Source organism: Leuciscus leuciscus (genome assembly GCF_965113295.1).
Source record: "Leuciscus leuciscus genome assembly, chromosome: 19".
Taxonomy (NCBI): Eukaryota; Metazoa; Chordata; class Actinopteri; order Cypriniformes; family Leuciscidae; genus Leuciscus; species Leuciscus leuciscus.
The window spans coordinates 38,811,202-38,865,046 of NC_138743.1; the positions used below are offsets into that span (position 1 = coordinate 38,811,202).

The window sequence follows — 53,845 nt, forward strand, 5'->3', positions numbered from 1 at the left end:
GGAGAGAGGATGATGAGGAGGAGAGAGGATGATGAGGAGAGAGGATGATGATGAGGAGGAGAGAGGATGATGAGGAGAGAGGATGATGAGGAGAGAGGATGATGAGGAGGAGAGAGGATGATGAGGAGGAGAGAGGATGATGAGGAGAGAGGATGATGATGAGGAGGAGAGAGGATGATGAGGAGAGAGGATGATGAGGAGAGAGGATGATGATGAGGAGGAGAGAGGATGATGAGGAGGAGAGAGGATGATGAGGAGAGAGGATGATGATGAGGAGGAGAGAGGATGATGAGGAGAGAGGATGATGAGGAGAGAGGATGATGAGGAGGAGAGAGGATGATGAGGAGGAGAGAGGATGATGAGGAGAGAGGATGATGATGAGGAGGAGAGAGGATGATGAGGAGAGAGGATGATGAGGAGAGAGGATGATGAGCCGTCTTACAGAATATAAGGAGAAACTGAAACACCTTTCCTTTGTGTTACGTATCAAAATGATCAGGCTACAAACAGAGAGGAGAACACACACTTAAATAAGAGATTAACAGAGTAATACACATACACAGACAGTGTTATTTTTATACTTCTAAGCTCTTAAGAGTCGTGGTGTTGATGTTTATCAGGAAAAGTTTCCTGAAATGTCCCAGATCTGCATAGAGAGAACAGGCCTAGTCCAGCTGGTGTGTGACGTCCGCCCGGCCGTGTGTGTTCAGATCCGCTCTCAGCGTGCTGGAGAAGACACACACACACAAACAGATATAGGAAAACTCCAGAACACAAGCACACTTTCCAGAATGCTCACACAATGGGAAGTTATTCAAATAGAAATCCTAGGATTGAGAGCGGCTTGCACTGGGCAGAAGCCTGAGGACGACTGTGGCCAGTGTACCCCTGAATGGTGCTTTAGGGTTAATAATACGTAGCCTCGCCTACACTGTAAAACAAACAAACAAACCATTAAATTCAGGGTAAACCCTGGTAGCGGTGGTTGCCAGAAGTTTACCGTAACACATACAGTAGCAACATTTCAGGTTTTACAGACTCAGCTTAGGGCTGCTCGATTATGGAAAAAATCATAATCACAATTATTTTGGTCAGTATTGAAATCACGATTATGTAACACAATTATTTCACATGACTTTGGGAACGTGTTGCATTTATTAAAAAAGACACTTTTCAACAATTCTTAAAAAAATCTAAATTTTAACATTTATTGTACTTTTTGAACTATTAAAATAATATAACAGATAATACTTCAATGAGTATTTTAATAATTCCCGCAGGTCTACCACTTATAATGCGGGAAATTCCCCCGCAAACATTGATTCACTTTAGCAAGTAGATTGTATGAGTCGCCTAAACTAATCCACACAGATTATAAAATCAAATCAATCATTTTAAAACTTTCTCCAAGATGCAGTTTCACAAACGGCGAGAGTGTTCAGCGGCGGCGCGTCTTCTCTCTCTCGTCTCTCTGAATGTGTTGGATGTCGAAACTACAGTCTCGCGTTCAGGAGTCGGACATGCCGGAGCATTCACAGCACAGTCGGGCCAGCACTGCATCGCAACTAAAGCTGATCATTTTCATTTCTTTAAGTTTTATCAGTTTAAACATTCAAGCTGAGAGAGTTCTCGGCTTCGGGAGGGGCGTGTGTGTGTGTGTGTGTGTGTGTGTGTGCGCGCGTGTCATTCAGAACACAAGACAAAATAAGAGTGTTCTTGCAAAACAGAACATGGCAAAATAATCGTTTTTACTCGATTGAACTATTTTGGTGATCGTTGGGAGCCGAAATCGAAATCGAAATTCAATTAATTGCACAGCCCTAACTCAACTTACACTGAAAACCTCCAATCACAGTGGAGATGAGAGTCACATGATCAGTCAAAGCTCATCACAAGCAGCTTTTCCACTCGCTGAGGAAGTTCATATTAAAGTCCCCGTGAACCGGAAGTTGCAAACGACTTTTCTCCAGTGTTGTGACGTATTTCCCAGTGAAACGGAATATTGAACAGAGGGCAGGGTTTTACTCTAGCGCTCCTCCTCTCCATCTCTGCTCATAGCAGACTAACGGTTTGAGGGGAGTGGTTAAGCGTTTTTCAACCCAAGCCATCAAGCCTATGTCATCAGAGAGGGACCGCCATTCCAGACCGGAAGTAACTTTTCAGACTTTGATTAAAGATTACCACGGCAAACAATTTTTTTCTGTGTATTAACTCGCACGGATTAATTGTTCACCACAAGACTAGTAATATGCGCTAACAAAGTAAATAGGGTCAATTTGGATTTCATGTCGACTTTAATATATAGTGTCATTCACACAAACACTGAACAACCATCATGCAACACACATGATCGAAATGAACACATGAAATTTAAAAATGCAATAAACATTAATTTAACAACACTGAATGTAATATAAAACTCTAATGTACATAACCGATTAGAAAAAAATCTGAAAAACTATGAAGAAACAGTTATTTCAACGAAAATACAGCAAAGGTGAAGTGTCACGCAGGGAATTGTGGGAATGTCAATTTACGTTTTTTTTTTTTTATTGTAAATTATACAATGACGTTCTTTTTCACTTACAAAAACTGTAAATTTAACGGTATTTTACAGTACAATTAAATGAAATGTACGGTTAGATCTATCACAGTCATTCAGCGTATAGTACAGAAACTTTCTGTTCACCAATTAACAGTTTTTCACTGTAGCCTTTTTACCGTAGTCTTTTACCATTACATCAGGCTGATTTACAGTGTGCTGACTGTGTTCAGCAAGTGTGTGTGTGTAGGAGTGTGTATGGACACACAGATGGTGAATGTAGGACAGGTGAGTCAGTAGATCCACACAGATGCTCTTCTACAGGGATTATGCTGAGCTCAGATTAACACTGATCAGATTAGCAGCTCTCCAACCCTCGGTAAGACTCAGAGAAACATGTGAGAAGAGCTCTCCACTATCTTCATGAACTTCCCCAGCGACTGCCTTTATCTTGTCATCTCAGTGAGCCTGTGTGTGTATGTTCGTAGCCAGAAGAATGTGCAATCATAACAGAGTTTCCCAGTTCTTCTGGCTTTCTACAGGGATTTCCCCTTGATTGACAAGTTGAAATATTAAAGTTAAAAAGGTTGCGTGATGAAGATCATTTCTTTTTCATGGCTCAGAGACCTTTAAAATATTGAGGGCGTCAGACAGAAAAGCCTCTGGTGCTGTAAAATGATAAAAGACACCAATGTTCAATAATTAAATGCATTTGCAAACATGATTAGTTGGAGAATCTGCCATGAAGTGCAGGTTACGGTTACCAGGAAACATGGAAAATTGTCATATTTAAATAGCGTGAGCTTGTCAGCACAAACACAACTCATCCAGTCAGAACTTAGATTCAGAATGACTATTTTATGTTCATAGAAAACCAGAGATCACTGTGAATCACTCTGTTGATAAAGAGTTGAGTTTTTGTTGTTGATTTCTAGTTGTTTCTGCAGCGCTTCAGGTACAGTAATGTGGTAAACACAGCTGCTGCATGCCAAACACATTCATGTCTTATAAACGTAAGATTTGATTACATATCAGATGGTTACAGTAAATTCTTGACAGTGCAGGCAGGACTGGGGTGATGAAATCAGTTGTAATGGCAAGACAGTGGGAATCTGTACAATTACAAATATGTTCTTTCGTTCTCGGTCAAACTAGTTCAACGAGAAACCCTGAAGATGAGGAAGGGAGATGAGAGTTTGTTTACCGAGATACTGGCTATAAGCAAATAGCTGATACAGTAACTATAGCTAAACTAAACAGATCCACAGTTATGTTAATGAGGGCGGTGTTCCGGTTCTAACTGGTTAGATTTTTTTTAAGGAAATTAAAAGGATTTCTATATTTTATTCACTTAATAGCCTATGAAAGTGATAAGAATTCAGCACAAAAACATAGCGAAGTAAAAAATATATAATAAATGCAGTGGTCGATGTATTATTCATTTGGTTGCGCAATCAGCTTTTGTGATTGGCCATAATATCTGCAGGCTGCAGCCGATGGACATGAATCAAAGCAAATCACTTCAGGTAAATTAAGAGGGCTGAACTGAGATTTTAGCCGAAATCGTTACTTTAATAGACTTTAAATTTGATATGGAAATTTGATAACAGACTGCAGCAATTAACATTTTGTCAGAACCTCTAGTAAATGATATGCTATTTTGTTTAGTTGTCTAATCAGAATCGTGATCTCAGTTTTAAAATAAAAAAGTTAATTTCCAGGATTGTGCAGTTCATTGAGTAAAAGCAGCATCATAACCTCATGTGAGGAAGCAGGTTGTGAGAAGGAGGGGGAGATCAACTTATTAATACTGTTTACATTTTTCTTCAAAAATGTTTTAGTAAGTATTATTAAACTGTTGAAATACAGTCGAAATTATTTCTGAGAATTCTTATATTAGAATACATACATGTTTAAACACCAATGTCTATGATAACATCCTCAAACAAATATTATTCAATAATATTATTATGTATTCTAGAAGCATTATCCAAATTATTTTAATTGTATAATGCACATTAACTCCCCTTTCCCTTAAAACTGGATTCATCTTTAAATGTGTTTAATAATTGTTTATATTCAAAGCACTAAACTGAGAATTCGCCATTCAAAACATTCTACACCTTTTCTACTTTATACGTTTGTGTCACCTGATAAATTCTGCATGTACATATGCAGATTCTTACACAATGTTTTGGTTTCACAGATTAGGCCTTAGTTCAGTTAGGGCATTTAAGTGGCTTTTATAAACATGCCTTAGAAAAAAACATTCCTGATGTGCATCTTGAGACAAAACATTGGCACTGATATATTTTAAGATTTGTCAGTGCAAGTTGCTTTCAGTTCAGACAGCTCAAACTTGCATTTTAGTCTTGGACTACTTCAAGCCATGTCTGTGAAACTGAAGAAATGTATCTTTAATTTGGCCAGATTTAAACGGGTAATTATCTCCAAGCAGAGATACTCTTGAATGAAGAAGAGTTTGTGGCACACACAATTCATAAATGTTGTTTATTGACCTTTCATATGCCTGTCTTGATGCACAATAAATAAATAAAAATGTTGCTACATATTGCATCACAAGGAATGACGCTGGAAGGTACTCACCCCTCACTGGTTGAAGGTGTGTCGTCACTGAGAGGACCCTGTTGCTGTTTGGGATCAGGCAATGACTGGGGCGGCTCACTGTGGGATGACCTATGACCCGACGGACGGCGTCCCATGAGAGAGGTTTGAAGGCGAGGTCTGGCAGGTTCTCCCCAAGGCCGAGGCAATGTAGACGTACATGAAGGTGTCCATGTGTAAGGGAGTGGCGGGTTCTCCTGACAGAACACAGCCCGGGCTTCAAAATAAGCTTGAGAGCCAGAAACACTGGAGGTGTTTGATGGAGTCCACTTCCCAGTCAGGGGGCAGGTCGTGGATGGAGGGCTTGGCACTGGGTGGTGCAGGGTGGGACAGGAGGGTGGAAGCCGTGTCCTTGAGACAGGGGGGGTTGTTGGGGGGAAACCTTTCGAGTGCATAGTTGCGGTCTCGCCCTCATTGTGGGTCTTGCATCCTTGATGAGGCGCAGAACCTCGCAAACCTGCATTGTATTCTTGTTCAATGCAGGATCCCTGCAAAGCATCCGGCCTCAGTGGCTGAGTAGTTGCTCTCTGCATGTGTGCCCTGATGGGGGGAGCAGTCTCTCTTTGTGTTAAAGTGCGGAGTCGCTGCCCTCTGCACTGTGAATCACGAGCCCGGTCCTCATCGGGAAACCCTACGCTGCTTTCAAATGTGTTGTCCATGAGCATTTCTGGGGGTGGAGGCGGGAGGCTGTCTATATCCAGATGCTCAGGTTTGTCAGCCGGTCTGGGCTCAAGCGAACGGATGCTACTCTTGATGGTCCTACTGGTGGTAAGTGCTTCTCTGCTGGTCTGCAGCAGTGGGAGAGAGCATTTCTTGTTGCCCCTAACTCTCACCGGTCTTCGGTCTACAGGACTTTGTCTTGAATTATCCTCCACCCCTTGGCTAAACGTATTAATGAGCCTCTTGACAGCATGTCGCCCCGGTGGTTCTGGAGTAAACTTTGGAGGAGAGCTAGATCGCACTGCCCTGAAAGGCCCTTTGCTGCCGTACTGGAGGCCGTAGTACCTTGCTGAGCACTGTCCTACAGATGAACCTCTTCCCATCTTTGTCCGTACACGGCCTCCATGATCTTCTGGGAGATTATTTTTTCTCCTCCAGTGCATGTTCCTCGGGTTTCCTTGTTCCTCATTAGGATCTGATTCTTCCGCTTTGCTACACAAGCACTCGGCGGATTGCGAGCGCTTTGGTCGTCTTAAATGGCGGTGTTTTAGTTTCATCTGAAAGGTATTGTCTGCGGTTTTTGGCCGTCTGATTTTCCTTTTCAAGTAACTGGTCTTGACTTGATCTTGGTTTTGAAGGCCACCCTGATCTGGGGGAAATCTGGAGTTTGCTTCAGAAGAACCACACATTGTTCCCCTTGTCTTGTCAGTCAACCTCCCCACCTCATCTTTTCCACTGACGTCATCCTCAAGTTCTGCATCCTCATCATCCTCATCTTCATCATCATCATCATCATCATTATCTGTGCCTTCCTCATTGGCGTTCAGGAGCTGCTGATCTGGAGAGCAGCCGGTGGTAAAGACAGATGTTATTCCAGCGTTTGCTCCTGATCCAGAGCTCCTTCTATTCCGACGGAAGCCATTCTGGCACTCGTTGTCCGCACCTATGCCACTGTCCTCACTGTGCAGCGCAGAGTCCTCTGGGCTGGGCTTCCTGAGAGCAGCAGCTTCCACACGGGACAGAACCTGCTTCAGGCGCTCCTCGGCCGCATGCTTAGCCAGCAGCTTCTCTCCTAAGACCTCAGACAGGGACCCAACATAGTCAGCTAGCTCCTGTAAGGCTGCGTCACCCAGGCACTTCACGGAGTCTCCCACTGAGATCATCTGAACTGTGGAGTGGAGAAGCATGTGCTGCAGCAGTTCGGAGGGAAGCTGGTTCAGGTCGTTGCTTGGTTTGGTCGTAGGTGGATAGTCTTTAAGTAAAGCGGGCCACTTCATGTTGTGTCCATGTTCCCTCAGCAGCTGCTCACCTTCAGCGGCCATTTCCTCCAAAGCCTGGTTGATCTCTTCGTAGTGCAAGACTGCTGCCGCTACTGCGGTCTGTATGGAGAGATGGGTCTTAGCAGCCTGGCTCACGAGCCCTAAAAGAGACTCGTATTTGGAAATGCTGGGGTTCAGGTACGCATAGGCTGCCTGGTGGGCTTTCAGTATGAACTCTGCCTTTGACTGCGCATAGGAATTTTTTCTCAGTCTTTGTTTCCTCTGCCTCCTCCGCTTTCCTTGCTTATCTTTTGTCCGTACCTCCTCTATTCCTTCTTTCTGGTTTTCTAAGAGGCCCTCTTGTGCACTCTGTTCATCCTGAGAGCGGACCACATCTAGCATCTTCTCAGAAGCATCTTCTTCGACTGTCACAGCGGCGTCACAAACTACATCATCGACTGAGGATCTCTTACCTTGAATGTGTTTAGCATTTTCTTGTATCTCTAGTCCTTCTGAAGCAGTGTTTATCTCTGCTTTGATTTGCAGTTGTGCCCCATCAGAGGGCAGGTCAGCATTTTTCTGGCTTTCCGGTGATCCAGACAGCAAAGCTTTTTTGCTGAAGAGTTGACCTTTAGAAGGAGAGCACCCCATGTTGATGGGAGAATCCTGTTCCTTTTCTTTTGATTGACTGCAGATTTGAGAGTGGTGTGTCAGAAAACCTCAACTTGGTTCTTGTTTACGTACCATACCAATTGTGTCCCGTTGTCCTTTACTGTCCCTGTCCACAATCCCTGTCTTTCTCTACTTATTACCGCTGGCCAGTTGGTTTTGTATGCCATAGAGAGCCCAGGATTGAAGAACAGGATTGAAGCTTCCAGTCTTTCCCACACACACACACACACACACACACACACACACACACACACACACACACACACACACACACACACACACACACACACAATCACGCTACAGGAATAAAGCGCATGCTTAAGACCATAAGCTCATCTCACTAATCAGATACCCTGCTGGTTACCTTGTCTTCTTTTCTTTTTACCACTGCTTAATTCTTATTGAATTAACATTATATATGCGTTAGAATCAAAATACATAGTAAAAATCTTCAGTGACTTCAGTTTTTTTCTACAGTGGAAACAGTTTTCATAAAAAAATAACTGTTTAAGTGACTCTATCAATTTCGTTTCTGTGAAATTGAACAACAACAGCAGATGATGAATTAAGTTCAGTGTGGCTTGAGGTTACAGTATTTATAGATGTTTACTTCTGACTGAAATCCTCCCTGGATTTATGCCAGTGATGTCTTCAAGCTGGCAAAGGCAAGGATTTAAACAGGGCAAAATGATCCACAAGAATCACAAGCAGTGGCAGATGCTGATAATGGCATTAAAGTTCAAAGCTCAAATCAGTTTTTATAGTTTATTAAATGTACAGCTTTACATATACAATATGCAAAAAGAAACAGTACAGAAAGAGGAGTGTAATTTCAACGGTTTGGTTCGTTATTTTTAGGATTACACACTTCACCATTACATTCAGTACATTAATACGTAAATGCAGACTCCCTGTTAAGTTAAATATATAAAAAAACATACAGCAAAATTCATCAAATCACTGTTTTAGCAACTTTCATAGGTTACTTGCAGTATTGATATATGTACAATGTATATCACTGCAAAAAATGCTTTTCTTACTTCGTATTTTGTCTGGTTTCCAGTCCAAATATCTAAAGATTCTTAAAATCAAGATGTCTTTACTAAAGTAGTAAAATTCTATAAGATATTATGTCTTGTTTTCCGGGAATATAAATCAAAAGTAAGATTATTTTTCTTACCCCATTGGCAGATCATTTTGCTTTTTTAAGCAACAAATCACTTAATTTTGAAAAATCACTTAAATTTGTTTCCCCAGAAAACAAGACATAATATCTTATGTCATTTTAATCATCTAGTAGATGCATCTTGATTTAAGAATTTTTAGATATTTGGACTGGAAACAAGACAAAAATATTAAGTAAGAAAATCATTTTTACAAAAGATGAAAAATCCAGATTATTTAAGTCTGAAAGATTCACTGTTCTGGCCAAGGAAGCGTTTGTTTGTTGCTGGAATTGCTAGAAGAATACAAGACAACACTTTTATTTTTATCTCGTAGTGTGTCTTTGCGTCACCGGTAAATGGCGGGACACTGAGGGATCTGTACCGCCTCTATCCATATTTTTAAAATCCTCAGTATTGTTATTAATGAAAACATCTTTAGAAATGACACTGATCTCATTCACTGATGGTGCTACACCAGGGCTGGTGACGCCTGGAGTGGTCCGGCCCGCTTCATGTAGTACGGTAATGTTTGCGGTGGCTGTGTCCTCTCTAATGCGTCTAGCCAACCGCCCCATGATCGATGCCCTCGAGTTCTCTGACAGCTCCCACAGGACTATGTAACACTTTGGGATAAAATGACAAAAGATTATGCCATAGTTGGATGCCAGGATGGCCGAGGCCTGAACAATGTGCCGCTGTTCGGTCTTGTTTCTTTCAATATAAATGGGAATAAAGCAAAGCCAGACAAACAGATGAATCAATATGCTGAAGATAATGACGCCAGTCTCGTTGAAATCATGTGGCACTTTTCTACCCTTGAATGCAAGAAAGAAACAAATGAAGGCCAATAGAGCTATGTAACCATGCATCACCACAAAACCTATGATGGAGCCCTCGTCGCAGACAACATATTTTTTTAGGCCAGTCTCAGGCCACTTTATATCTGGTCCAGGAGACTTTCCCAGAGTCATCCAGAACAACAGGATGATTCCTTGAGCACCGGTAAGCAGGACTAAATTGATAACAGGCTTGTAGAGCTTTTTAAGCTGGTGCTGCTTGTCCGGATCAAAGGCCAGGAAAGCCAGGAAAGTGCGGTAGGCTTTGACCAGGATGCAGGAAACGCAGAGGGTGAACCCGAGACCGTACAAGGCTTGCTGAGCCCTGCACTGGTGCTCGTTCGGCCGGCCGATGAACATGATCACGCTGGCGAAGCTGACCGTCAGCCCCAGGAACATGAAACAAGACATTGTGTTGTCAGCCTTTCTGATGACTGTGGTGTTTCTGTGCACATTGAAAATGATGAAAGAGATGAACACTAGAATCAAGCCTATCACTGTGGCCACTAACAGAGCTATGGGATAACTGCCATTCCAAACCAGATAAATCTCCTGGAAATACTCGCATTCACTTGCTCCCGGAGTAGACCATTTTCCATCGGGACATTTCAGGCATTCGGGGAAATCTGAAAAGGAAAATGCACTTGTTTTGTCATCAAATTTGAACTAGGAAAGCACAAGTCAAACCAAAAATTATTCAGACACCAGACATAATTTTAATTTAAGATTAAGATATACTTTATTGTCCCCGAAGGGAAATTTGTTTTGGACTCTGTCCATTCCGTAGCTTTACAGAGACAACACAAAAGACAATTCACAAAAAGAATAAACATTTCCTTAGCACATCCTCTCCCGAACATTCTCTCATATACATTTAAATAGGTACATATGTATAGTAGTAGACACATTAACGGCTTCCATTGGCACTTATAAAACTTTAAAACTGTTACTTAATTAAAAACTGGCATATTGCACACAAAAAACACACAACTGATATATTGCACACTCTCCATATGGCCTACAAAAATACACAACTGACATATTGCATACTCCATAGCACCCATTAAAATACACAACTGACATATTGCACTCTCCATAAGGCCCATAAGATACACAATTGGCATACTGCACACTCCATAATACCCATAAAATACACAACTGATATATTCCACAAGGCCTATATAATACACAATTGGCATACTGCACACTAATAGCACCCCTAAGATACACAACTTATGTATTGCACACTCTATCTGGCCTACAAAAATACACAATTGACATATTGCACATTCTCTATGGCCTACAAATCGTACAAATGACATATCACAGACCTCAACAACCAACATATTGCACACCCCAAAAGCCTACAGATTGCAAAAAGAACATATTACACACACCTACATATTAGAGTTAATGAGCTTAATAGACATAGGTAAAAATAATTTTTATAACCGTTTAGCCTACATTTAGGAACTCTAAATCTTCTGCCAGAGCGTAAAAGCTGAAATTCTGGATGAAGGATGTGGGTCGGGTCAGAAACTATTTTTTGTGCCTGTCTGATAACCGACTGCTCATAGATTTTCTGGGGGGGCAGATCGTTTTTAACCCCCATAATCTTCATAGCTGTCTTTACTTGACGAGCGATCTGTGATTTTGATTGTACTGTCAGGTTACCGTACCAACTTGTAATACCGTACTTTAAAATACTCTCTAATATTGCATGATAGAACAACAGCATATATTTTTTGTTCTACTCCATACAATCTAAGTCTCCGTAAAAAATGCATCCTCTGCTGGAGTCTGGAGCAGACAGTATTTACATGATCCTTCCAGGTCAGTGCATTATCAATATGTACACCAAGGTACTTGTAAGAGCTAACCTGAGTAATGGGTACATTGTTAATTACTACAGGCCTGGTGTCGCCTATGGCTTTTGGGTCAAACACCATCTCCTCAGTCTTAGTTACGTTTAGCACAAGATAATTATCATCGCACCACTGAACAAATTCCTCAATTTCTGTATAATACGCGGCTGGACTTTTATCTTTATGCATGAGGCCAAGGATTGCTGTATCATCAGAGAATTTAATAATGTAATTATCAGTATGGTGTCTAGGGCAATCTTTAGTATATAATGTAAAAAGGGCTGGCGAGCTGACACAGCCCTGCGGGACACCAGTGCTGATTGGCCTGGGCTCCGTAAGAGCATTATTCACTTTAACCTGTTGAGTACGGTTTGTTAAAAATGAAAAATACCAGTTAAGAATAAAATAATTAACATTCATGTGTTTCAGTTTCTGAATGAGCATATAAGGCTGTATAGTGTTAAAAGCCGAACTAAAATCAACAAATAAAATACGTGTGTAGGCTTTGGGGTCTTCAAGGTGTTTACTGACAAGATGTGAAATGCTACTGATAGCATTGTCTGTGCCGCGCCCCTGCCTGTAAGCAAACTGAAACGGATCTAAAAACGCACCAACATCTTGTTTAAGAAATGACACCATTATCCTCTCAAAACATTTCATAACAATAGAAGTTAGCGCCACAGGCCTAAAATCATTATTCACCTTTGGGCATGGTTTTTTAGGTACCGGTGTAATTACTGATTTCTTCCACAGAGTGGGTATGACGTGCGAGTCTACTGATTTTTGAAAGATTGGAAACCATGCAGGTGTCAGCTCATCTGCACATGTCTTTAACAAAAATGCGGATATTCCATCCGGTCCCGTTGCCTTCTTAGTACATACATTTTTTAAATGCAATCTTACCGCCTTGGGTTCTATCACCAACCTTACATCCTGCTCTGTGACAGAAATTGTCTCTAAAATATTCTTCCCTTCAAAAGAGAAGTCCCAAGTTTCAAATCTCAGATAAAAGTCATTCAGTTCATTAGCTCTTTGCAGGTCATCTGAAGTGCTGATACGTTTTTGAGCCGGTGTCATATTCGTGATTGCCTTCATCGTGTCCCATAGTGTTATGAAGCATCAGAATCTGGGGGATCCATTCGCAGCGTGATTTAATAATAAGAGTAGTCAAACAGGCAAAGGTCAGAACCAGCAGATACAGCAGTGAAGACAAGGCTTAATCGTAGTACAAAACCAGGCAGAAGATCAGGGCAGGTAGCAAACAATCAAAGTCAGAGATCCAAGCAGAGGTAACGTAGGCAGGCAGCAGACAGGGAGAAATCCAGAAACGGGCAAGGTCAAAAATACAAACAGGCAGTCACAGGAATAAACGCTCAGTAGAGTTCACAACAGTAAAACAAGACTTCGCAGTGAGGGTGAGAATGTGTGAGACATAAATAGTCCATAGAATGAGGATCAGGTGTGACTGTAATCAGGAACAGTGCAGGTGAATAATGCAATGCAGGTGTATGAAGTAATCAGTCCAGGTAGATGCAGGATGGGAAATGTAGTCTGTGAGTGAATATGATAGTCTTATGTGGAGTGCCCTCTGGTGGCTCTCAAGGGCACTCCAGCTGGTGACCGTTACATAGCCCCCCCTTTAAGGAGCGGATTCCAGACGCTCCTAAAACTGTCCAGGAGGGAGGTGGAGTGGAGGCGGACCCGGGGGCGGGATGGAGGGCCAGGCCCGTGCAGCGGAAGAGGAACTGAAGACTCCGGCAGGGCGGAAGGCCAGGGCGGATCAGACTGTGCAGACGACCAGGGCGGATCAGGCTGTGCAGGCGACCAGGGCGGAGCAGGCTGTGCAGGCGACCAGGGCGGAGCAGGCTGTGCAGGCGACCAGGGCGGAGACGACCCTTCAGGCGGCCGGGGAGGAGACGACCCTTCAGGCGGCCGGGGAGGAGACGACCCTTCAGGCGGCCGGGGCGGAGACGACCCTTCAGGCGGCCGGGGCGGAGACGACCCTTCAGGCGGCCGGGGCGGAGACGACCCTTCAGGCGGCCGGGGCGGAGACGACCCTTCAGGCGGCCGGGGCGGAGACGACCCTTCAGGCGGCCGGGGCGGAGACGACCCTTCAGGCGGCCATGGCACAGGAACAGGACTCGGCTCAGGAACAGACACCGGCTCAGGAACAGGAACAGACACCGTGTCGGCGACCATCTCTGCTGAGGACTCAGGCGACGTGGTGGCGGTCAATTCGTCTGGAGACACTGGCTCTGTGGCGGCCATCTTGTACGGAGACACTGGCTCGGCGGTGGCCATCTTGTACGGAGACACTGGCGTGGAGTCGGTCATCTTGTCCGAAGACACAGGCGTGGAGTCGGCCATCTTGTCCGAAGACACAGGCGTGGAGTCGGCCATCTTGTCCGAAGACACAGGCGCAGAAAGAGGAAGAGGAACAGATTCAATCTCGGCGGGACGAGACTCTTGACGGGCGGACGTGACGTGAGGCTCAGTCTCTGGATCGGCAGACGTGACGTGAGGCTCAGTCTCTGGATCGGCAGAAGTGACGTGAAGCTCAGTCTCTGGATCGGCAGAAGTGACGTGAAGCGCAGTCTCTGGATCGGCAGAAGTGACGTGAAGCTCAGTCTCTGGATCGGCAGAAGTGACGTGAAGCTCAGTCTCTGGATCGGCAGAAGTGACGTGAAGCTCAGTCTCTGGATCGGCAGAAGTGACGTGAAGCTCAGTCTCTGGATCAGGATCAGCGCGTTCTGAGCTTGACGGGACCAGCGGCGGCAAGGGCTTTGAGCTGGGCAGGACCAGCGGCGAAGAAGGCTGAGCGCTGGGCAGGACCAGCAGCGAAGAAGGCTGAGCGCTGGGCAGGACCAGCGGTGAAGAGGACTCTGAGCTGGCTAGGACCAGCGGCGAAGACGACTCTGAACTGGACGGAACCATCGGTGAAGGCTCGGTGCTGGACGGAACCAGCGGCGAAGAGGACTCAGTGCTGGACGGGACCAGCGGTGAAGAGGGCTCTGAGCTGGACAGGACCAGCAGTGAAGGCTCTAGCTTGGCGGGCATGTCGCTTGCTGTCTCAGGCGCGGCGGGCATGATGCTCTCAGTCTCAGGGGCAGCGGGCATGACGCATACTGCCTTGGCTTCGGCAGATCTGGCGTGAAGTGCGGGCTCGGCTGGACTGGCGTGAAGTGCATGCTCGGCTGGACTGGCGTGAAGTGCATGCTCGGCTGGACTGGCGTGGAGAAGCTCAGCCTCGGAGGACGTGACAGGACGAGGCTGAGGAATGAGGGCTAATGTGGGCGTACCATGCTTCTCCTCCGTGATCCCCACAGCATAGGCAGAACCACTCAGTTGCAGGGCCAAATAAATATAAAATCCTAAAGTCCATTGGGGATTGTGCAGTGGCATAGCGGAGCTGAGCGGCTCGGATAGCCCTCCACGAAAAAATATCATAATGCATACCTCATCCATAGAAGTCAGGTGAGCAAGCTCCAGAAAGTCAACAATGTAACTCTCGATGGGTTGATCTCCTTGACGGAGACGCATAATCTTGACTGCTGGATTCATGATGGTGAGTTCTCAGCTGCTGGATCTATGTGTGGCGAAGTCTTCTGTTATGAAGCATCAGAGTCTGGAGGATCCATTCGCAGAGTGATTTAATAATAAGAGTAGTCAAACAGGCAAAGGTCAGAATCAGCAGATACAGCAGTGAAGACAAGGCTTAATCGTAGTACAAAACCAGGCAGAAGATCAGGGCAGGTAGCAAACAATCAAAGTCAGAGATCCAAGCAGAGGTAACGTAGGCAGGCAGCAGACAGGGAGAAATCCAGAAACGGGCAAGGTCAAAAATACAAACAGGCAGTCACAGGAATAAACGCTCAGTAGAGTTCATAACAGTAAAACAAGACTTCGCAGTGAGGGTGAGAATGTGTGAGACATAAATAGTCCATAGAATGAGGATCAGGTGTGACTGTAATCAGGAACAGTGCAGGTGAATAATGCAGTGCAAGTGTATGAAGTAATCAGTCCAGGTAGATGCAGGATGGGAAATGTAGTCTGTGAGTGAATATGATAGTCTTATGTGGAGTGCCCTCTGGTGGCTCTCAAGGGCACTCCAGCTGGTGACCGTTACACATAGATTTTTTTATTTCTTTTCTCTAAAACTCTGTTCGATTAGTTCTTTATGTCTCCTCCTGGCTTTCCTGAGCAAATGATTAAGCTCAGCTTGCACGATTTTCAGTTGTGCTCTGTCCTGGTTCTTAAATGCCAATTTCTTACAGTTGATACAGTCTTTAACCTCCTTAGTTATATATGGTTTATTGTTAGGATACATAATTATTTCTTTTTGAGGTATAACATTGTCCACACAAAAATGTATGTAATCCGTAACCGTCTCTGCTGCTTTATCCACGTCCAGTTCATGAAAAATACTCCACTCTGTCGAGAGAAAATAGCCTTTAAGGGACTCTATGCTGTCACTCGTCCATACCTTAACAGTCTTGGTGTATGGTTTACTGCTTTTAAGGACAGTTTTGTAAGTAGGAATGAGATGTACTACATTGTGGTCCGAATTTGACAACGGGGGTTTAGCCCTGCTCACATAAGCATTCCTCACATTACAATAACACTTATCAAGGATTCTATCCTCTCTTGTACCACATTTAACGTACTGTGAGAATCCCGGGAGTGACAGTTCCAATTTGCAGTGATTAAAATCCCCTAGAATAACAACCGCGGCCTCCGGAGTGCGCAGTAACTGTTGGTGTACACAGTCAGTAATGTGTGCCGCAGCGTTTGCGGCGTTCCCACTGGGAGGCACATACACACTGCAGAGGATGATGTTGCCAAACTCTCTGGGCAGATACAGGGGTCTTAGGCTCAAGCACATTAATTCGACATCGGGATTACAAATACTTTTTCGCAATGTATGTTGCCTGCACCATTTATCATTAATAAAAACACAAATACCTCCGCCTCTGTCTTTACCCGACGTCTCACTCCTGTTGGAGCGAATGAAAGAGAAACCCTCCACCTCACACAGTGAGTCAGGAACATTGGGACGCAGCCATGTCTCCGTAAACACCATTATAGATGACTCGCGGTATTCATAGCAGGCTGAAGCGTTAATCCGTTTTCCTTTTCAAAGATCTCACATTACTGAGGATCATGGAGGGTAACGGTGGCCTGTTACCTCTCCTTCGGAGACGCTGTCGGATACCTCCTCTCTTTCCTCTTCTCCGAATTCGTCTCCTCGGGTCCGAGGACCGTATATCCTCGATGAGGTCGGGCGGTGGATGGTCTCCCGCCGCGCGAAGGGCCAGCAGCTCAACTCTGGTGTATGACAGCGCCAGACTGTTTCCTTTGGTTTGGCATGGCCGGAGGAGTTCCGCAATGAAAAGTACCAATAAAAGTTTTTCCAAGGTCGTCATTGTGTCGACTATACGCATACACACTTCCACGGAGGTTTTTTAAACGTCTAAAATCACCGACAATATCACTCTTAAAAACACAAAAACAAGCTACGGCGTGAAACAAGAGTCCGGGTCGCAGCAGTACCGCGCCACCACCGGAAGTCATTTATTTATTTTTTTCTAGTGTGTGCGGGACACTATAGTTAATTTTTGTAAGTGAGGATAGCAAAATAAAGTAAACTGTGACATATTATACCCAAAAATTCAGACACTTTAACCTGACCATGTTTTGCTTGTGTTTGTGAAAAGTGTTTTTTCTTCTAACAGAAGGATGGACAAAACCAGTGAAATATCATAGAGTTGATAACTCTGAGTTCTTAGTCATATTTTATTACCATTTTCTAAACTATAGCGAATAAACTGTGATAATGTGAGAAATGTTGAAGGTGTCTGAATAAATTTTGGCTTGACTGTATATCGCTATCAGCCCTAACAAGTTTTTTTTCTCTATTATTGGTATTTGGAAGCAGCTAATATTAGGGCTTGTTACCCATGTCTCTGATTGTGATTTGTTAATGGTGTCATTCAATGGTGAGCAAAAAGCTGAGTTCCTGTTTTTGTCTAAGGGTTTGTTACACGACAACAATATGCTTAAAACTGAGAAAATAGACGACACCATTGTCAAATCAATCCCCATTCACATAGATCCGCAGAAACGACTAAAAACGCTGTATTCTGCTGCCAGGCCACTAGATGGCGATTAAACACTATAGACTGAACATGTAATACACATGTGCATGACGTCATCGTCTTCGGAGATTCCCGTTTCTGTTTACGCGGAGACAGTTTCCAAAAACTTGCACTTTGAAACCCTTTTTCAAAACTTTGCGTTTTCAGGCACTCAAAACGCCGTTGTCGGGTAAATGAACGGCCAACGCATAAAAAGTTTTACGTTTTTGGTTGAAAACGGAGTCGTGTAAACAGCCCAAAAGAGTACATCCGGATCAGATTCGGAACGATGATCAAACACAGATGGAGTAGATCGAGTCCATCAACACCCCTAAAGCTTCACAGTCCTGTAACTCATCCTGGTCGACATTTCATTCAGTAACATTAGGCAGATTTGATTTATATGCTGTATAATGTTGATGATTTGCGTCAGCAATCTTCTATCACTGTTTCTGCCTCTTCTTCTCCTGTGTTTTGATCAGGAGATTCAGTACTCTTTCAGAAGATGTGTAATAGCGCCCCCTGCAGTATAACAGTGAAAACACAGACTGATGGGGAAAGAGTTAAAATAATAGGCTTGTTGGCAAGAAATACCTCTGGGTGTGACATACTGCAGTGAAAAACGCAAATGCATTTACTACATATTTTGTTTAGGAACTCTAAATCTTCTGTATCTTCATACTTTTTGTTTTGACTGATGGGTTTGTCTTAGCTATGCTCAATAATTTCAATAATAATATTAATAATAATAATACAATCTGAAGACAGTTCCAGTGTTGCTGTGTTCTACTCTGCATCAAAAATTTCCTAGTGAATCTGTGAATGAATTCTGATTTACCGTATCCATCAGTATATTTTCCTTCAGCACATACAACGCAGTTGTAGCAGCAGGGGATCTTGGACTGGTTCTTCGCAGTTCCAGGACAGCAAGGCTCTGAGCACCTGGCCAAGGGTAGCTGGAGGACAAAAGAGACACATCTCAGTGAAGGTTGTTTTCTTGTGGCGGTGGTCGAGAGAATAGCAAAAGTAGAGACAACACAACTCACGCTCTCATTTATCGACTGGTATTCACTGAGGATCTCCACGTCTCCTTTTTTCAAGAGGAATTTCCCCACGATTTCAATAATTCGTTCATCATCTTTTTCCTGCCACATTATGAGGTCGTAACCATCCACAAAGTCACCGTTTTCGTCAAAGAAATATCTAGTGCCATCGAGTGTGAAATTCACACTGTGCATACTTTCCAATAGCTGCAAAAGAGTACAAGTGTTCTTGAGATTAAACAATTCATCACACCGTTGTTCATGCTTGTTAAAAAAACACAGGAGAATATGGTGTTTGATCTTGGTAATACTTTACAGTAAGGTTAAATTCATTATCTATGAACAATAAACAGCATTTATCAATTTTTTTTCAGCTGAACGTTTTAGATGTAAAATATTTGTTTGAAGTTCCCCTGAGATTTTAAGTTAATATTGCAATGCCATATTCGCATGTACACGGTTTTCTGATGGTCACATGACTATGGAAGTAAATTAATGACAAATATATTTGAAATAAAAAAGCTTGTTGAATTGCACTAATTGAAAAAAATAAACCTATTGCTTTAACAGTTCTTGCATTTTAATGCACTGTATTTTCAGGGCTTGCCTTTTAGGGTCTGAAATTCAACATGGTTGTATATTTAAGCTGTGAATATTTCAGTTCAAAACATTTCACTCACATTTTCATTATTTAAAATTCAATAATCCACATTCGCCATCCAGACTTCACTTCCAAAATATTCAGTCTGTTTAAAAATTACAACCTATAATATTTGACAGGCAATATTCAGTCCATTTTATTTTGTTTGAAATTATGCAAATGTGTAGCGGTAATGTGTTTCTAGGTTCTAGATCTAGGTTAACGTTGATTTCTACACATACAAAATGCATTTTTAATATATAAACACTTGCAACAATTAGCATCAGTTAATGTATTGCGAACAAGCATGAGTTAACAATGAGCATCAACCTAATAAACGTCATGTTAACCAGCTGAACCTCACGGGGAAGTGTTCTCCTCTTATTGTAAGTTCAAAGCGCCGTGGGCTTGAGAGATCTCACCTTCCAGGGAGGGAAGTTGTTGTCTCCGGAGCAGGCGGTGTGGTTGCAGTCCAGCAGTGTCCTGAGCCCGTGTGCTATAGCATATATGGCCAGCCTCTCCATGTAGGCCTCTCTCAGGTCCACTGCGTACAGCACGTCATCTGTGGAGCAGTCCCTGGGCCAAAGCGAGCAGTTCAGTCTCAGCTGCTTGTACTCTTCTATGAAGTCATTTTTTGCTCCTGGCGTCGGCCTGAGGTTTCTCAAGTAGTCTGTAAACCCTGGTATGTTTCCCATGGTAAAGGAAAAGCCAAAGATTTTACCCACTTTGTTTATGTCGGTCATCTTTGTTAAGGGCCGGTAAAGGGCCCAGGCGTCGCTCGCGATCCAGACTCTGCTTGTGTTGGTTTGGATCATCTCCTTGAAAAGCTTCTCCACCAGCTGTGGCTTCAGGATGAGCAGCACCACCTTGGCGCGAGACTCTCTAATGCTCTTAGCAGCTTCTTTGATGTACTTCTCCACATCGACGTGGTCCAAGTAGTGCGTTACCGTTTTCTCAAAATCGACACATATCGTTCCAGCTGACTGTTGCACGAAGCTTTGGTAGGCCGCTCTCCCGTAGTCATCATCTCCGTACACGACACCGACCCAGTTCCATGAGAAATGAGTCATGAGCTTGACCAGCGCCTGAGCCTGGTAGATGTCACTGGGAATCACACGCATGAAGGACGGGTACCGCAGTTTGTCGCTCAGGACTGGAGCAGAGGATGCGGTGCTGACCTGTTGGCAGATAAACATCATGCCTTAACACCGGGTCCTAAACAGATGTGATGCTGCAACAGGCAATCAACGTCTTTCCCACGTTAACCCTCTGGAGTCTGAGCGGTTTTTTGGGCCCTGGGGGTGTTCTGGCATGCTCTGACATTTGTGCTTTTTTCAGTTGCTTATAAACATATTAACCCTCTTCGGTCTGGGCTGTTTTTGGGGCCCTTGAGATGTTCTGACATGCCCTGACATTTGTGCTTTTTTCAGTTGCATATAAACATATTAATGGCAAAGGTGTAAATTCACTCTATATAGCACAAACAGGACTACAATAATATGTGAGCCACATGTATGTACATGTTTTCATTTTTGAGAGAATAATGTTTATGCGTGGTTATCGAAAAAACTAAAAATTAAAGTTTTTGAAATAAGGCCACAAAACACATACTAAATATGTGGCAATAAGACTTTTGACTAATGGATGTCGTCGCCTATAGTTTTTTCTTCAAAATTATGTGAAAATAGTCTTGCTTTATCGTTCACATAAAACCATACATTGATTTAAATTGATGTAAAACAGGTTTTGCTTGGAAAGCCAATATGCGAGGGGGGCGTGAACGAGGAGTGGTTTACACCTTAGAATACAATGTCCCACCCACTCTGCATAATTAGCCATTCATTCAGGTGTGACACTGACTGAGCCACAATGCAAGGACAAAAGATATATTTAGAAGAAGACTTATATTGACCATTTAAGATTTTGCTTACATCTATCTTGTAAATATGTTTTGCTATTTTATTAAAACGGTTACAATTACAACAATAATTACAATTTCAACAATATTTCAAGTGTACTCTTTCTTTGTAAAAAAAATGATTATAGGCCTACATTTTATCTATGTATTCATTAGTTTGAATATAGCCAACATTGGAACAGCTAACATCTTAGTTGATGACTTTATTTTTGACAAAAATAGTATTTTATATATAGAAATTGCTAAACAAAAGCTTATTTGATGTGGCAGTAAATTCTACAGTAAAAACTGTACCCAAATCTACTAAACAAAATGTTGTCTTTCATATTTCGTCTGACTGTAACGTTGTTTTCATGAAATATTAGGGCATATTGTTAATTTGCAGTTTAATACGTTGCTTATACAAATAGCCTACATTTTATTTCAACATTCAGTCGATTTTTACTCATCTCAGTATAGCAATACAGTTTGCTAAAACATCATCATTCATTCACACACGCGATTTAAATTTAAACTGTCTTTGCCAGCTGTGGTAAACAGCGCGCATCTCTGCCGTTTATTCATTCATAAACAGAAACCCACGTGAAGAAATTCACGTGAGAAGGAAAAAACTTACTAGTATTCCTCAGCTCGCTCCTCGATATACTCGCACTTCTGAGGGACATTTTCCATTAGTATTATTCCTCACAGCGCTGCAAGACGGTGTAAACAAGTAGCCTAATGATCTAAATAAACTTGTGTGTTTTCTCGAGCTGATGGGGGCGTTCACAGGATTGCCTCAGCCATTTGCGTTTGAATAGCGCGCGCTCTCCGTGGGCGTGTCACATTACATCTGAATTAGCTGTAATGAGGTCTGCTGGAATCGCTCTCTTTTAATACAGATTTCACAAGATGAGAATATTTGTTTTTTATATAAATTACTTCATTTAAAAGAAGAGAATTCAAGCTTCATGCCTGTGTGTCTGTATGTCTGTTTGACTGAGTATTCGCTGAGCTACAGTTCATTTTCGGACGCGTTTCAGAATGGACTTCACTGGCAGAGAGAAGGCAGAACTCGCTTCGTGTTTATTTTTCTTTATTTGGCAAAAAGCACAACACTTTGTTTTTATTGTGAGTATACACAAAAATAATACACATTTAACAGAATCGATTGATGTATGAAACTCCTATGGAAAATCAAAGTCAAAAGAGTATTTATGAGTTTCTTTTACACTGATAAAAAAAAGCGAGCTGGTATCGCCGGCGATACAGCCGACCTCAGGGGGTTAATCAGAGTTTAGTCCGATGTGAGACAATTCTATTTCAGAAACGGTTTGGTAACTCTTTACAATAAGGTTAAATAAACCTTAACATTAATTACATTTACATTTACATTTAGTCATTTAGCAGACGCTTTTATCCAAAGCGACTTACAGATTAGGACTAAATTAAGCGAGTCATCATGAAGAGGCAAAAACAACGCAAGTAGTGCTCAAAAAACAAAGTTCAGGCATTATTCAGAGTAGCATAAACCCGACAAGTGAGGTTTTAAAGGGAAGGGGAAGGGATTTAAAAAAAAAAAAAAAAAAAATTTATGAGGTTAAGTGCTCACGGAAGAGAAGGGTTTTCAGCTGTCTTTTGAATGTTGTCAGGGATTCTGCATTCCGGATGGGGGTGGGGAGAGTGTTCCACCAGCATGGAACTGTGAATGAGAATGTTCTGGAAAGTGATTTTGTGGCTTTCTGTGATGGAACCACGAGACGTCGCTCTTTGACCGATCGTAGGCTTCTGGTAGGGATGTAGACCCGTAGGAGTGAGTGAAAGTAGGAGGGAGCTGAGCCTGTGATAGATCTGTAAGCAAGCGTCAGTGCCTTGAACTTGATGCGAGCAGCGAGAGGTAGCCAGTGCAGAGAGATGAACAGAGGAGTGACGTGGGCCCTCTTGGGCTCGTTGAAGACAAGACGAGCTGAAGCATTCTGAATCATTTGTAGAGGTTTGGTTGCACATGATGGAAGTTTCTAATTAATGCATTAACTAATATGAACTAACAATAAGCAATACATTTGTTACTGTATTTGTTAATCTTTGTTAATGTTAATATAAATACAGACTTTAGATGATAATACAAACTTTTGATTTTAATAATGCATTAGTAAATGTAGAAATTAACATGAACAAAGATTAATAAATGCTGTAGAAGTGCAGTTAATTATTAGTTCATGGTAACTAACTGATGTAGTTAACTGATGTTAACTAATGAACCTTATTGTAAAGTTTTATTAACGGTTTCTATCCCTGCAACAACGCGGCTGAAACAACATCATGCAAAATATGACAATGATATTCTCATGTACTAATTATGTGCCAATTGGCTGATTTTGGACTGATTTGGTTGTGAGTGCAGACAGACTCCGCCCACATGCACTTCTGATTGGCTGATTTTGGACTGATTTGGTTGCGAGTGCAGACAGACTCCGCCCACAAAGCTCTTCTGTCACTGGAATCTTATCGCATATCGTCTGATTAGGACACGGTGTCATTTCATTTCATTTCACGGTGTCATTTTCATCTGCGTGCATTTTCAATTCAACGGGCTACTACCGGGCTAGATCCGGGCTAATATGGTCATACTTCCTGGTTCTGGTAAGAACTCGAGCTGCTGCGTTTTGAACTAGCTGTAGTTTGTTTATTAAGCGTGCAGGGCAACCACCCAGTAGAGCATTACAATAATCTAGCCTTGAGGTCATGAACGCATGAACTAATCGTTCCGCATTTTAGCATATGACGTAATTTAGATATATTTTTAAGATGGAAAAATGCGGTTTTACAGATACTAGACACGTGACTTTCAGATGAAAGATTGATATCAAAGAGCACACCCAGGTTCCTAACCGACGACGAAGACTTGACAGAGCAGCCATCAAGTGTTAGACAGTATTATAGATTATTACGTGAGGACGTTTTTTGTCCAATAATTAGAATCTCTGTTTTTTCAGAGTTAAAGGGATGGTTTGGAGTAAAATCAACCTAGGGTCCTTTGCACCATGACCTCGAGCCAAACACCCCCCCAGAAGCCTTTTTCCCCTTGGTCGAACATTATTAAAGTTAGAGCTTATTTAGAGATATCAGCCGACAGAGATGGCTTAGTGCAGGCGCTAATGGATTCAAGGCTGTATCTGGTAAATTGCCCCACTAATAATGCCCAGAATGGCACCAAACTTCTACATTAGTACAAATAGGTTCTGTACTCATAAAACAAGGCATTAGAACGTTTGTAAGTACATCAGGAGTTTATTTAAATAACACTTGCCTGATGGCTCATGCTACCGCTAACCCGGACGTCGAGGTCACTTCCGTGATTTGGGAAAAGCACATAAAAGTCCTGGCAGAAAGCGATGCATAAGGATGTAGTGTAACGACGCCCAGTTCCAGGAATGCACTAATATTTTGTTGGTAGTATCAGTTTGCAACAATTATTAGTTAACACTAAGTTGTCAACACTTTGAAAAAAATTATTATTCGTCGTTACACCACATCATTATGCATCGCTTTCTGCCAGGACTTTTACATGCTTTTCCCAAATAACGGAAATGAGCTCGACGTCAGAGCGTGAAGAAATATAGAGCTGAGTATAGGGCTGTAACGATTCCTCAATTAAAGTCGAGTACTCGATTTAAAAATATCCTCGATTGCAATTTACCCGTGTTGAGTAACCGGCAAAATACCGGAAGTGGCGCATATACAGACGTGAATCCATGAACCGCATTATTACACCGTTTTATAAGGCTACACGATCTATTTAAAACAATTTACAATCATAAAATAGCAAAGTGCTATCATGAAATCGCAAAGGCTGTGATATCCGCAAAAAATATCACAAAAATGTATGCGCTGTTTTTTGTTTTGTTTTTTTACAGAGAAGCACGACGCTTTAATTATTTATATGCGTGCAGATTGTTAAAAGTAACTCAGCTCCGTTCATAGTAAACGCTGCTCCACACATACTCGGTCTCCTCATGTGCTGTTTGTTTAGGTTTCCGATAATGTACGTTTGGGAACGCAAAACCTCGGACGCGTGTTTCATATCACTGTCATCATTTATATGCGTGTCTTGGGTTTCTCAAACTCCATCTCTGCGTGCTGTGAGTTTTTGTGGCTTATAACGTTCATCTGCATGCAGTTTGCGCCGTTTCACAAGATTCGTAACGCAACTCAAGAATAATACATAAACATCTCTCTGAAATGCGAATTGTTGTTCATCGCGATTTCAAAATAAAAGTTTAACCCTTGCACTGAGTTTGCATGTTTTGACGTGCACACAAGCTATTGTTATTTTATTTTTATTTTTTACAGCAGCTGTTGCATCTCTACCATACAGAAGAGACCAAATATTAAAGATTAAGTTGACATTTGAATTAAATTTGGTTTGGCCAATATTAAACAAGGATTTGATCATGCCTTAGTCTAACCAAGCCATTGGCGCTCTCTGCAGGCATTTGTTTTTTTCCGTAATGTACATAGCCTAAGTAATGATGTTTATATTAGTCTATATCATTTATTTTACATGGTGTACTTTAACAGCGTTGTTCAATAAAACCCATATGATTACTTTGATACTTTATTTGAACAAATAATTATTACTTGTTATTATGTATTTAGGTAACACTTAACAATAAGGTTCATTAGTTAACATTAGTTAATGTATTAACCAACATGAACTAACAATGAACAATATATTTGTAACTGTATTTATTAATCTTTGTTAATGTTAGTTTCATTGTTTGTTCATGTTAGTTCACAGTAATGTTAACAAATATAACATTTGATTTTAATAATGTATTAGTAAATGTTTAAATTAATATTAACTACGATTAATAAATGCTGTAGAAGTATTGTTCATTCTTAGTATGTTAGCTAAGGTAGTTAACCCTCTGAGGTCTGAGCTGTTTTCTGGGCTCTGGAGGTGTTCTGACATGCTCTGACATTTGTGTTTTTTTCTGTTACTAGTGACATTTTCATGGCTAAAGTCTAATTACACTGTATTCAGCACAAACTCTGCTACAATAATATATCAGCAGCATGTATGTAAAAGTTTGTAGTTTTGAGATAATGACATTTATGCGTGGTTTGTGAAAATACAAAAAAAAATTCTCACTGAAATAAGGCCATGAAACCCATACTGATTATTTCTATACAAGACTTTTGAAAATTGTATGACATAGCCTAGAATATTTGCTCCAAAACTATGTGAAAATCACCCTGACTGCTCATTCATATAAGACAATATATTGATTTAAAATTTCTAAGACGTGTTTTGTGTGACAAAGCCATATGCGAAGAGGCGTGATCATCTCATGAATATGTAAGCTTTTAACACCTGAGAAAGACAAAGACACTCCCCTAACTGCCCTATTAGGAGCGATCAGAACCTGTCATTCAGAGCAACCTTGCACAAAGAATGAGGAGATTTAAAAAAGAATGGCTTTTAGATTGTTTGGATTTATTTACAACACAACACAATCCAAAAATACAAATGACAAAAGAGCACATTGAAAACAATGATCCAAAGACAGAGACCTTTGTGCCATTCCTAAAAACATTGTACATACCTTTCATTTCCAAGGTGTTTGATTTTCACTTTACCATGTTCATGTACAGAGACTCATGTGAATGTTGAAGTCAGCAGGACTCAGTTGCATCTGGTCCCTGAAAGAAAAGAAAAAAGAAAAAACTGTGAACATACTGATATCAAGAGAAACTATAGGGCTGCACGATTTTGGGAATAGATTTTAGATTTTTCTGGTTAAAATTTCTTTTTAAAATTCACAGAATACACACACACACACATGTTTCCAACAATATATAATGAACACCAGGTTTGTTGTGCCTTGTAGGCATAGGCTACGCAGTGCTGCATAAAATAATAATAACAATAAATTAAATCTTCCAAAAGATTTCAAGAACAACTACGCTAGAGAAAAATATATTGATTATCATATGTTACTTCAAATGTTTCCATTCGTTATGATGATATGAAATGAGATAATAGTAAAAACATAAAGCCTAATGTTTGGTGCATTTTTCCTTTCAAACGCAATCGCGCTCCAAAATATGATACATTCAAACGCACAGCGCGCTCCAAAATGTGATACCACAGCGCGCTCCAAAATATGATACATTCAAACGCCATCGCGCTCCAAAATATTAAACATTATGGTTATACATATCTATGTTTGAGCAGATATCCACAAACAGTATTTAACAGTAAACACGGGTCTAAATAGTATAATATTCACCATATATCTAGCAACAGTTCAACTGCAATGTGAAGTTTATGCAACAATACCATAAACTAATAAGTAAGAATTTCTTACCTTACATCTTTCTTGTCTTCAAATCGCGTTCTTCTTCTTCTGAGGTAAATCCATGTAAGCTCACAGCGTGTCTTCCAAACTCGACGAAAAGCAGAGACTTGTGAAGTGTTTTGGTGTTTTGTGTTTGAGGTAACGAGGGCGTTCGCGTTCCATGTGGAGATTTGCATGTGAATCTCTTTTGCGCGAGTGGGCGTGGCCGAATTAAAAGTAATTAGCAAGCGTTTGAGATACTGGACATCCTGTTGGTTTTATACAAATTACTTAAACAGAGAATATTTGTTTTCAGTTTGAATCCGATCATTTAAAAGTACACACTTAAATGTGTATAATGGTATATGGCTCATAAATGTGTGAGAAGTATTCGCTGAGTTTTGTTTCAGTTTATAGACGTGCTCAAGAAAAAAAAGTTCACCGCGACGGAGAGGCAGAACGCACACCCTGTTTATTTTCTTTATTTTACAAAAGCACAATGTTTTGATTTGATTGTAAGTGGACACATACAAAAGTAGAAATATCACAGATTATTTTTTTATATTTCTTTTTTCTGTATAACCATAAATGACGGAGTCATTTAAGTTTATGTTGCTGCTATGTGAAAAAAATCCAGCAAAACGCGTCGGCGCGTTTCTCGACCTCAGAGGGTTAACTAATGTTAACTAATGAACCATATTGTAAAGTGTTACCTATCTGTATTTTAAGTCATTTAAAAGGCTGTTGTTCACTTTTGATAAATTTTTTTTATCCAATTACTCGATTAATCGATGGAATAATCAGTAGAATACTCGATTACTAAAATAATCGATAGCTACAGCCCTAGCTGAGTATCATCAGCATAACAGTGAAAACTAATGCCATGCTTCCTAATGATATCTCCCAAGGGTAGCATGTACAGAGTGAACAGCAACGGTCCTAGTACTGAGCCTTGTGGTACGCCATACTGAACTTGTGATCGATATGATTTAAACCATGCTAATGCAATTCCACTAATGCCAACATAATTTTCGAGTCTATTTAAAAGAATGTTGTGGTCAATGGTGTCAAATGCAGCACTAAGATTGAGTAACACTAATAGAGAGATACAACCACGATCGGATGATAGGAGCAAATCATTTGTGACTCTAACGAGAGCTGTCTCGGTACTATGGTACGGTCTAAATCCTGACTGAAAATCCTCGTAGATATCATTTCTTTCTAAAAAGGAACATAGTTGTGAGGATACTGCCTGTTCTAGTATCTTTGACAGAAAAGGTAGATTCGAGATCGGCCTGTAATTGACTAATTCTGTAGGGTCAAGTTGCATTTTTTTAACAAGCGGTTTAATCAGAGCCAGCTTAAAGGTTTTTGGTATGTATTCTTATGACAAAGTTACTGAGAGTTTCACTGGTCTGAAAGCAAAACTGACAATTCTGTCATCAGAAGGAGGCTTTATTCAGCTCGGCAAGCTCCTAATACGACTTGTGTGCTACATTACACATTTCCTCAGTGCGTGCACTCAATCGCTCTGCCGCGCGGCGACACTTTGATAGCACTTAGCTTAGCCCAGTTCATTCATTAGGGACCAAACAGAGATGAAGTTAGAAGCGACCAAACACCTCCACGTTTTCCCTATTTAAATACAGTTACACGAGTAGTTACACGACCAAGTATGGTGACACAAAATAAAACGTGGCGCTTTTCTAAGTGGGTAAAAAGGATAACTATAATGTATGGCGGAATAGCACTTGGGACTCGGGAGAACTTCGACTCGGCGCAGTAAAAAGTCACGTTGGTTCAAATGACAGAAGTGAGAGGGAGAGAGGGAGAGGATTTTTCAGGCGTGACTTTTTACTGCGCCGAGTCTGTTTGGTCCCTAATGAATGAACTGGGCTAAGCTAAGTGCTATCAAAGTGTCGCCGCGCGCCAGAGCGATTGAGTGCACGCACTGAGACAAGAGAGATATGTATCAACTCGTCTTAGTTAAGGAAATAACATAGTTTAATATGAAAAAACGGTGGAGTGTTCCTTTAACCCTCTGAGGTCGAGAAACGCGCCGACGCGTTTTGCTGGATTTTTTTCACATAGCAGCAACATAAACTTAAATTACTCCGTCATTTATGGTTATACAGAAAAAAGAAATATAAAAAAATAATCTGTGATATTTCTACTTTTGTATGTGTCCACTTACAATCAAATCAAAACATTGTGCTTTTGTAAAATAAAGAAAATAAACAGGGTGTGCGTTCTGCCTCTCCGTCACGGTGAACTTTTTTTTCTTGAGCACGTCTATAAACTGAAACAAAACTCAGCGAATACTTCTCACACATTTATGAGCCATATACCTTTATACACATTTAAGTGTGTACTTTTAAATGATCGGATTCAAACTGAAAACAAATATTCTCTGTTTAAGTAATTTGTATAAAACCAACAGGATGTCCAGTATCTCAAACGCTTGCTAATTACTTTTTAATTCGACACGCCCACTCGCGCAAAAGAGATTCACATGCAAATCTCCACATGGAACGCGAACGCCCTCGTTACCTCAAACACAAAACACCAAAACACTTCACAAGTCTCTGCTTTTCGTCGAGTTTGGAAGACACGCTGTGAGCTTACATGGATTTACCTCAGAAGAAGAAGAACGCGATTTGAAGACAAGAAAGATGTAAGGTAAGAAATTCTTACTTATTAGTTTATGGTATTGTTGCATAAACTTCACATTGCAGTTGAACTGTTGCTAGATATATGGTGAATATTATACTATTTAGACCCGTGTTTACTGTTAAATACTGTTTGTGGATATCTGCTCAAACATAGATATGTATAACCATAATGTTTAATATTTTGGAGCGGAATGTATCATATTTTGGAGCGCGCTGTGCGTTTGAATGTACAGTATCATATTTTGGAGCGCGATTGCGTTTGAAAGGAAAAATGCACCAAACATTAGGCTTTATGTTTTTACTATTATCTCATTTCATATCATCATAACGAATGGAAACATTTGAAGTAACATGATAATCAATATATTTTTCTCTAGCGTAGTTGTTCTTGAAATCTTTTGGAAGATTTAATTTATTGTTATTATTATTTTATGCAGCACTGCGTAGCCTATGCCTACAAGGCACAACAAACCTGGTGTTCATTATATATTGTTGGAAACGTGTGTGTGTGTGTATTCTGTGAATTTTAAAAAGAAATTTTAACCAGAAAAATCTAAAATCTATTCCCAAAATCGTGCAGCCCTATAGTTTCTCTTGATATCAGTATGTTCACAGTTTCCACAGTTTTTTCTTTCAGGGACCTGATGCAACTGAGTCCTGCTGACTTCAACATTCACATGAGTCTCTGTACATGAACATGGTAAAGTGAAAATCAAACACCTTGGAAATGAAAGGTATGTTTTTAGGAATGGCACAAAGGTCTCTGTCTTTGGATCATTGTTTTCAATGTGCTCTTTTGTCATTTGTATTTTTGGATTGTGTTGTGTTGTAAATAAATCCAAACAATCTAAAAGCCATTCTTTTTTAAATCTCCTCATTCTTTGTGCAAGGTTGCTCTGAATGATAGGGCCTGATCGCTCCTAATAGGGCAGTTAGGGGAGTGTCTTTGTCTTTCTCAGGTGTAAAAAGCGTTACATATTCATGAGATGATCACGCCTCTTCGCATATGGCTTTGTCACACAAAACACGTCTTAGAAATTTTAAATCAATATATTGTCTTATCTGAATGAGCAGTCAGGGTGATTTTCACATAGTTTTGGAGCAAATATTCTAGGCTATGTCATACAATTTTCAAAAGTCTTGTGAAGAAATAATCAGTATGGGTTTCATGGCCTTATTTCAGTGAGAAATTTTTTTTGTATTTTCACAAACCACGCATAAATGTCATTATCTCAAAACTACAAACTTTTACATACATGCTGCTGATATATTATTGTAGCAGAGTTTGTGCTGAATACAGTGTAATTAGACTTTAGCCATGAAAATGTCACTAGTAACAGGAAAAAACACAAATGTCAGAGCATGTCAGAACACCTCCAGAGCCCAGAAAACAGCTCAGACCTCAGAGGGTTAAAGGTTCTTCATGGAACCATCAAGCAGAGATTTGTCAAAGCATCACATGACTTCAGAATAGATGGAATATAGCATGTGAGCCATAAAGACTAGAGTTTTGATACGTTTATGATGCTTTTCAGCTCACTCTTTATTCTTTTTGATGTTTGATAGGCTATGAAGTGTTACTGTATGGAAACAAGCTGCATGAAGATTCTCCACAGAAGAAATAAATAGATTTGGGACACGAGTGCAAGTAAAAGATAACAGAAGGGACATTATATGTTGAATTATTGAAGTAACGTTGACTGTAATGAGAGATTACCTGCTGACACAGGTAGAGAGTGGAGAGATTACCTGCGGACACAGGTAGAGAGGGGAGAGATATAGTGGAGAGATTACCTGCAGACACAGGTAGAGAGTGGAGAGATTACCTGTGGACACAGGTAGAGAGTGGAGCGATATAGTGGAGAGATTACCTGCAGACACAGGTAGAGAGTGAGGAGATTACCTGCAGACACAGGTAGACAGTGGAGAGGTAGAGTGAGGAGATTACCTGCGGACACAGGTAGAGAGTGGGGAGATTACCTGCGGACACAGGAAGAGAGGAGAGATTACCTGAGGACACAGGTAGAAAGTGGAGAGATTACCTGTGGACATAGGTAGAGAGTGGAGAGATATAGTGGAGAGATTACCTGCGGACACAGAGAGTGGAGAGATTACCTGCGGACACAGGTAGAGAGTGAGGAGATTACCTGCAGACACAGGTAGACAGTGGAGAGGTAGAGTGAGGAGATTACCTGCGGACACAGGTAGAGAGTGGGGAGATTACCTGCGGACACAGGAAGAGAGGAGAGATTACCTGAGGACACAGGTAGAAAGTGGAGAGATTACCTGCGGACATAGGTAGAGAGTGGAGAGATATAGTGGAGAGATTACCTGCGGACACAGAGAGTGGAGAGATTACCTGCGGACACAGGTAGAGAGTGGAGAGGTAGAGTGGAGAGATTACCTGCGGACACAGGTAGAGAGTGAGGAGATTACCTGCGGACACAGGTAGAGAGTGGAGAGGTAGAGTGGAGAGATTACCTGCGGACACAGGTAGAGTGGAGATATATGGAGAGATTACCTGCGGACACAGGTAGAGAGTGAGGAGATTACCTGCAGACACAGGTAGAGAGTGGAGAGGTAGAGTGGAGAGATTACCTGCGGACACAGGTAGAGTGGAGAGATATAGTGGAGAGATTACCTGCAGACACAGGTAGAGAGTGAGGAGATTACCTGCAGACACAGGTAGAGAGTGGAGAGATATAGTGGAGAAATTACCTGCGGACACAGGTAGAGAGTGGAGAGATTACCTGCAGACACAGGTAGAGAGTGAAGAGATATAGTGGAGAGATTACCTGCGGACACAGGTAGAGAGTGAGGAGATTACCTGCAGACACAGGTAGAGAGTGGAGAGGTAGAGTGGAGAGATTACCTGCGGACACAGGTAGAGAGTGGAGAGATATAGTGGAGAGATTACCTGCAGACACAGGTAGAGAGTGGAGAGATATAGTGGAGAGATTACCTGCGGACACAGGTAGAGAATGAGGAGAGTGCGGACGACACTACATTAGTCGGCCTTATTAAGGGCAACGACGAGTCTGCTTACAGGCAGGAAGTGTGTAAATTGGTTGCGTGGTGTGATGAGAACAACTTGGAGCTTAATCAGCAAAAGACCGTGGAAATGGTGATAGATTTTCGCAGAACACCCGCCTCTCTTCCACCTCTAACTATCAAGAGCTCTGTTGTGAAGAAGGTGGAGTCAATTAAATTTTTAGGCACTGTTATCACAAACAACTTGAAATGGGAGGAAAACAGTTCCTCCATTCTTAAGAGAGCTCATAGTGGAATGTTTTTCCTGAGACAGTTAACTAAACTGAACGTTTACAGCTCTGTTCGGTCTAGATTTTACAGAGCCACTGTGGAAAGCCTTCTTTCAGCATCTATCACTGTTTGGTTTGCATCGGCATCAGCCCAGGCGAAGGTCAGATTACAGCGCATTGTGCGCACAGCAGAGAGGCTGACTGGACAGAGGCAGCTGTCACTTAACGACCTGTATGAGACCAGAGTCAGGAAGAGGGCAGCTAAAATTGCTGCTGATCAGTCCCATCCAGCAAGTGACATTTTTAGGCTGCTTCCCTCAGGAAGAAGGTACAGGGCGCTGAGGACAAGAACCTCATGCCATCTTAATAGTTTTTTTCCAAGAGCCATTTCCCTTATGAATAGCTGATCCAGCACTATTTTTGGACTATTTTATTATTTGATTTGATTGTTTTAGGCATGCTTTTTGCAGCTATACGCATATATGTTTGTGTGTTGAGTTTGTGTGTTACTGATGGCCATATCAAATTCCTGTGTATCTGCTGATGCATTTGGCAAATAAAGTGATTCTTATCTTCTTATCTTATCTTATTACCTGCAGACACAGGTAGAGTGGAGAGATTACCTGCGGACACAGGTAGAGAGGAGAGATTACCTGAGGACACAGGTAGAGAGTGGAGAGATTACCTGCGGACATAGGTAGAGAGTGGAGAGATATAGTGGAGAGATTACCTGCGGACACAGGTAGAGAGTGGAGAGATATAGTGGAGAGATTACCTGCGGACACAGGTAGAGAGTGGAGAGATATAGTGGAGAGATTACCTGCGGACACAGTTAGAGAGTGGAGAGATTACCTGCGGACACAGTTAGAGAGTGAGGAGATTACCTGCGGACACAGGTAGAGAGTGAGGAGATTACCTGCGGACACAGGTAGAGAGTGGAGAAGTAGAGAGGAGAGATTACCTGCGGACACAGGTAGAGAGGAGAGATTACCTGTGGACACAGGTAGAGTGGAGAGATTACCTGCGGACACAGGTAGAGAGGAGAGATTACCTGCGGACACAGGTAGAGAGTGAGGAGATTACCTGCGGACACAGGTAGAGGCTGAGGAGCTTGGCGATGGCGATGGACAGCTCAGAGTACCTCTCTCCCAGAAGAACTTTCACCGGAGGACGGAAGTCGGAGTAGTCTGAGAGCGCTGGCAGCGACCCGTTAACGGCCAGCAGATGCTCCACACAGTGCAGAGCTTTAGTGGGAGAAGCACACGAATCACACACTTCATATCCCAGCTTAATCCCCGGAAGTAACGAAGAGTTGTTGATTTCTTCGATTGTGTAGATGGCACCCATCGATTGTAGAAATGGGATCAGATCAAAACTGGAAATATAGAGAAAGACACTTCTTAGTATTCAGTCCTTAGCTGACCAGCTGTATGATTATTTGTTATTAAAGGATTAGTTCAAAATTTCCTGTTAATTTACTCTCCCCCACGTCATCCAAGATGTTCATATATTTCTTTCTTCAGTCGAAAAGAAATGAAGGTTTTTGAGGAAAACATTCCAGGATTTTTCTCCATATAGTGGACTTCAATGGGGTCCAACTGGTTTAAGGTCCAAATTGCAGTTTCAGTGCAGCTTCAAAGGCTCTACATGATCCCAGCCGAGGAATAAGAGTCTTATCTAGACAATCCATCGCTCATTTTATAGAAAAACTCCATCTCATTTTCTCCTCCAACTTCAAATCGTCCGACATCATTTTTTTACCTTTTATTTATTTATTTATTTATTTTGTAAATGCATTTGTTTTTGCACATTCACTTTATAAACACTCGGTCTGTACTTCTGCCTATGTCTCACGCGTGACCTTTCAACATGATTACGTAATGCGTGGCGCATCACAGCTAGTGCAAGACGAGCATTTGTGGTTAAAAAGTATATAAATATTTTGGGTTGTGCCGATAGACGATAGTATCGTTTATCGACAATAGTCAGAGATATCACTGATGGCTGATGCCTTTGACAATATCAATACAATAATTGGCTCTTTTTCCCATTAATGTATTAATTATTATTATTATTATTATTAAAAGGCTAGTATTGTTATTAAATTAATATAAGGACTTACAATTAATTTGCCTTGCCTAAATTCATAACAACATCACCACATAATCACACTTGCAAAATCACAGGCACACACTTATGAGGACTCCTCAAAGATTTTTTTTTTTTAAACAGACTACAAAACTACATCCCACATCAAAATTGAATTGCAAGGTTATCTAAGTATTTACAAATCGTCAAGAGTGCTTGTTAACAGACGCATCTTTCTTATACAGCTTGTTTGAGGTAGAGTGGAGAGATTACTTGCGGACACAGGTAGAGTGGAGAGATTACCTGTGGACACAGGTAGAGAGTGGAGAGATATAGTGGAGAGATTACCTGCAGACACAGTTAGAGAGTGGAGAGATATAGTGGAGAGATTACCTGCGGACACAGGTAGAGAGTCGAGAGATAGAGTGGAGAGATTACCTGCGGACACAGGTAGAGAGTGGAGAGATTACCTGCGGACACAGGTAGAGAGTAGAGAGATATAGTGGAGAGATTACCTGCGGACACAGGTAGAGAGTGGAGAGATATAGTGGAGAGATTACCTGCGGACACAGGTAGAGTGGAGAGATTACCTGCGGACACAGGTAGAGTGGAGAGATTACCTGCGGACACAGGTAGAGAGGAGAGATTACCTGCGGACACAGGTAGAGAGGAGAGATTACCTGCGGACACAGGTAGAGAGGAGAGATTACCTGCGAACACAGGTAGAGAGGAGAGATTACCTGCAGACACAGGTAGAGAGTGGAGAGATATAGTGGAGAGATTACCTGCAGACACAGGTAGAGAGTGGAGAGATTACCTGCAGACACAGGTAGAGAGTGGAGAGATTACCTGCGGACACAGGTAGAGAGTGGAGAGATATAGTGGAGAGATTACCTGCAGACACAGGTAGAGAGTGGAGAGATTACCTGCGGACACAGGTAGAGAGTGGAGAGGTAGAGTGGAGAGATTACCTGCGGACACAGGTAGAGAGTGGAGAGATTACCTGCGGACACAGGTAGAGAGGAGAGATTACCTGCGGACACAGGAAGAGAGGAGAGATTACCTGCGGACACAGGTAGAGTTGAGAGATTACCTGCGGACACAGGTAGAGTGGAGAGATTACCTGCGGACACAGGTAGAGTGGAGAGATTACCTGCGGACACAGGTAGAGAGGAGAGATTACCTGCGAACACAGGTAGAGAGTGGAGAGATATAGTGGAGAGATTACCTGCAGACACAGGTAGAGAGTGGAGAGATTACCTGCGGACACAGGTAGAGAGTGGAGAGGTAGAGTGGAGAGATTACCTGCGGACACAGGTAGAGAGTGGAGAGATTACCTGCGGACACAGGTAGAGAGGAGAGATTACCTGCGGACACAGGAAGAGAGGAGAGATTACCTGCGGACACAGGTAGAGTTGAGAGATTACCTGCGGACACAGGTAGAGAGTGGAGAGATATAGTGGAGAGATTACCTGCGGACACAGGTAGAGAGTGGAGAGATATAGTGGAGAGATTACCTGCGGACACAGGTAGAGAGTGGAGAGATATAGTGGAGAGATTACCTGCAGACACAGGTAGAGAGTGGAGAGATTACCTGCGGACACAGGTAGAGAGTGGAGAGGTAGAGTGGAGAGATTACCTGCGGACACAGGTAGAGAGTGGAGAGATTACCTGCGGACACAGGTAGAGAGGAGAGATTACCTGCGGACACAGGAAGAGAGGAGAGATTACCTGCGGACACAGGTAGAGTTGAGAGATTACCTGCGGACACAGGTAGAGAGTGGAGAGATATAGTGGAGAGATTACCTGCGGACACAGGTAGAGAGTGGAGAGATATAGTGGAGAGATTACCTGCGGACACAGGTAGAGAGTGGAGAGATATAGTGGAGAGATTACCTGCGGAGCCGACACGCAGCCGTTCTGCAGTTGGTGAAAATTGGGGTTAGAGTGGAGGTACCCTTGTAAACGCATTAACCTGTTTTCCTTTATTGGAGTAAAGTAATAAGTTTAAGTATAAACCGATTAACTCAGCTAGATTTTTGCCCCTTACTGACTTCTCCCGGCATCTAAAACACATGAACCTGCGTTCTTTGGGTTTATTGAAGTGTACATATGTGATAGGCTATATGACAGGAAAGCGTCCTTACTGTGAATTTAAGTGCATCCAAACAGAGAGAAAACTGGTAGGAGGATATATATCACAAACTCAGACTCTTTCTTGACCAAAGAAATTATAAAAACGTGTTCTCATCTCGTGCAGAAGTAGTCAAAATGCTGCATCTGTAACGGCATGGGAGGATAATATGTGTCCCGCTGACATGTTGAAATAATATTGCATTTTTAATGCTTTATTTACAGGGTTCTTGCAGGTTTCAGCAAGTCAAATTTAAGACCTTTTTAAGACATTTTACGACCATAAAGTTTGAAATTTAAGACCTACCAAAAAAAAAATTCAAATCAAAGAATTCATTTTATTTCAATGAATTAAGTAATTGAAAAAACATTAATTTAATTTACAGATAAAACGATTAGTAACCTTCCACACCCAAAAACGTGTGTCAAATTGTACTATTCATATTATACTGTAAAAAACACATAATTAGTTGATTTTAGTTGATCATAGTTGATCATAACTAGAGATGAAATGGCATGAACATTTCATTTCAATGATTATAGTGACAAAAATGACCACGGTGATCACAGAATCCTGTTCAAAAAGTACACATACTACACAATGTCGAAAACCAGCAAATAACAAATAAAATTAGCATCAATATGCACTTTTTGTTTACATAAACATTAAAATAATACCATTAAAAATGATAGCCAGATTTTAAAAGTGTCTTGCAACATGTTATATACTAACATACAAGTTCAAATAAAGTTTAGACAAAAAAGTTGTTTTTATAAAAAGATAAACCTCACATATTTCAGACTTTAAATAAATTTTTATAAAAAGATAAATTACTGACATTTACAATGCACTTTAGCTTATCTTTTATTATTAATAGTAAAATTCGGTCGGATTTTCCCGTGGCGTCTGTCGTTGCAATGCAACCATGCACTGCGCTCTCCACAATGCATGAAAACAGGTCAGGGGTAAAAAAGGTGAGAAGGATGCGGCAGCAAAAAATCCAATCCAATCAACTTATATATATATATAGTGCTTTTTAAATGTTAAATTCATCAATCTGGTGCAAATTAAACAAAGAAAAATTATTTTAGTTACAGTGTCTGTCTACATTACTACTACATAATAATAGTTACAATATTAATCCTATGATAGTAATAGCCATATATTGTAAAACAAATGCACTGAAAAATAAAGGAAACTTTCATAATTAGTTTTGTACTAATTTCTATACTTGAAAGAGTATATTTCTATACTTCACATTAAAGGTGTGATTGGGCCAGCCCAGTGTCAATCAAGAAAAGAACCAAATGGGCCGCTGATCTACGTGTTTCATTGGGTGTCAGAAAAAAAAAAAACTAACGCTGACTTTTTATTGACCAATGCATTACACACTAATTACGCACTAACCCAGCGCCGCCAATTAAGCAAAACAAAACGAATGGGCAACCGATGCACGAGTTTTATGGGCCGTTAAGACAAAAAACGAAACAAAAAAGTATGAGATGTATCGGCCCAAAAAGCACGTCGGCCCACCGGGAATCTCCCGGTAGTCCCGATGGCATTAGCCTACATGCCTGGACGTCACACAAAACAAAATACTACCTGTAGCCTTTCACCATCCACTTATTTAGCTGCTGTTGCATCAATTGACATGCCATCTCCTTTCCCCTCTTTCTTTTTCTAGGTTTAGCCCCGACAGCTTTTTTGCATTATCCATCTTTTTCGACGACAACTCACTACTCGTTCCTGCTCGCTCCGCGCGCACGGCGCCCGCGCCCGCGCCCGCTCGCAATATTATCCCGCCCACTTCTATGTCAAAATTAAAAATAATGACATTGGCAACATCGCTGTCTGTATCTGACAGGACAGTTAACATTGTAAGCTAACTTACGTTACCTCAGGCTTGCTTTCCGACGTGCGGTTCTTTGTTCGGCAGTGTGTCATCAGACTCGCGGTGTTAAAGACTTTGAAAACAATTCTGCCCTACTCTGACTCGGATTGGCTGTCAGGTTTCGGCATTAGGAATGATGATTGTTTTTTTAAAGCTGCTAAGTTTATGGTAACTATAGAGATATACCGGGTAAATGCTGGCCACGACCACGTCCATGCACGGCCACGCTTGCTATAGCTCTGCTACAAGATTCATTTACGGAGAAGAGAAAAACACCCGTAGTGTTTGGGTGCACCCGCATCCTTCCAGTTGAGTGAGCTTTCAATGTTGTTACGGAAAGGGGCGAAGCTGATTGGTTGGTTCTTGTCACATGACCTGCGGTGCGTTTGCGGCATTCTGAAGAGTTCAGATTTTTTTTTATCTCGCTGCGCCTACATTTGAACGAACTTGAGCACGCAAAAGATGTGATATGTGAACGGCCTGTTGGCGAGACCTTTTTTAGACCTGACTAAATTAAATTTAAGACCACGGATCAAAATCTGGCTGTTTTTAAGACATTTTAAGGCCTTAAATTTAAAGTTCAGAATTTTAGACTTTTTAAGACTTTTTAAGACCCCGCGGGAACCCTGTATTTAACATCACAACAGACATAATAATTTAAATACTCATAGTCAGATACAAGAATGATTAGGATGTTTTTTTACCTCACTATACCAGGAAATAACCTGATTTAGCCTATTAATAAACACTCCACCTTTGCTAGCAAAATAGAAAAAGATTATCATACATAAAACAAAGTAATTAAACAAGCAAATTACTGAGTAAATAAGCAAGTTAATGATCAGTAAGCCCCTCCCCCCGCACGATTATATTGTGTATCGCCGATCTCTCAGGCTGACTAATGGACAATATGAAAATGGAGCATATCACCCAACACTAAAATATTTATTTTTGGTATATAAGGGCAATGGTTTGTCTAGATAAGACTGGATCATATCGAGACTTTGAAGCTGCACTGAATGTCACATTTGCACCTTCAACCCGTTGGACCCCATTGAAGTCAATATATGGAGAAAAATCCTGGAGTGTTTTCCTCAAAAACCTTAATTCCTTTTCGACTGAAGAAAGAAAGACATGGACATCTTGGATGACGTGGGGCAGAGTAAATCATCGAGGTTTTAATTCTGAAGTGAACTAATCCTTTAAATATAATAATAATAGTACATGGAACCCACAAATGCACTGTCCCTGTGTTTTACTGTAATTCTCAGATGATACCAAGTGAGATTTCAAAGAACTGAACTTGTAAACACTTAGTAAATATGTGAGTGCTGTGTCTGTGTGGTGGTTCACAGGTGTGGATACTCACTCAGTGCAGACGAAGGGCTGAGGTCTGGTTCTCTTGTGGAGGTTGATCACTTTAGAGTGGATGGAGCTCAGGATGGCGATGTTGACGTCTCCTTCCATGTACGCTCCGCACAGGGAGCTGGGAATATCACAGCGGACCCAGAGACCCGAGCTCAGCATCAGCAGGGCCAGCACACGCAGATCCAGGTGGGACAGCATCGCAAAAGAACATGAGCACACACATCAAATCAAGCATCTATTTATTGTAAACTGGTTCTGCTTTTCGGGTGACGTGAGCCGGAGGACTGGCAGTGTCTGAACAATACCGGTTTTCTCAGAGAAATCCACCTGCTCCGGCACATTTCTGTGGATCTGGAGGAATGTGGAGTTTACAGTAACATTTGTTTACGTTTGGTAGAACGGAGAGATTTCAGGATCTGGTTCAGCGGGTCTGTGATCAATCCACCGTCACACCTGACCAAAGAAACATTTCTGATGAAAGGGGGATCGGGGAAATGACAAACCAACCATCTGAAGCTATAGCTATAAAGTAAAAGAAGTGGTGAGAGTGAAATGTAAAGAGGTTTGAGGCACACACACACACACACACACACACACACACACACACACACACACACACACACACACACACACACACACACACACACACACACAGAGTGTATGGTGTAATACAGTATAATGTTCGACATCTTGACCTTTCATGCCATTGAATGTCTCCTGTATAGTGAGATGTTTTATCTGCTAAACCAGTGATGATGAAGAATGATGAAGAAGTGGACTCATGTGTTACACATTATCAACCTCAACCTGACACTTTAATAATGATAAATGTACATCACTGCTCACATGGTGCTTAACTCAGGTAATTATGGTGCCTTGCGTGAGATTACAGCGACAGAGGGAGATTTCCAATGACAGATTTATCTCATATATGTCAATATGATATTATACTGACGGAACCTGAACCCAGTTATGCTGTACATACAGTATTAAACATCTCAACATGAAACTCTGATTATGAAAACACAATAAAAGAATATTAAGACAGACACCTGAAAAACGTTTCACAACTTGTGTCCATCTTCTGTGTATTTATCAAAAGATTCAAGTTGGGAACATTATGATCTTTATGATGGATTTGATTTCTAAAGATATATTTTACAAATGTATTTCAAAACTGTATTATTCTCATGAACTTATTGTACAGTAATAAAAACATTAATATTTCAGATGGAGGGACTTTTTTTTTCAGGTTCTTTAAAACCAGAAACAGAGAATGTAGTAAAACGGGATGAACGTGATTCTTCAGTAAACACTGAGTGTAAGTAGAGGAGTCGAGCCACGGGCGTGACCGCTGATTACTTTCTTATCGTTATCTTTATCTTGCCTCCAGTCAGGACTGTGCCGCAAAAATACTTTCACTCTATTTGACAAATTAATTTTGTGAAATATACATATCTTTATATACAATAAACATGTCTTTGTGCAGGTGCAGTGAAAGGGCTGGAGATGCAGCGCAGCATCACACACTCACACACACACACACACACAGATAAACACACAATAATGATACGCAACTCAAACATGACATGCAGAGACACAAAATGTGTGTGTGTGTGAGTGATTGTGTGAGTGATTGTATGTGTGTGTGTGAGAGAGAGAGAGAGAGTGTGTTTGTGTGCGTTTAAGTGTGTGTGTGTGTGTGTGTGTGTGTGTGCACTTTGATGGGTGAATGCAGAGCACAAACTCTGAGTATATGTATTTAACTTTCCTAATACTGTAGAACTACAGCAGTTTAAACTGTAGATCGTGTTTAAAGCAGTGTTAGTTAAGAGTATTGATACAGAGCAGAGAGAGAGTTTACATGAGCAAATGAATACAGTCAGTATGAGGTGACATGAAGCCTATGGGAGGCCGGATGGGACGAAACACATTGAAACACTTGCACGTTCATGTGAAACACTTGCGCATTCATGTGAAACACTCGCGTGTACATGTGAAACACTCGCCCATACATGTGAAACACTTGCGTGTACATGTGAAACACTTGCATGTACATGTATAACACTTGCATGTACATGTGAAACACTTGCGCATTCATGTGAAACACTTGCGCGTACATGTGAAACACTTGCATGTACATGTGAAACACTTGCGCGTTCATGTGAAACACTCGCCCATACATGTGAAACACTTGCATGTACACGTATAACACTTGCGCGTTCATGTGAAACACTCACGTGTACATGTGAAACACTTGCATGTACTTCACGAGTTCACATCTACATATAATTAGTACAATAAGTTTATGCGTATTTGGCGTGCTGTCTGGGGGGAGGGCTAGGAGCTCGGAGTTAGGCCCGAACCCAGAGTACTCCCCCCAGTTGGTAAGTGTAGATGGAACTGGAAGTGAGGAGATGGGGTGGAGGAGGGATGCTGACAAACTTTCAATGAACAGAGATAGGTCTGCTGTGAATTTATACTCTGTCATTGAGTTGATTACTGATTAATCTCCAGCTGTGCATAATTTGGTTAATTATCTGAACCTGCTCCTCCCGAACTTTGTTAATAAAACATCATATGTATAACACTTGCGCGTACATGTGAAACACTCACGTGTACATGTGAAACACTTGCATGTACATGTATAACACTTGCGCGTTCATGTGAAACACTTGCGCGTTCATGTGAAACACTCGCGTGTACATGTGAAACACTCGCGCGTTCATGTGAAACACTCGCGCGTACATGTGAAACACTCGCGTGTACATGTGAAACACTCGCGCGTTCATGTGAAACACTCGCGCGTACATGTGAAACACTCGCGCGTACATGTGAAACACTCGCGCGTACATGTGAAACACTCGCCCGTACATGTGAAACACTCGCGCGTACATGTGAAACACTCGCGTGTACATGTGAAACACTCGCGCGTACATGTGAAACGCTCGCGCGTACATGTGAAACGCTCGCGTGTACATGTGAAACTCTCGCGTGTACATGTGAAACGCTCGCGTGTACATGTGAAACACTCGCGTGTACATGTGAAACGCTCGCGCGTACATTTGAAACACTCACACGTACATGTGAAACGCTCGCGCGTACATTTGAAACACTCGCACGTACATGTGAAACGCTCGCGCGTACATTTGAAACACTCACACGTTCATGTGAAACACTCGCGTGTACATGTGAAATGCTCGCACGTACATTTGAAACACTCGCGCGTACATGTGAAACACTCGCATGTACAAATTAATAAAATTGTAATGTGTGTGTAAACAGGTGAAAAGTTTTCATGCATTTGAGAAATATGGTTTTGCACTGAATTAATGGTTTTGTGCCAACAGAAACAGATTATGGGCCCTATCTTGCACCCAGCGCAATTGACTTTGTACACGACGCATGTTTCATTCCTATTTCTCACCCGCGCACAGCAGACTTTTCCCTCCACAGACGCACGTCGGTAAATTAGGGAATGAACTTGCGCTCCCGGGGGCGGTTCAGCGAAAAGAGGAGGCGTGTTCCGGCGCAAACGTTCCCTGGTGCTATTTTGCAGTTTCAGAAAACAATTCCGCCACAGACCAGGAGAAACCCAGTCTAAAGTCAGTGGTGTTGCGCGTGTTATTCAGATGTTATTTTAAGGGCGCATGCTTGCCCATTATCAATGCAGCGTGTGCACAACGCGCATAAACTTTGCTTATCTCATCTACACACAGACGCAGCAGTTCACATTTTTAGAAAACCATACATTATTACAAGGAAAAATATTAACACACGAGGGAAATCATTGTGGTGTCCATGAAGATGTTGAAGGGTTACAAATTTAAGAATCTATTTCAGATATGCTTCCTTACATAACATCACGGTGAAGAATACTGATTTTAGCTTTTAAGGTTAAGATGTCAGCAAAGTTGCAATCTCTATTGTGTTTTAAATGAGTCAGATCACTGAGATTCTCACCTTTCGGAGCCCAGACATTGAATCGTTCACCTTTGTCTTTAATGGCTCTGGGATGGCCCTTGGAACAGGAGTTCCTGGCCAATATCAGCATTTGAATAGGTATGCTGATTAAATTGAGACTGCCGGTCTGGGGCGGTTCCTTAACCTGTATACTCATTTACATGCTTTGTTTGAATTTGTCTCCACCTTCAAAAGTCCCTCCTCCTAAAATGCCTATAAAGACACCATGTAAATGTATATACTTTAGATTATGTTGGACGAAACCGCAGCCGCACTCAAATAAAGAAACTCTTCTGTTTGAACGTGATCCCAACTGTCTCCTGGTCTCTGCTTCGATAAAAGAAAACTTTACAACAGATGGTGCCGTGTGACCCGGATGGAGAAAAAGGAAACTGAATCTTGAAACTTCAAGCTCAAAGATCTCAACAAAGCCTGACTAAGTTCCAGACTGAATCTTCTGAATCCAGATTGAAAACTTCAAGCTCCAAAAAGATCTCAAAGACTGAATTTTTTCCAGACGGAATCTTTCTCTACAAACGAAAGACTTGGTGAGTTTCACTCCAATTTAAAGAACCTTTGCAGACCAGTACAAAATAATTTTCCTCTGCGACGACAGAGAAGAAGTTAACAAACAGCTGCAGGGTTTTGTTAACTAAGTTATCCTCTAAAGGTGTCTTTTAGAGATTAAATTTATCCTTTGTTGTTCAGGCAGGGAAGTTTAACAGTTACATGTTAATATTGTGTGTATCCTCTTGCTAGAGAAGGCCTGTCCTTTGTAAGCTAGAGAAGATTAGCGTCATGTGCTAATAAGATTGTACCCTCTGTTTGTAAGACAGTAGAGAGAAGTTTAGTGTTTGTTTGTGTGGTAACATAGAAATTCACAAAATGTTTAGGGAAAGTACTAGACTGATTCCCACAACTGAGAAAGCTGGACTAGCTACACCTTTAACAGATAGTGAATTCAAGTCTTTGTTATCAGAGCACATGGACTCCATCGTGACTGAGCCAGTCAGATTGAATTTAACAAAGAAATTTGGCATTGATCCAGAGAAAGTGTGGTCAATTGAAGATTGTAAGAAGGTACTAGGAGAAAGTATTCGCAAGAACAGTGTGAAAAGTTTTATCTGTTGTCACAGAGAATTTGGTTTAACACTAGCTACAGAACAGTCTAAGCGCAACTCCGAGCTAGAGAAACAGATCAAAGAGCTCCGTGCTAGATTATCTTCTGTGACTAAGAAAGTAAACCGCAACAAAGATGCAGAAAAAACTGATGTGGAAGAAGTTAGTCAGCCTGATAACAATTATCCTGACTTAAAAGCTTTCTTTGAAACAGATGTAGCCATCCAATCAGTAACTGATCAGCCTGTAGATTCAGTGCAGGTTTGTGGGGCTAGGAGAAGATCTCAGGGAACTAAAAGTGTTACTCCGAACTCTTCTGTTGTCCAAATACAAACGGTTGCCAAAACATCTTTAGGTCCTAAGGATATAGATAGACTCTCCCAGAGTTTACCCTCAGCACGCACAAATTTTTCTGAGTTTAGAAGAGCATTGATCAGTAAAATGCATCTTTACGACATGTCGTTGCTGGAAGTCACACAGCTGATGTCACAAATTCTAACTGAATCTGAATTCAACAATTTTGAGTCTGCTGTTACTTCTGAACTGCAAAATGTCAGTAAAGGCGATTTAAGAGAAGGTGTTTTGAAAATCCTAAAGAATATCTTAGGACCCAAAATCGATTGGTCGAGAGTTACTAGCTGTGTACAAGAGAAAGAAGAAACTGTGAGTGAATATACTGAGAGGTTCTGTCAGGTAGCGGTAACGTACAGTGGAATAGTGGATGATTCCGAAAGTGTGTTAGCTGACAAAGGAGCTCTAATCCGAATTTGGGCAGATGGTCTTGTAGCTGAGTACAGAACAGCCTTGCCATTCCTAGATATTACGTGGGCTAAAAGAACTCTCAGAAGTAACCTAGAAAGTTTAGCTATTTGGGAAAGAGATTCTGATGTCAAAAAGAGAGTAAGAATTGCAGCAGTTTCTGTTAAGGTCAACTCAGAGAAGCCAAAGAAACGCAAAAGTCCTAGAGAAGCCAGTTGTTCTTACTGTGGCAAGCACGGACATTTTGGAAAAGAATGTAGAAAAAACAAAAATAACTTAAGACAAGTTAACAAGGTTAACCAGCTTCTGCTTAGCCTGCTTGACATTCTGAAGCAGCCCCTCCCCTCCTCCTTAAACTCGTGGGGCAACTTGATACGGTGTTAACCATTTAGGCTGTGATTGCTTAATCTCCCCAGTAACTTACAACAAAGATGAAAGACTTATTTTTGTTTAATAGAACAAAAGGAAAGTGACTGTCACAGTCTTTGTTTGGGGGACATTCAGAAAACTCACAGCCTTAAATGTTATACCACAGAAATATTCCAGTCAGACCCCCATGTTCTATATGATGTCTTTTAAGACTGATGTTTCACTGGAGAATGGGAAGTGCCAATTTTCTCACACACTGTACAGTTGTTTCCCCTACAGGGATAGGATAGGACACATGGACCAGTGAGGAGCCCAGGAAGAACTGGAAGCAATAGGCTTTCGGGGGCCAACCCTGTGGTGAAGATTCCCTTATAGGCCCTTCCCAACCATAGTCCATCCTCACCTCACTGTTCCTTTTAGGTGTCTCAAATCAATTAAGAAACAGGGAAAGAATGAAACGACCACAGTAGACCCTGAAAACGATAGAACCATAGTGTTTAAACTGCTACAACCTTAGTGTTTTGAAGAAATACTGCTCTCTGTTTTTCGGTTTTCTGTCTTACAGTGTGCAGATAAAACTTGATGGTTTCCGAGATCCATATGCAACGACCGTCTCACCTGCATATGAAGCCACAACCTCAAGAAGACAACTAGACCAACTGCTGAACGAACTATCCCAAAAGAAAAAAATACACAACGCAGAGACTTCACGGACCCTAATTGCATGTTTTGTTTCTGTGTCAGCATGCAATTACAGATGAACAACACAGATCATGCTTGTGCCTGTAACTTTTTCAAGTTACAAGAATGGACTTTTAAGTGTCTAAATTTGTATTTTGTGAGAGTTTTTAAGAACTCTCAAAGAGGGGACTGAAGGGTTACAAATTTAAGAATCTATTTCAGATATGCTTCCTTACATAACATCACGGTGAAGAATACTGATTTTAGCTTTTAAGGTTAAGATGTCAGCAAAGTTGCAATCTCTATTGTGTTTTAAATGAGTCAGATCACTGAGATTCTCACCTTTCGGAGCCCAGACATTGAATCGTTCACCTTTGTCTTTAATGGCTCTGGGATGGCCCTTGGAACAGGAGTTCCTGGCCAATATCAGCATTTGAATAGGTATGCTGATTAAATTGAGACTGCCGGTCTGGGGCGGTTCCTTAACCTGTATACTCATTTACATGCTTTGTTTGAATTTGTCTCCACCTTCAAAAGTCCCTCCTCCTAAAATGCCTATAAAGACACCATGTAAATGTATATACTTTAGATTATGTTGGACGAAACCGCAGCCGCACTCAAATAAAGAAACTCTTCTGTTTGAACGTGATCCCAACTGTCTCCTGGTCTCTGCTTCGATAAAAGAAACTTTACAACAATGTGAAAAAATAGGCATAAATCTAGCTTACACATTTACCCAAATTATTATACGCCTGTTTAACCAAAGCTAATCTGGGTGTGTTTCTCCATCCCCAATGTCACTTCTCTGTGTTTTACGGCCCTGACGAGAACGTCGGTCTCCTCGGCTGTGAACCGCTCCTGGCGTGCGCCTGGCAAATCCGCCGTTATAATAGCAATTCACCATGGAACAAGCGCGCCTGCTCTTAAAGGGAATGTGAGATGACGCTCTGATTGGTTTATTTCATGTTACGCCCAAACCACACCTATGAGTAATGAAGCTACTTCAGACCAACACATTTTAGATTTGTGTCGGGCGCAAGAGTCATTTATCCCGCCAGTATAATAGCAACAGCGCCCGAGACCCGCCCACAAAGTTACTTGCGTTTCACGCTTGATACTTGCGTTTCAGATCATTAAAATAGGGCTTGACACCGTTTACGCGCGAGTGTTTCACATGTGCATGCAAGTGTTTCACATGAACGCACAAGTGTTTCAATGTGTTTCGTGATAAAAAAGAACATAGGTGTGAGGATACCGCCTTTTCTAGTATCTTTGACAGAAAGGTAGATTCGAGATCGGCCTGTAATTGACTAATTCTGTATGATCAAGTTGCGTTTTTTTAACAAGCGGTTTAATCATAGCCAGCTTAACGTTTTTTGGTACGTATCTTAATGACAAAGATGAATTAATGATATTAAGAAGAGGATCTGTGACCTCTGGAAGCATCTCTTTCAGTAGCTTAGTCGGTATAGGGTCTAACATACATGTTGTAGATTTAGATGATTTAATGAGTTTAGTAAATTCTTCCTCTCCTATAGCAACGAATGAATCAAATTTTTCCTTATGGAGACTACAGTGCACTCCCTGATGCGATACTGTAGTAGACGGTTGCATAGTTATAATTTTCTCCATGATATTATCAATCTTATAAGTGAAGAAGTTCATAAAGTCATTACTACTGTGCTGCTTGGAAACGTCTGGGCTTGAAGCTTTCTTTTTCGTTAGTTTAGCCACTGTTTCAAATGAATACCTAGGGTTTTGTTTATTTTCTTCTAATAGGGTTGAAAAATAAGCAGATCTAGCAGCTTTTAAAGCCTCTCTGTAAGTAATCGATCTCTCCTTTCATGAAACGCGAAATACATCTAGTTTTGTTTTCTTCCAGTTGCGCTCCATTTTTCTGGTTGCTCTCTTAAGGGCCCGAGTGTGCTCGTTGTACCACGGCGTTGGACTATTTTCTTTAATCTTCTTTAAGCGCAATGGAGCAACTGTGTCTAAAGTGCTGGAAAAGAGAGAGTTAAAAGTTTCTGTTGCAATATTGAGTTCTTCTAAGCTATCTGGGATGCTGAGATGATGAAACTGATCAGGAAGATTATTAATAAAGCAATCTTTAGTGGCAGAAGTGATAGGTCTAACACAGGGGTGTCCAAACTACGGCCCTTGGCCCGCAGCAAATTCTGAAAATATAATTGAATATGGCCCCCACAAGAAGCTTGAGCTCAACTCTGTTGCACTTCTCAGTTTCAACACTAGATGGAGCCAGCCACGGAAACGTCTCGGTTACGTATGTAACCCTCGTTCCCTGAGTAGGGAACGGAGACGTTAGGTCGGATGACGACGAATGGGGTTTCGCTTAGAAAGCCTGTCATCTTCGAGTATATAAAACGAGCCAATGGCAATGAAATGCCATGGGTCTGCGGAATTTGCATAGCGTAACTCCGCCCCACCCTGGGGGTGTATAAGGAAGTGCGCTGGCAACATGCAGATATGTCTTCGCTGAGGAGCCGAGACTGAACTCAGGCGTTCCAGCGGTACAGCGGAAGTGGCAGGGAGACGTAACGTCTCCGTTCCCTACTCAGGGAACGAGGGTTACATACGTAACCGAGACGTTCCCTTTCGTAGTCACTCTGAGTTACGTCGGATGACGACGAATGGGGTTCCCAGTGTAATCACGCCACCTCTCGACTGTCTTCCAATGCCCTGCGTAAGTCTGAGCTCCCTGTCGTGAGACTGGCACGGACGAAGGACTCCTACTTAACACAGGAATACCAAGGTACACTGGGGAGCATATCTCAGTGGAAATATGCAATCATGCCCAGCCCGAAGGGGGGGACTTGGAATACACATATGACCCCGGGGGGCTGCATATGGAGAATCACTGGGGTGTCCAGCCGCAGGTGGAATATTTCAACCCCAGGGGTGGCAAGGTGGCTTGCAGAGGGAAAGACACATGCTCAAGGAGGCTTACAGTGGAAATACACATGTGGGGGTCGCCCGGAGGGGGAACCATGCACATGGAGGCACCTAGCCAAGCGCGAAAGCTGCCGGTGGCATAACTCTGGCGTTGACGTCGACAGTGCTGGAGGAGACTCAGGGCTTATTAGGCTCACCTGAGGAAAATATCGCACGTATCCCGTCCGTGGAGAGGAATGGCGAGCAAGCGAAGACACCTGAGCAGAATCTAGTACCGGCTAGTTGAAGCGAGTACATGAGAAGAAACTGGCTCCACTCGGAGATTATAGAATCTCGCGAATGTGTTAGGTGTCGCCCAGCCTGCAGCTCTGCAGATGTCTGTTAGCGAGGTGCCACGCGCTAGAGCCCAAGAGGATGCCACACTCCAGGTGGAGTGGGCCGTCACACCAAGGGGGCATGGTCGACCTTGCTGCTGGTAAGCCAAAGCAATGGCGTCCACTATCCAGTGAGACAACCTTTGCTTGGAGAGAGCCTTTCCCTTCAGCTTCCCACCATGACAGACAAAGAGCTGGTCAGAGGTCCTGAAACACTGCGTTCTGTCTACGTAAGCACGGAGGGCACATACTGGACAGAGCAGTGCCAAGGCTGGGTCTGCCTCCTCCAAAGGCAGCGCTAGCAGGTTCACCACCTGGTCTCGAAAGGGAGTGGTGGGAACCTTGCCGGCCCGAATTCCAGGCACGCTTCGTCAACCGAGAATGCCTGCAGGTCCCCTACCCTCTTGATGGAGGCCAATGCAACCAGGAGCGCTGTCTTCATTGACAGGAACTTAAGCTCCACTGATTGCAGAGGCTCAAAGGGAGCACTCTGCAGGGCAGTTAAAACCACTGAGAGGTCCCAAGAGGGAACGAGAGGAGGGCGAGGAGGATTTAGTCTCCCTGCTCCTCTCAGGAACCTGATGACCAGGTCGTGCTTTCCAACGGACTTACCTTCAACTGCGTCGTGATGTGCGGCAATGGCGGCAACATACACTTTCAGGGTGGAGGGAGACAGCCTTCGCTCCAACCCTTCTTGCAGGAAGGAAAGCACGACACTGATCGGGCATTTCGTGGGTTCTTGTTGTTTTGAAGAACACCACTTGACGAAGAGGTTCCACTTCAACGCATAGGCATGTCTCGTGGACAATGCTCTAGCGGAAGTGATGGTAGCCACCACCGCTGGTGGTAGGGTACTCAAACCTACCTCGTCCCGTCCAGGAGCCACACGTGGAGGTTCCAAAGATCGGGACGAGGGTGCCAAAGGGTGCCCTGTCCCTGAGAAAGCAGATCCTTCCTCAGAGGAATTGGCCAGGGGGGTGCTGTCGCGAGGAGTACTAGTTCTGGGAACCAGGTGCGGTTGGGCCAATACGGGGCAACCAAAATCACCTGCTCCTCGTCCTCCCTAATCTTGCGCAAGGTCTGCGCAAGAAGGCTCACTGGGGGAAACGCATACTTGCGGCCCCGCGGCCAGCTGTGCGCCAGTGCATCCGTGCCGAGCGTGCCCTCGGTCAGGGAATAAAACAGGTCGCAATGGGACGAGTCGTGGGAAGCAAACAGAACTATCTGAGCGTCCCCGAACTGATCCCAAATCAGCTGAACCGACTGGGGATGGAGTCTCCATTCTCCAGGGAGAGGCCGAAGCCGAGACAGCTCGTCGGCCGCACGGTTCAGGTCTCCCGGGATATAATGGCTCGAAGCGACCTCAGATGCTTCTGACTCCATATGAGGAGGTGGCGGGCGAGTTGCGACATACGGCGGGAGCGTAGACCACCTTGTCGGTTGATGTACGCTACTGTCGCGGTATTGTCTGATCGGACTAGTACGTGCTGGCCCCTGAGCAACGCACGGAAGCGGTGCAGGGCGAGACGTACAGCCAGCAACTCGAGGCAATTGACATGCAAAAGGCGCTGGGGTCCTGTCCAGGAGCCCGCGGCAGCATGTCCATTGCACATGGCGCCCCAGCCCGTGGTGGAGGCATCTGTTGATACAACAACATGCCTGGAAGCTCATTCTAAGGGCACACCGGCCCGAAGAAAACTGAGGTTCGACCACGGGGTGAAGGTCTGACGGCAGGTCGGAGTCACTGGGACTCGGAGCGTGCCGTGTTGCCATGCCCACCTCGGGACTCGATCGTGAAGCCAAAGCTGAAGCGGTCTCATATGAAGCAATCCGAGCGGCGTTACTGCAGCTGCGGATGCCATATGCCCCAGGAGCCTCTGAAATAGTTTCAGTGGAACCGCACTCTTGCCCTCGAATTGACGAAGGCAAGTCAGCAGTGACTGCGCGCGCGCGCTCGGCGACCGAGTCGATTTTCATACCGAGAAAAGAGATCCTCTGCACGGGGCAGAGTTTGCTCTTCTCCCAGTTGACCCGAAGGCCCAGACGAGCTAGGTGCCGGAGCACTAGGTCCCTGTGTTCACAAACCTGGTCTCGAGAGTGAGCTAGGATCAGCCAGTCGACGAGATAGTTCAGGATGCGAACCCCGTGTTCCCATAGAGGAACAAGGGCTGCCTCGACGACCTTCGTGAAGACGCGAGGAGACAGGGCTAGCCCGAAAGGGAAAACAGCGTACTGGTATGACTGCCCCTCGAAAGCAAACCGTAGGAACGGTCTGTGTCGAGGAAAAATGGAGACATGGAAGTAGGCGTCCTTCAGGTCGATCACTGCCTTCGGTACAATGAAGTAGGGGCTGTAGAAGCTGGACTTCATTTCGGCTGGAGGGACAATCTCGATCGCACCCTTCGCCAGTAGGGTGGCGACCTCCACTCTCATGACAGGGGCATTGCCACCGACCATAGTGAAGCGGACTCCCCTGAAGCGGGGAGGAGACCGTGCGAACTGAATCGCGTAGCCGAGCCTGATGGTTCTCGCGACCCAACGGGACAGTCTGGGAAGCTCCCAAAAGCTGTACCA

General features: G+C 42.5%; 1 protein-coding gene across 1 annotated transcript; it reads right to left on the reverse strand.

Moving 5' to 3' along the window:
- Positions 1 to 8,509: 8,509 nt before the first annotated feature.
- olfcb1 (olfactory receptor C family, b1) lies at positions 8,510 to 41,440 on the reverse strand. Its single transcript, XM_082147900.1, has 6 exons — positions 41,098 to 41,440; positions 34,699 to 34,990; positions 19,865 to 20,620; positions 18,806 to 19,009; positions 18,598 to 18,715; positions 8,510 to 10,386 (listed from the first exon to the last, which is right to left on the reverse strand). The coding sequence occupies exons 1-6, from the start codon at positions 41,292 to 41,294 to the stop codon at positions 9,248 to 9,250; spliced, it is 2,706 nt and encodes a 901-aa protein (XP_082004026.1). The 5' UTR covers positions 41,295 to 41,440; the 3' UTR covers positions 8,510 to 9,247.
- Between the last annotated feature and the right edge of the window lie 12,405 nt (positions 41,441 to 53,845).

What these genes read in the sequence shown, in the direction of transcription:
- olfcb1 (XM_082147900.1), bottom strand. Translation starts at nt 41,294, where the DNA reads ATGCTGTCCCACCTGGATCTGCGTGTGCTGGCCCTGCTGATGCTGAGC. An exon ending in GCCTCTACCTGTGTCCGCAG is followed by an intron (nt 20,621 to 34,698) that starts GTAATCTCCTCA and finishes ATCTGCCAACAG; the next exon opens with GTCAGCACCGCATCCTCTGC. An exon ending in AAAATATACTGATGGATACG is followed by an intron (nt 10,387 to 18,597) that starts GTAAATCAGAAT and finishes TTTCCTTTTCAG; the next exon opens with ATTTCCCCGAATGCCTGAAA.